Source organism: Dermacentor andersoni, chromosome 5 (genome assembly GCF_023375885.2).
Source record: "Dermacentor andersoni chromosome 5, qqDerAnde1_hic_scaffold, whole genome shotgun sequence".
Classification (NCBI taxonomy): Eukaryota; Metazoa; Arthropoda; class Arachnida; order Ixodida; family Ixodidae; genus Dermacentor; species Dermacentor andersoni.
In genome coordinates this window covers 160,934,217-161,006,305 of record NC_092818.1, presented here as the reverse complement: position 1 = coordinate 161,006,305, position 72,089 = coordinate 160,934,217, and the positions used below count along the sequence as shown (strand labels likewise).

The 72,089-nt window shown below is 44.7% G+C and overlaps 3 protein-coding genes and 1 long non-coding RNA gene across 9 annotated transcripts in view; 1 reads left to right on the top strand and 3 right to left on the bottom strand.

The window, feature by feature from the left end:
- LOC140218622 (uncharacterized) overlaps positions 1-6,145 on the bottom strand; it is a 17,190-nt gene extending 11,045 nt beyond the window's left edge. The window contains exon 1 of the long non-coding RNA XR_011894829.1: positions 6,099-6,145. This is a non-coding gene — a long non-coding RNA (uncharacterized lncRNA). The remainder of the gene's footprint in view (positions 1-6,098) is intronic.
- Positions 1-18,124, top strand: part of LOC126531506 (cytoplasmic polyadenylation element-binding protein 1-like) — a 33,052-nt gene extending 14,928 nt beyond the window's left edge. For all 4 annotated transcript variants that reach the window (XM_050179050.3, XM_050179051.3, XM_050179048.3 and 1 more), the window contains exons 6-9: positions 1,983-2,184; positions 10,168-10,698; positions 14,872-14,966; positions 16,557-18,124. In XM_050179050.3, coding sequence (XP_050035007.1) covers positions 1,983-2,184; positions 10,168-10,698; positions 14,872-14,966; positions 16,557-16,742 — 1,014 coding nt within the window. In that variant the 3' untranslated portion in view covers positions 16,743-18,124. The remainder of the gene's footprint in view (positions 1-1,982; positions 2,185-10,167; positions 10,699-14,871; positions 14,967-16,556) is intronic.
- A 10,333-nt stretch (positions 18,125-28,457) lies between these two features.
- LOC126531505 (major facilitator superfamily domain-containing protein 6-like) lies at positions 28,458-55,124 on the bottom strand. Of its 2 annotated transcripts, none has more exons than XM_055071217.2 (6): positions 54,504-55,124; positions 42,511-42,653; positions 39,723-40,883; positions 37,555-37,785; positions 35,621-35,779; positions 28,458-31,385 (listed from the first exon to the last, which is right to left on the bottom strand). In XM_055071217.2, exons 2-6 carry the CDS (start codon positions 42,614-42,616, stop codon positions 31,288-31,290), a joined length of 1,755 nt encoding a protein of 584 aa, XP_054927192.1. In that variant the 5' UTR covers positions 42,617-42,653; positions 54,504-55,124; the 3' UTR covers positions 28,458-31,287. The 2 variants fall into 2 exon arrangements, with proteins under 2 accessions (XP_054927192.1, XP_050035004.1); XM_050179047.3 differs by lacking the exon at positions 54,504-55,124 and adding an exon at positions 43,818-44,010.
- Positions 55,125-65,788: 10,664 nt separating this feature from the next.
- Positions 65,789-72,089, bottom strand: part of Rab27 (RAS oncogene family member Rab27) — a 140,023-nt gene continuing 133,722 nt past the window's right edge. For both annotated transcript variants that reach the window (XM_050179054.3, XM_055071216.2), the window contains exon 5: positions 65,789-69,514. The gene's annotated coding sequence lies outside the window, so the exon portion shown is untranslated. The remainder of the gene's footprint in view (positions 69,515-72,089) is intronic.

Sequence of the window (72,089 nt, the reverse complement as noted above, 5' to 3'; positions counted from 1 at the left end):
AGAGCCAAGCAGTATATTCATCGCTGCTCGTGTAAATTTTTGACAGCTGCGTAATCGTGTTCATAATTGCGCTGCTGCCGAAAATTTGCACCAGCAGCAAAGCAGAATATAGTAGGTTAATGCAACTTTGGCTGCTTGTCTGGCTCAGCTCTGCACCACCTGGTGGCTGCACCGCTCTGGTTGCTCACATTTACATCCCGCCCATCCTGAAATCCACCCAAACCACCCCCGTTTGCTGGAATACCGGACACGCTAAAGCTCTCCAACTATACACGTGTGCACCCACAGTCTCCTATTGCAGTACAAGCACTGATACACCTAATAAGTGTCCTGGCGGGCATTTAGAGCTATTTAGGATGTGCTTGTAGCAATTTGAACCCTTGAGGGCAGCAAATAGCATGCATTCATTGTTTTTGGCTGCCTGATTTATGGGACATTGACTTTGATTGCAGTCCTAATACGCTTGTTCTTTCAAAACCTCAACATTTGTATAACCTGTTAAAATTGTCATCGTAATTTGTTAACAGTGTGCAATAACTTTAGACAAGCCAGTTGTAAGGCACATATCTTGACCATATGTAACCAGTGTTCTTTGAACACATTTTGTAGAACCCAATATATTGCTCTCTCAAAATTAAAAACCCACAACAAAATTTTTAAGTACTTGTAGGGGATGTAGATACCACGTATAAAATACTAATCCTAAGTACATAAACTACTTTCATATAATTTCGTTGAACAAGGCAGTTAAATCACATGAGCTATATTTGTGTAAAAATTCAGAAGTTGTTTCTAATGTTTTTAAATCTTTTGTTGCAGTGGTATAAATGTACTCAAAATTCATTTTTAATGTTGTGGTATCGTGTGTGTAAGTGGTTATTTTACTGCAACACCCCTTTTACTGTAAGGCTGAAAATTGATATGGATAATAAAGTAAATAAATATTTGCATGCTAGAAATTAAGAAATATTTATGCAAAAACCATCAATGATTGTCAATACGAGCAAATAGCCAGTGGGCGAGTACCAGCCCCTTCCTGCAGCCAGGTTGCTGTGAGCACGCGCCCTTCAGGGTATTCCTGTGACGAGCAAGTGAGCAAAAGCCTCATTCCTCCTCCCCCAAGCCCCTACCAGCAACTGCCGTACCTTGTCGTACCTACCACGAAAACAGCTGAAAAAGCCAAAGAAAGCTGTTCGCTTAAAGCCTGTGCCATGTTAATGTGAGGTGATACAGCCAGGATCAACAATCTTACTAAACACTGCATACACTACTGTGCATGTTTATTGTATTGCAAATGCCAGCATGGTAGCATACATCACACTTAATTCTGCTACCCCTTGCACATTCAGGTTTTGAAATAAGGGCTTGACAAATGCAAGCATGCAATGCATGGCTTAAAAGTAACTTCTATTAGTCCAACTCTAGTTAATTTAATTTTTTGATTAATTCAATTGCAACGAAAGGTCCCGACCCATGCAACTACATTTGAGACCAAACTTTCGTTATGTTGATCTTAAAATTGGCTTTCACTAGATCACTTAAACTTGTCTGGTCCGCACGCACTTGCCTGACCCCAATACTTGCGACACCTTTAGCAGCGATGTCAGTCTTGGTGGAGCTTAGGATGCAGCTAAAAAAACATGGTGTGGCTAGGCGAGAGTTGTAATCTGCATTCTTTGTACTGGTTACATTGCCTGCTTCTTTCATTTGGTGGCCATCTTACAAGGGTTCTGCACACTGAAATCATGCGATCATTGCTTGTATAAAAGGGAGTATTTACTTCCTTAAACTCTCATTTGGGAGCATGACTTTTGTGCCCATTCTTTTTCATGGTACTGCATTCCTTGTGCCATTTAAAACTATACACTTTTGAATTAAACATGGTTCTAGTGTGCTTGTAACCTACCTATAGAACTGTGCAAAAGCACATATCTTATCGAGTAGTGTTAGTGAATTGTAACCCAACATTACATCCATTGCAGAACTCCTTGGTAATGTCGCCTAGCCCTCGAGCCCACACGCATACAAATGGCTTCAGTATGCGCTCGGATCTGGACCTGCTCAGCAACCCGTTCTCATTTCTCACGGACCAGCGCTGGTCGCCTGCTGGCAGCCCACCCACTTCAGGCTTGGAAGACTCTGACAATATTGAGAAGGCGGCTAAGCTGCACAGATCTGCTGCGAGTGAGTTCATCCGGCTACTTGTGCTCAGGGGTGTGTGAATAGCGAAAGGCTTTGAACTCAGTCAAACATCAATGTTTGAACAATGGCATCGCATTTACTGGAAGCCTGCCATGTCATAGTGGCTCAGTGGCTATGGCATTCTACAGCTGAGCACGATGTTGTGGGTTCAATTCCCACCATGGTGGCCACGCTCCATTGAGGTCAGTGTGCTAAAATATTTTATTTTAGACTTAACTACTTGTTAAAGGGCTTCTCATCAGGCCCCATTGCAATTCAAGTTACACAATGAAAGTTGTAGAATGACCTCTAAAGAGCATTTTATCATAGTAAATTTTCAAATTGGTTCATTATTAAAATGTTGCGTTGCAATGCTGCTAAGAGGCAAGCCTCAGTTCCATTGTAGACTCCTCCTTTGCTTCAACTAGCATACGTGACAGTCCTTCCATGCCTTCTTTCGTACAGTAGCCAAAGGACTGCAAGATGTTTGACATGAGCCCCCACCTCCCTTTCTTTATCCCTCTTTGTTGCGCGGCATGCTTCCAAGGGCATGCAGGCTTCTGTTCGAAATTTCAGCTGCTCTTGGGGTGTGCAGTTATTGATTTACACATTGCCCTTGTCTGCAGCCTCATCCTCACTAGGGGTACCTTATAGCCTTCGAGTTGCTTTGGGATGTTAAAACTAAAGTTCCTTTAGATACATTTTCGATCACCTACTAGAATAAATTTTAGAGCGCAACTTTTATGCGCCCGTTCCTGCATTGAGTGTCTGCATGCCTCGCCGTCGTACGTTGTAACCGAGCAAACGCGCCCAAGTGAAAGATGAAAGCAAATGTGGAGCACAGTGGGTGATGAAACAAAAATGCGCGCAGGAAAGTGGGAGCAGAGGGAAAACGGCCTGCACATGTGCCGGGTCGTCAGCGGCCACAGCATCCGCAGCTGTGTTGGCGATCTCTTACGCATTTTCAGGGGAAGTGGGAGGGGGCGGGGGGGGGGGGTGGCACGAGGTGGGGAGCCCTATGCTTGTCCGCGGCGTCAGCTGCTGAGGTCAGTCTGCAGTACCAGTGTGTGACGGCGATCGCTGCTCCTGCAAGAGGTGATGGCGAGCGGCTACGAGTAAGGCTCAATGTGACGCACGCTCCCTTAGGTGTTGTCGCCGCTGACACTGGTGGCATGATTTACCTGCGACAAAGGGCCGCTCTCGTTGGTGGAATGAAAGCGTGAGAAAAGCATAGGGCTACGCAAGACGGGCTGTGCGGCGACGATGGCTACACAATGGCGCCAGAGTAGCACACATCATCTGTGTGGAAACAAAGTGCTGCAAGAGTGGAGGTCCGTCTGCAGCAGCTGCTGTGAATCTCGCCCACGCGCTGCCTCTTGCGATCTCCCAATTAGCGAGGAAGTCTCACCACACTTCACTCCATTTGCAATGTGCTGCACGATACAGATTGTCCGCACTAGCTACACTACTCACAGCGTTCTCTTTCTAATATAAACTGTGCCCCTATATAGTCATAATACAATATACCGTAAAAACCGTCGTATAATACGAGGTTCTTTTTTGGTAGTATTAGTCTCAAATTTTTGCCTTGTACTATATGCGGATCCAAACAAAAATTTCAGTCAGAAATTTGGGCTAGAAGTTGGTTTCGTTACTGCTGCGTGGCCATGGCTTGACTTCGTAATTGCTGCATGGCTACAGCTTGGCTTCCTTACTGCTTGGTCTCGTTATTGCTGTGTGACTACAGCATCGTTTCTTTATTGTTGAGTGCGGACCTTGGCAGCACATGTGCAAACCACGCTTTGCGAAGTGCACCTTTTTTATTCCGCACTGAAGGACCAAGATGTCCAGACCACGAAAACAGTACTCGGCTGCTTCCAAGAGAAAAATTATTTTAGCCGCACAGGAAATCGGCAACAGTGCAGCCAGGACGCAGTTTGGAGTCAACGAGGGAAGCATTTGTGGATGGCGTTGACAGAAGAAAGCCCTTTTCACGTGTAGCGGAATGCGAAGCTTTCGCGGCCCGAAGAGTGGGACATTCCCGGAAATCGAGCTCGCCCCGATTGAGTTCGTATGCCAACGAGCTGCGCATCTAGCTGTGAACGTGGAGCTTATGCAGGCAAAAGCTAAGGAGCTTGCAAGAGAAAAAGGGCTACCGAGCTCTGCCTTCAAAGGGAGCAAACACTGGATTTATCGCTACATGTCCCGTGCTGGATTTTCCTTACGCCGTTGAACATCGACTTCACAAATCCTGCCAGAATCGTTCGAAGAGCTGCTTGTGGCTTTCCAGCGCCACATTGTTTCGCTGCGCAAGTCCAAAAACTTCTAGCTAGGGCAAATCGGCACTGCTGACCAAACGCCGGTTTATCTGGACATGCCATAGCCCCTCACCGTGCATTAAAAGGGCTCTAAACAAGTTCATGTCCGGTCCACTGGCAACGAGAAAACGCGAGTTACCGTCATGTTGTCGGGCACAGCAGACGGATGCAAGCTTTTGCCCTATGTCATCTTCAAGCGCAAGACGATGCCTAAAGGTGAGGAGGTGCCAAAGAATGTGAGATGCCATGAGAGAGGCTGGATGAACGAGAATCTTGTACTGGACTGCATAAAGTCCGTCTGGTGTAGGCGGCCCGGCGCACTGTTGTTGTTCCCGTCCATCCTTGTGCTGGACACATTTCGTTGCCATTGGCCGACTCAGTCAAGAGGCTGTTGTGCGAATCCGGCACTGAACTCGTCGTTATCCTGGATGGGATGACGTGTCGGCTGCAGCCTTTAGATGTTTGCGTGAACAAGCCGTTCAAGGACACGGTCAAGCAATGTTACACAGATTGGATGTGCTCAGGTGAGCCTGCAGTGACGCCGACCGGGCAGCTGAAGCGGCTTCGCCAGCCACACTATGCAAGTGGATTGTGGATGCATGGGCGAGAATACCAGAGGACCTTGTGCGTCGCGCATTCAAGAAGTGTGGCATCTTCAATGCGCTCGATGGCACAGAGGATGAGTACCTCTGGGAAGATATGTGCGACAAAGAACTATCCAAAGAGTGCAGCTGAGGAAGACAGCGATTGAAGTGCAGAGTGCAACTTAAATAAATGTTTTCAAGTTTTCCTAACTCATATTATATACGGATAAAACTTCCTTTTTCCATTTCGTGTCCCAAAAATTTCACCTCGTATTATACGCAGGTTCTTACGGTACACGCGCAGAGCTGCGCTCAAACTTTGCATTAGGCAGCATCATGATCATAGGTGAATTTTTTCTTTTGAAAAGTTTCGTAGAAAAAAAAGGAGCTAAAGGTAAGCAGTCAATCAACATGCAACAATGAGGGAGGTGATAGAAATACACCTGTGCTAGACTGAGCACCATGAGAATGAGCAGCAAAATGAAAGTTAGCTCATGAGAGTTGCAATAAAGGAACAAAGCAACTCAGCATGAGAAGATGCTACCTAGTTATATGTGAATATTAACTTTCAAATAAGAATTCGACATATACCTTACTTTGAATATGAAATACTAAATATGCAGATGCACTCATTACCCATTTTCTTTTCACTTACCATGTTGAAACATTCGTTACATTACCAGAAGTAAAAAATATACCAGAAAGCCATTACAGTGAGAACTTGTTACTTCTCCTTTTTTCATTTGGAGAATTGAATTGTCTCGCTATGTTGCTGTATACAGGGTGCATGCAGGTCTCAGACAAACTTGCAGGGACTCCCAAGGCCCCTTCGAAGCTTTTCCAAGGGGGGCAGAGTGGCATCCAGTGTAGTGAATTTTTACTATAACGTTTGCAAAACACCATAGTTACGTTTAGCTACAACGCAGTTGATAAAATCAGCACTTTACTCTGTTATTGGTATTAAAATTGTTATACTGAAACTGGACCTTTTATGCAAGTAAGTATAGTTACTTACATATTTTTCTTGCTTGGAAGTGGCATTTCTCTCATCGTGCAATCTGGTAAAGAGAGAAAATTCACTAAGGAAAAAAAATGATTTTGTTGGATTTGAGTCTGACCAAAGATAGTTTCATACCATGTTGATATCTTTACATTGACAGTGAGACGAAACCTGCAAAGCGCTTTTGTGTCCACTCGCTGCTGCAGCTGATAGCATCACCCACTGTGGACGCTATCGGCCATTTTTGCTCGCCCATGCTTTGAAGCTGGCACAATCTCCTCTAAGAACGGCGCAAGGGCGACATGAAAAAAAAACTAGGGCCTGCCGCAACCACTTTTGTACTGAGCAACCAATGCGGCATGACCTCGCTGCATCGTCAACCTCGTGCACCTTTCTCCCATCTCCCTTCCACTCCTTTGAAGCACGAGTCTGACGGCGAAGGGAGAGAGGGCGATAAAGGTGTGCCGTGCAGGGTGTGCGGTTCAAAGGCATGTGTGTGGCATGCAGGCGGGTGTGACAGCTCGCATTCTTTTCGTATTTTACTCTGCCATCTTTTCTAAAATGAGAAGTTTGCTGGGTCCATGCTGATCTGCCATACAGAGCGGGTCATGAAATTGATCTTAAACAGTCACACTTAAGAAATTCAAGGGTTTTCAAGGAAAAAAAGAATTCCAGGATTTCCAAGGGCCTTGAAAACATACTTTTCAGTTTCAAGGGCCTGTGTGCACCCTGCTATACAGCATCAAATGCCCATTAGCTCAGAGGCATCTGGCAACTAAAATGAAGTGATGATGTACATACTGTTTGCTGTGATCTGTGCTTACAAAAGGAGCATGAAAACAAACTTTTTCTCTTGCATTTTGTAGCACAGCTCACCCCTTGTTTTCCTTTAGTGTGAGACGTGACTGACTCGCTGTCATTGAAACACTGCATTTGCAAGAATGGAACACACGGTAGAGTAATGCGGCATGTGAACATGGGGGAGGGCATCTGCGATTGCTTGAAATAAAAATCACCGCCCAAGCAAGCTGTACAGATGGTTACCAGCAAAGCTGAAACGTGCAGCCCCGGTGTTTAACACTGGGTTAATCCCGACGGTTCATTAAGTGACGGCTTGGTAGGCTGCCAGATCCTCGGTACGCAGTTGCTGCTTGCACTCGGCTGCACAAGCCTACTGTGCCCGGGATGCAGCATCGGCATGGCGTAGACAACCTCATTCCCCGGGAGGTTCTGCTCGCTACTTTGCCGATTGAAAGCTGCCTGCTCCTAAGGAGTATGTATGAAGCATGGCCTACCCATTTTGGAGCCGGAGAGAAACTGCTGCATGCGCGCCTGTCTGTGACAAAGAGCAACAGCATCACTACTGGTGCTGCTAATCCACCACCACCTAGATAGCACAAAGCCTTTTCATTCCAATCTATGACATCATGTTACCTGGCCTGACTGCCATAAAATTACTATTGGCTACTCAGGAGCATCTCCATTAGATTCTGACGTCACCACTTTCATCATGCCAGCCTTGTCAATGGAAATTTCAGGCCAGGTAGCATGACGTCATAGATTGGAGTAAATCTGTGTTATGCTATCTAGGTGATGTTGGCTAATCGTGCGCCTCTTTCTCTTTTCTTTTCGCACGTGAGGTTGCGCCGGAATCAGTTTGCCATACACAGCTTCGCTATAAAATTTCTGCTTGAATTACAACCCCAACAAAGAATGTGTAATGCACCTGTACTCGAATATTTAGAACAGTGCCTTTAGCATAATGTGATAGGCACAGGCATCATGCTAACACCCATTGCAGATTGCCCATGGCATCTGTGCATGTCCCAGGTGTTGCTTGGGCTCATATCGCGATAATGGATTGCCCATTGCGCTATTTCAAAGATGCTAGGCAGAAGCAGTGTGTTAGGGGCAAGATGGGTTTGCAGGGTGAAGCTGGCACATTTGCTGGCAAGCTGGCACGTTGGACTTATTCCTTGAAAATGCAACCTTGTTGCAGTTGAACTCCTTTATGCTATCGCCCACTTTAGCTTTTGTTGTGCTGGCTTGTAGCCTTGCTGCTCCCAAACACGTGCCTCTAGTTCAGAAGTTTGCTTTCCTGCATAGCTTAGTAATCAACTGAGCTTACCTTGTGTGTTAAATTCTACGACTGGAATGTGCCAAGTAGCACAAGATCAGGTACACACTTGCAGGTTAGAAAAGCAAAGGATCACACCTGCTATCGCACTGCCAGCAGTATTACCATATTTACACGAATCTAACGCACACCTTTTCTCTAAAAAGAATGGGTCTAAAAATTGCCTGCATGTTCAATAGAATATAAAATCGACTGTACTCGCAGTGTTGGAAATGGCATACGATCAGAGCAGTCACCGTTTCCTCACCATCATATGGGCCGGCGGGGCATGTTTCTTGGAGGGTTGCTGTAGGTTAATTTTGTGCAAAACTCAGATTACTTTCTGAGATGCTATCACTTCCTATAAGATTTCGCACGACTCAGCCCCGGACGTGCCCAAGTTTATGGCCACAGTTTCTGCCACTGAGCCAAGCTGGCTATCTTTGGAGAGTGCCAGGAATGCTCTCGGCCGCATATTTCAAGAAGTCCAGTGCAGAGTCATATAAAATCTCATGAAAGTGATAGCTCAGTATCTCTAAAAGTGATTGCTCGAGAATACCACCTTGTGTGCTTAGTTTCTATAGCCCGTGAAATGCAAATGGTGATGACTGTGCACTGCTTTCATTGTGAAAGCATATCTTAAAAAGTTTCCCTCATGTTAAGGTAAATTCAGCACATTTCATTTTTTTCTAATAGTGGACGTGGGGACATGCTATTTCTTTCAGTAATTGGGCTCTAAGCCTGCGAAAATCGTCTAGCCAGACTCAAGGGTGCATTAGAATAGTGTAAATATATAGTTGTTTTGTTTCAAATATTTGTTACCACATTAGCTTTTGAAATTTGAAATTTCATACACCTTATTATAGAAATTGAGTTCAAATACTACAAAATATATTTGACTGATGTTATGTGTTTAATATTCGCATGCCCCCCTACTAGATGCACGTTTGGAGCTGTTCGCTCTAATTATTTTGAACTGAAAATGGTTGCTGGTACTGTTCTGCAAAAGAATGCCAGACCACATTATTGATTTGAACATGGTGTTCTCCACAAAAGGACAAAAATACAGAAGATAATCAATCTGCACACAGGCTTAGTACTCTGTTTACAACATTACTTAAATCTAAGCTAATAGCTTTTTAGAAAATATTGAGGACAAAACTGGAGTTGCCTGAGCCTGGTGTAAGCCTGAGTGTCTTACATAACAGTTATGAGGATGTAATCTGGGGGTTTGAAGTCAATTATTACACAACGGCTTGATGTCAGCTACATAAGGTTGACTTTGAAAACTGATGGGCCACACTGACTGCTTAATGCTAGGACAGGTAGCAAATGGCATAATGGGGATATGGTCGTCTAGGGACTTTTGAAGTGCAGCATTCCATATGGGCCGAAGGGAATCGAGACACTGTGCTGTGCAAAAAAGGGAAGAAAAAACAAGTTACGTCGGTGTAAATGAGCATATTGAGAGCTTTTGATGTCATGTAATCACGTAAAAGAATGGCAAGTAATGCTTCATCTATATATGGTACACAACAGTGACAAAATTGGAAGAGAAAGGATGGAAATTGTTTGTTTTAGAGAGTTACATTTATTTCTTTATTGTTTTTGTCTTTCAGGGTACATGTAAGTCTTTACATGGCTGTTAGAATCAAACTGAAGCATAACATATATAAATTAGACTGCATTTAAAATATTTTTTGGGGTCTATGAATACTGCTCAAAAATTGCCAGACAAGCTGCATTGGCAGAACCAGAAACCTCAAAATCATATGCCGAAATGTTGTGGCCAAAAAATTGTCAAATGCCTTGGTGGACTAAGCAATGTAAAAAAAATGATGGGTCGTACTATTAACTGCAATTCAACCTGTGTCATTGCTAAAAAGACGTTGTCATCCTGCCTGCTTTTACAACCTACTATGCATTCAGTGCAACTGATACTGATGTTGCGACATTCGATGCCCGCAGGTTTCTCTGAGGCCAGCTGCTGCTGGAGTGGGACCTTGCCTCCGCGTACTCTCAAGAGCTCATCCCTGTCATGCAAGGTGTTCCTGGGAGGAGTGCCCTGGGACATATCTGAGCCGGGCCTCATAGAGGCTTTTGCCTCCTTCGGCAACATAAAGGTGCAGTGGCCAAGCCGCGAGCGGAGCCAGAGCTTTCCCCCCAAGGCGGGCTATGTGTACATTATCTTTGAGAATGAGAAGCAGGTCAAGATGCTGCTGCGGTCATGCAGTCAGGACTTCATGAATGGTGGCAACTGGTACTACAAAATATCATCGCGCCGCATGCGTTGCAAGGAGGTGCAAGTGATTCCATGGGTGCTGAGTGACAGCAATTATGTGCGCTGCCCATCACAGCGGCTGGACCCGGCAAAGACTGTGTTTGTGGGAGCCCTGCATGGCATGCTCAATGCACAGGGCCTGGCCCTTGTAATGGAAGAACTCTTTGGGGGAGTCCTGTATGCGGGCATTGACACGGACAAGTACAAGTACCCAATTGGTGAGGAAGGCTTCTGCCACACCTTTTCTCATTGCTCTGCATGTGCATTTTTGTGGATGGGTTTGCATTCCACGAATTCAGTGATTCAGTGGCACTAACATAGACGGCAGTGTAGCAAGTACACCCACGGCGATAGCTTAGTAGTTTTGGCGTAGTGCTGCTGAGCTTGAGGTCGTGGGTTTGATTCCGGCCACAGCAGCCACATTTTGATGGAGGCGAGATCTAAGAATGTTGTGTACATACTTAGATGTACGTGCAGGTTAAAGAACCCCAGCTGGTCAACATTCATCCAGAGTCCCTCACTGCATATTGCGTTATCATATTGCGGTTTTGGCATGTAAAACTTCAATTTAATTTTTAATGCTGCAAGTATGCGTTGCTGTAGCCTTGCAGCACCAGCAATATTGTCTGTGTGCTCTGAACATCATGCTGTATTGCGACGGTCATGGGCAGCAGCCGTATAAGCCAAGATTAACCCCCTTCTGTGTTATGGGCAAACATAGATAATCCAGTATTATGCCTTTCAGGCATATCAGGCTTTACTAGTTTATGGCTTTTGTTATAGAAGGCAACATGCGGGTCAAATAATCCTGGAATGTATAGTGACATTTGCTTCACAATGCGTCCCCCCAATGTGCTGCAAATCAGTGTGTATGCATTGTGCAGAAAAGCAGCTGCGGGTATGTGCAGCTGTAGTTCTAGCAATGACAAGGTGCATTTATGCTAGCTCCTCTCGCTTACAAAGCATAGCCAATGTACAGACTTCTGATCGAGTATTCACAATGCACAAGTGCATAGCTGAAGATACCACCTGCGCCTTCTACTGGCACACCGCCATTACCGCCGAAATTATGCACTGCGCACTTTATCAAACGCACCCTGAGCAGAGGTACAGATTTTTGTCCTGCATGCACCATTGCTCAGGGTGCGTGCAGGGCAAAAATCTGTCCTTGAGATTTCAAATTACTCCTGTACTACGTTAACCACACTGACCTTATTCTTGCAAGCTTTGTAATCTCGTCACATCTCTCAGCTGCCCTCAACTGCATTTATTTTGCTTGCTTTGGCACCCATCATGTGCTCTCATATATAACTGGCTTTATTCTAAGGGTATCATGACCTGGTCTACCTTTTATTATACTCTGTTTAAATTGACTTTCGCTTGTCCCCTCAACCATATCAACCTCAACTGCGCTCAAATGCAGCGGCAGGCAACTGCTGCAGAGTTCGAGCAAGGCCATGAGAAATAAGACTACTAGCACTATTGCCGAAGGGTGTAAGAACTAGCTTAACAGCTTCACTGTCTTTGATGTATAAATTGTCAGATTGGCCTACATCTGTGAAGGGTTTTTTAAAAAGGGCAGGTGAAATACAGAAAGTGATTCTTCATAAAAGGGGAATGTGTATGGGTTCCTCAGTATGAAAGCAATTAAGCAAGTTAAAGCTTAGGAAAGTGATTAGCAAGGAATTAGTAGCTGCAAAGTGAATTAATGGTAAGAAATGAAACCTTCCCTGGTTCGTTTGCTGTTTTCCTATTCCTAATCTGTCCTTTTGTTATTCAATCTTGGTGCCCACATGCCCAGTAACAGCACTGCTGCCCTTTCCAGCATGATGGAGGGAAGTTGGATTCAGCATGCTCTGCTGCTGAGCATGGGGTCATGGGATTGCATTCCGAATGCCAGTAAGGAGGGGAGGGATTTAAAAACCCTTGCACGTCAAAGAACATTAGAGGGTAAAAATTATTCTGGAGTTCTCCGCTATGGCACCTCTGATCAGTGCCCCCCCCCCCCATGAAAAATTTCTGGCTATGCCACTGTCTCTGATAACTCATTGTGCAGCTTTAGATCCAGTGGATGTTTAATAACTCGAAACAAGCTCCTTCCAAAAAATATTCCACACCTGTTCTTCCCTCTGCAGAAAAAATGCCTGTCTCACGAAGGCAAGAAACATGCTGCCATGTCTAGGCAGTAAGCAGTGTGCCAGCCATGACAACAGGCCACAAATAACAGGTGGCACAGACACTAAAGAAAAATCCCTCGCATGCATGCATTGCAGGGGAATGTTGCAGTGCAGTGGTGACATTTACGCACACTGAAACTCTTTCTGCATAAAGGGCCATTTATCGGATGGTGCTAGTGTTTAGCAGTGAACAAGTTGCAAACGCACAGAACAGCTGGTAAAGGGCGTAGGTGCAATTTCGCAGCCAGCAATGATCAGATAGATATTGAACGCAAGCATGTGTTGACCATTCAAGCCTTTATGGGTGTTCTCGCCTATAACTGGCTGCTTCGTGCTATCTTGGGAGGCCAAACTATGAAATGGGGGAAATTTTCAAATATTGCAGCTTAACTGCAGTGTCAAATGAACGCATATTGCTATAATAAACATTAGCAATGTTGATTGGCTGGCTGTTCAGATTCCTTTGGTGACGTGCTTCAAGTAGATGCATGGGTAGTCATAAGCTACATCCCATGTTGTGGAACATGTTGCAGAAGCAGGCTCATAAATTCAAGAAAAGCTAAAGCGCTGTCGGATGGCAGTGCCAACTACCTTGGTATAGTATGCTACCAACTCCGATTTCTGCGGCCATGAGCATCCATTTCAAATGTGCATGAGATCTTCATACCACAATTTATCCTTTCTATAGGCATTTTGTGGATGAATGGCAGGCTGATCATCCAGAGCAGATTTGTGTATACAGTAAACGTTCATTAATTCGACTCCGGTTAACATGATTTTTGGTTAATTCAATCATGAGCAACAGTATCAGCTGATGCTCTTGCATTACTATGGGACAAAGCTTTCATTATTTCGATCATAAAATTGGTCTTCGCTGGATAACTTGAACTTGACCAGTCAGGACGCATGTGCTTGATCCTTATGGTGGCCCCAATAGCAACCCCTTACTGGCAGCATCAGTCTTGGCAAAAATTAGGGGACAGTGAATGTATTTAATACACTTCAATATCCCGTCAAAAATGGCTATTAATGCAAATGCATTGTATGGCTCCTGAAACGGAAAATCTGGTGGCATGGCCAGAGACGTACAAAAAGTCACGTGGCCAGACGAGCTCAGGCCACTGCTCACGCGTTCTTCTTCCATAGCTGGCTCCGATGCCGCTCATCATGCCAGTGTTCCCATACTGCCCCTCCCTCTGCAGAGGCACTGACAGTGCTCGATGCGGTGATTTCGGTGAGTTCTGTTGTGCACTCTGATGACAAACCTTCAACGGAGATGGTCACGTGGTCACAGACTGCGCTGATGGCCGATCTATATTCTGTATTCAGTGACGGGCATCATGGCACTGCCAGTTGGTGCAGTGATTTCGGCAAGTTCTGTCATGCACTCCGATGGACGAACCTTCGTCTTCAACTCCTCAGTCAGTAGCCGCACCTAGCTCCTATGGACGTCCACGCAAGTACACAAAAGAGGCCCAGGCATGCGATGCAATAAATGATTCAAGGCAACGTGAAAATAATACCAGTACGTTTTGTAAAACGGGTCGTCGCCGGGAAGACGTTGCAATGTTTTCGCATTCACTGACGTGGAGATACCCATGTACCCTTGACTTTCTTTTTTCGACTTGTCCGAGGAAGATTTTCAAGCAATAAGCATGGCTTGCGATGTTTGATTACAGCATTTACCCCATTCTAATGCGTGCCTTTTTCTTTTAAAATTAAGCCACACAGCATTTGCATGCTTTGCCAAATATGGCTGTATTGCGGCAAAGTCTACTTCAAAATACCGTGCGGCGAAGGTGACTTCAGGAAACCGGTCGCCACTGTGCAACACATATTTTAGACCCTTGCCCATTTTTGCTAAAAAATTCTGGCTCTCATAAATTTAGTTGTTTAGGAGTTTTAATGGTACCTCTACATTTTTCTACTTTGGACACATAGAAAGTGGGCACGCATTTGTTTCTGGTGCGTATTAGAATCTGGCAAACATTGCCAAATTAATCAGCTGTGCGTTTTGATGTTTTCATCTTGTCTAATTCAGCCCGCCGGTTAAATTAACCCATTTTCGTCGGTCCTGTCCAGGTCGAATTAAGCAAGGCTCGACTGTATTTACACTTTGTGCACAGTTTAACTGTGATGCATCCGGCTACCTGTACTGCTTGTCTGGTACCCTCCTACTGCCATGTCAGTGTTTTTTTTTTTTCATCAATACAGGGTCTGGCAGGGTGACATTCAACAACCAGAAGAGCTACCTGAAGGCTGTGGCTGCATCATTCGTGGAGATAAAGACTCCTCGATTTTCAAAAAAGGTGTGTATCCCCTTCAGTCACGAATTATGGTATTCTGCAGGGAAGTTTTAGAACTTGCAGGTATTGGCATTTTAGGTGTCCAGAGTCCGAAGAAAAAAATTCCCCTCTAGGAACATTACTACACTAATTCGATTGTGTCCTTATAGGGGGACATTGTGACTCGATACTTTTTTTTGCAAGTGCGCTATGCCAGTTTACAGAAAGGAGGTCAATTGTGTATTCAAGGTTGTGCGAGTGGTGTCCCAACGGGTTCACAGGTTGTGATATTCTAAGAAACAGTCCTTCTCAGCTGCAATGCACTGGAAAAAGTCACATTTCTGGCAGTGGCCCTGGTATTTGCCACACTTCTTGTACACTTCTATGGCGACTGGACTTGCTAGGGCCAGTGGTTCTTCGCATCCTACCTCACACAATCACATTATGTTTAGAGCAAGGACAGCGACTCAAAATGAGCTATTCAGGAATGAAATTAAAAGAAACAATGCTAAATTGCAGCGCCAACAAAATTATCAAACACAAGAGTCCATACTGCTCCTGCGGGTCAGCTTCACCCGAACAAAATTCTATTGATCTGGCATCAAACTAGGAGTCTCATATCCGAACAACCATTCAAGGATGCGACATAATTGCCAGACCAACGTCATTTGTTTGATGGTCTGAAAACATGAGCGTTTACCATCTTCATGATCAAACAGTGCATACAGTGATTTGTACATCTAAAAATTGCCACCACTCAAAATTAAAAAGATGCTAAGAAACTCTGTTTAATTCTTCGACGGTGAACTAGATAGCACAAGTGCAAAAACTGTCGGTAGTTCAAAATTTTTGTGTGGTAGCTATGGGTCGCCAGCGTAGTAAAAAAAAAATAAGTCGCGCTGTCTACGAATAGACGCGGATGAAAACAGGATCAAAGCTATTCATTAAGAGAACCATGAGTATCGAGTAACTTTTTCATTAAAGGTAGCTCTTTCTTTACATAAAACAGGGTGTTTTTACTGTTCTGACTGATTGAGGCTTCTGCAAAAGACAAATTCAAACATCAACAGACCGAAGCTTTCGTAAAACATGGAGTTGTTCGTCTCGAAACATCTTTTTCTCCAGTAGTGTTTTGCCGCTTCATATCAGATGGCGTTCACTGCATTTATGTATGTCTCGAATATTAACCGTACCAGTGTGCAGTCACTCCTTCGCTTTTTCATGAAAATCTCAACAAAGTTGCATCTTCATATGGAGACACCATGACTGAAAGGGGTATACTAGCATTTAAGATAAGAAATTGAGTTGATTTGGTTGACAATCCAAGACTCCTATAATGGCAACCTCTTCACACAGTCATGCCAGAGCTCCCTTCAAAGTAAGGGAACACGATGCTTTCAGAGGACCATAGTTTCAATAGAGGTGTGCTATGCGGTCTCTGAAACTACAGAATACCACTAAGATTTCAAAGTGCTTTTCATTGGCAGTGAAGTGCAGCACGAGATTGCAAACTGCTGGCATGTCTTAAACATTATTTTCAGTAGCACATTGTGATGGTGGAATGGGCAAATCTGGCTGTAGAGGCGCACAAGTACAGTTTCGGATTGCATGCAGGTGCAAGTGGATCCCTACCTGGAGGACTCCATGTGCTCTTCGTGCAACAAGCAGCCAGGCCCAGTCTTTTGCCGCGACATGGTCTGCTTCCGCTACTTCTGCCGCACCTGCTGGAATTGGCACCACAACGTTGATGGAATGCGCAACCACAAGCCCCTGATGCGCAACAAAGCCAACACACGCTGAGCGACATCCCTCCACCGGCCAACTTTATACCCCAGCAGCCCTTTTCTTTAGGAAGCAGCCTCCTTGCTCGAGCATTTCTCCTTATTCAGCGTGATCCCGCCCTCGTGTTTGTTTTAACCCCCCTGTTGTTTGTGTACATATTTTCTGCCGCTGTTACTCTTCTTTTGCGCTCTGTTTTAACCCTCTTGCTGTTACCTTTTTGTTGCCATCCTGCCTTTTTCCTCTCTCCACCGAAGATAATTGGAGAGAGAGATAGGGGAACTTTTATTTCTCATGTTTTCTACACCGTGTGCACTGGTTGTTATGCGTGGTTGTTATTGTTTTTCCTTCCCTTTGTTAAATAACTAAAAAAAAAAGTGCTATACCTATTGTTTTGTGCAAGAAAAAGGGATAAGTGTCCCATATGTTCATCCTCTCTGCTGCTGTGCCGTTTTTTCTTGGTGTCTGTGGATGGTTTCCCTTTCTTTATTGCCCGTTACTAGTACGGAGTACTAACATAGAAAAAAAAATTAATTTGCCTCAGGAGAGGTTGAGATGCACTGGCAGGGTGGATGTTCATTGTTGATCGTGTGCCTTTTTCAATTGCTAGTCCTTTATTTTTATGCTCTTGTGGAGGTTGTTTACCTACTCCAGCACGTCTTGTGTACATGTTTCTTTTTTTCTGCTCGAACAAGTGTTTTTATTTTACAGGGGCAATCTATTCTCAAAGCCCTGTAGTCCACAAAGTGCTGCGATACCAGCGTGATTTTTTTTCTTACTAGAGTTCTTCGGGGGTATATTTATTAGTTTTACCTGTACAGATGGCATACATGGGCAAGGATTTAAAATCCAGTGCTGCCTTTTGTAGTTTTCTTAAGACCATTTTAATACCACCCCCCGGCTCTGCTCTTAAAACCTTTCTACATACGTGCCCTTTTTTGTACGACATCCTCCACCGTTAGCACATTCTACTAGTCAAGCCTTTTTTCTATTTTTAAACATTTGAAACTGTTCCTTCTTTATGTGAGAAACAAATACAGACATCATGTGTCATTGTAGTCTACTGCATTTCTACGCTGTTATGAACAGTTCCTGTGAATGCCTTAAATATTTCCAGGTGCAAAGTTTTAATGGCTCAGCTGTTGTTGGGCAAATAGGGTGCTTGAAGGTTGAGGTATTTTTTTCTATTTAGTGAGAAACACCGGTAGCTCTGTACGGATTTGACTACGGAATGGATCACGGACCAAATTTCTTAAATGCAATAGGAGATCTTGAAGCCATCTCCTTCTGCATGGAAGTTTTGGATCTGCAAATTTTTGAAGTTTTTCGTGCATTGGGAACATCGAGACCAATGTTTCATTTTTTTTCTGTAATCCTAAGAAAAATAAATTCCTGCATATGAATTTTGTCTCTGCTTCAGTGCATTGCTAGTGAATTTCTGAAGTGCTTCAAGTAAGGAAGGTGCTGTTAGTAGCACTACTGCATGTAGCCAAAGCATACCAAGTAAAAGGGTGCAATTAAGGTTTTGAGATGTGCTGGACTTCCACTAATTCAAACTTGCTAGGACACTCAAAAACTGGTTCAAGTTGTCTAATGTCCGTTAAGTCTGAAATTTGTAGTGTTACAAACTTCTAGATGGTGGTCAACACCTGTGTTCAGTAATGGGAGGTAGTGGAATTGACATGTGGTTGTGGTGCAGCTACAGCATGTTTGTGCCTCTCACCAGGATGGTGAGTACGCAGCTGCTTGTTTCATGCTGCACAAACTTGCAGCCCATATTTTGGCCATGTTTACAACCTTTGAAGCACTGTCGCAAATATTAGGGTGCCGGAGGCTATTGCCTTGTAGCTGTCCTCCTAGTCAAGAGTTTTCAAACATCCTCTGGTGAATCTCGCTGTTGGCAAACGCTACCTTGGTGAGCATTAAAAGGTGCCGAGCATGCTGGCTACACTGCCTTGCCAGTATGCTCCGCAAAATTTGGACCCTTTGGTGCTTATCTTGCATAGCAAGAAGTGCTCATTTTGTGCACCTTTTAATGCTGCATGCCTCATACTTTCAGGTCATGAACACCATTCAGGGAGAGTTGCTGCACGTTTCCCGCTCCTCTGGAACAGGCGGCAACTCTCTCCAAATGGCTTTCTGCAGCTGCTGGAAGGCAGTGACAAGTTTATGCTATAGCCACTTCATAGCAGCTTGCATCTCCGTAAACAAAGCAAACTTTGAATTGTTTCTCTTAAAAAACCAGACCAGCAAGTAACAGTGGCAACTGTTGCATTGAACAATGTAGACCACAAAGTGTGATGTGATATTTGAGCAAGAACAGTGCAACGGTAAGTGCAAAATCTTAAAGCTTAATATGCATGTCCCTGTAATCGGCAGCCCTTGCGTTCTGACCTCAATGCATGCCACAGGTCACAATGTTGTAGAATTTTTTTTTTTGTTATTCTATGGGAGTCTGAACACTGTCGGCGCATAAACGCAGTTTCAAAACGGGCAACGGTCGCGTGTTCTGTCGTTGGATCTTCAAATCTGCTCATTCTTCCCCGTCTCCCACAGTCTCTATTGATTAATCGTATTTATTTTAAAGTCCGCCTGTATTTTGTAATGGTCAACTTACTTTTTCACTGTTTTCGCGTGTTTCGCGCAGAGTTGCCGATCCCAGCGGTAGGATATGGAGTATGCCATAGGTCAAAAGAGGCGCCCAAGCGACATCCGAGGAGCCAATGATGAAAGGCGAAAATAATTTAAGAATAAATGAATCGTTAGAAAATCAATCCCCTGGCTCAACAATTGTTACCCTCGTTAATGGTTCTCAACTACAAGAGAATACACGCTTCTTAAGAGACAAGTAAACGTTCTCGCTGCTCTAGCATTAGCGATATCTTTCGACACGGTTAGGCTTGCAAGGTCATCTGATCAATGCGCATGCTGCAAGTCTGATAAGGAGGAGGTATGATGTAAAATAACCTCAGCCTGCGAAAAGGGGCGAGTGGGTCGGCACATCGCCGACAGCATCAGTGCGTAGGCACGAGCGTTTCGTAGCGCTACACCCACATAGGTATTGCGTCACAGGTCATTCCGTGATTCGACGAGTTCGGCGCACGAAATTCAAAGACTACTTATTTTATGTTCTTTTCTTTCCGTCAATAGCGGGCTATATAATCCCATGTATCCGCCGTGTTCTACAGTTCCTATCGGAAATACTTCGAACAAAACAGCACTCATATTTATGCATATGAAAGAAATGGTGCATGCCGGACATGACAGTTCGCGTTCGCAAAGCGCGCAAACATCACACGGCACTTTGTCCATCGATGAGGCCACGTGAACAGGGGGCACGCTCGCTGCGTGCTGTACAAGCATGTCTGCAACAACCAACACTTCACTTACCGTTCCGGTGGGAATTCTGAGCGAAACAACCGCAAACTCATCGTAAACAAACGCACATGCGAACAAAACAAAAACACAGCGAGGTTACATTGATATTGATGTTGACTGGGCTGTCCTCTTTAGATTGGGGTGCCAAGCATGGAGAGCGTGGCGTAGCCAAAATAAATGCACACGCGAGCGAAAAAGAAATGAAAAAAAAGTACCAAAGAATAAATAACAATGGGCGGAAAAGGAGTTCACAGTTTTCTCCGAAGCACGTGAACGTATGAAGGAAACGCCGGTGTCTGTCGCGGACTTCCTTAATGGTCGTGGAAAAGCATTGGAAAAGAAACGAATGAATGGACATCATTATTGGATGGCTGGCACCTGTGGCTGGCACTTTGGCCTATGTTGGGTGGCTTTGGGAATTCAGGTGTAATGGGTGGAAAGGTAGGAGTAAGAGGATGATGGTCAGACAGCCCTCTGCGTCGGCTTCACAGTATGAACACCAAACCAGACTCGTCAACGAAGGCCAGAAGCGAGTTGTGAAAAAATTCGTAGTGCCAAGTGGATTCGAACACCAGCTAGCACCAGACGGAGGAATTTGTACCTCTCTGACACCTTGGCTTTTTTATTTATTACCGCAGTGAAGAACACAAACAGAGCAAAACGTACGCTAACTAGGGTCGACAGCTTCTGTGAACTGGATTTGCAAGCCCTCATTAATACTGGTGTCACATGAGCACTTTCGATCGCGATTGAGCCCGAGATTGGCTCCATCCTGCAGCTTGCGCAAAGGAGCCAATCGCGACCGAAAATTTCGATCCCGATTATTCCTCATGCTGCCATCAACAAAACCAATAGTGGTCTGTAGCGTGATTATCCTGGAGGGTGGTTTTATATCTGTGCACTTGATGGGAATAATCGAGTGCATAGCTAGGACCTATTTTTTTTTTTTCTTTTCGAGTAAGAGTGCACGTTCTTAATTAATGTATAATGATATTCTACTATCTGTGTAAATAACTTTTGTGCGTGATGCTTTTAAACATGTATCAGTTTACCTGTCGCATGTCGCCATGTATATATGGTCTTGCATCTGGGTCGCAAGCCCCAAGGGTAGCGTTGGCCTGGCGGCCTGGGGCACAACTGGAAGCATCCGAAGGTCCTGGCAAAGGATGAGTCGATTGCTAACAGAACAACTTGTTTATTATAGCACCGCAAAAGAGCGGCCGGTCAGGTCGACCGAAGTGGAGAGACGGGAGAGCACGTTACTCGACGGAAGAAATCGGAGCCTCTCTCTTGGCGTCCGGGGGCAGCTGCTTTTATACTCTCGGAGTTGAGGGCAAGAAGGAACGGCTCTGGATGGGGCGCACGTGACGGCGCCGCTCGGGCACGTTGAGACGAATAGTGACGCATCCGCCAGGCCGGCGCCGGTCAGACCTCCTCGCTTCACACTTGGGGAGCTCCTCTCCCCGGCTGCCGCGCTTTGACAAGCGTGGGCACCAACATGCACACACACACACACGCACACGCGAATACACGTGGCATTGAAACATGCATGTACGCGCTTGGCGGGGAGGCGTTGCGGCAGCGCTGAACGGGCCAAAATGTCCGCCGCTTTGAACGAAGCCCCGGCGTCCGTTGCATCCGCGCCGGCTATACCGCGCGTCGTAGGCGAAACGTAACAATGGTCTCCTGGGCCTGGCCGTCAAGCTGTTTTCTTGCAGCTTTTAGCCCAGGAGTCCAGCCAGGATATATTCTGGTAAATAAAGAGAATTGTGTTGTATTGCATAGGGTGCATTATGTTCAGGCCCCGTCAACGCATCATCACCATCAGCCTATTTCATATCCACTAGAGGACGTACGAAGGCCTCTCCCTGCAATCTCCAATTACCCCTGTCCTGTGCCAACCAATTCCAACTAGCGCCCGCGAATGTTCTAATTTCGTTGCCCTACCTAGTCTTCTGCTGTTCTCGACTGTGCTTCCCTTCTCGTGGTACCCATTCTGTAACTGTACAGCTGCACATTACATGTCCTGCCCCGCTCCATTTTTTTCTCTTAATGTCAATTAGAATATCGGCTATACCCATTTGCTCTCTGATCTAAACTGCTCTCTTTCTGTCTCATTAACGTTATGCCTAGTATTCTTCGTCCCATCGCTCTTTGCGCGGTCCTTAACTTGTTCTCAAGCTTCTTTGTCAGTCTCGATCCAAGTCTCTGCCCCATATGTCAGCACTGGTAAAATGCACTGATTGTTAACCTTCCTTTTCAGTCATAATGGTAAGCTTCCAGTCAGGAGCTGACAATGTCTGCCGTATGCAATCCAAGCCATTTTTATTCTTGTGTGAATTTCCTTCTCATGATCAGGGTTCCCTGTGATTAATTGACCTAGGTAAACATACTCCTTCACAGACTCTAGAGGCTGACTGGCGATCCTGAACTCTTGTTCTCTTGCCCGGCTATGGATCGTTATAATCTTCGTCTTCTGCATATTAATCCTCAACCTCGTTCTTACACTCTCTCTGTTAAGGTCCTCAATCATTTGTTGTAACTCATCTGCAGTGTTGCTGAATAGAACAATGTCATCGGCAAACCGAAGGTTGCCGAGATATTTACCGTCGATCCTTACTCCTAAGCCTTCCCAGTTTAATAGCTTGAATACTTCTTCCAAGCACACAGTGAATAGCATTGGAGACATTGTGTCTCCTTGTCTGACTCCTTTCCTTACAGGTATCTTCCTACTTTTCTTGGTAGAATTAAGGTAGCCGTGGAATCTCTATAAATATTTTCCAAGATATTTACCTAAGCTATCTGTACTCCTCAATTACATAATGCCTCTATGACTGCAGGTATCTCTACTGAACCAAATGTCTTTTTGTAATCTATGAAAGCCATATAGAGAGGCCGATTGTACTCTGTGGATTTCTCAATTACCCGATTAATGACATGAATGTGATCCATAGTAGAGTATCCCTTCCTGAAGTCAGCCTGTTCCCTTGGTTTGCTAAAGTCCAGTGTTGTCATTATCGCAAATTATCTCAGTGAATACTTTATAAAATAATGGGAGTAAGCTAATAGACCTATAATTTTTCAATTCTATAACGTCCCTCTTTTTGTGGATTAGTATAATGTTTGCATTTTTCCAGTTTTCTGGGACCCTTGAAGTCGATAGACCCTTCGTATAGAGAGCCGCCAGTTCTTCAAGCATTACATCTCCTCCATCTTTGATTAAATCGACTAGTAGTCCATCTTCTCCTGCCGCTTTCCCCCGTTTCATGTCTCGCAAGGCCTTTCTAACTTCATTGCTAGTTATAGAAGGAGCCTCTGCAACCTGTTCATTACTACTTTGAAAGGAGGTATCGTGGCTGCATTGGGTACTGTACAAGTCAGTATAGAATTCTTCCACTGCTTTCACTACATCTTTGAGATTGCTGATGATATTACCCTGCTTATCTTTCAGTACATACATCTTGGTTGTCCTATGCCAAGTTTCCTTCTCACTGATTTTAGGCTGTGTCCATTTTTTATGGCTTCTTCAGTCTTTCTCACGTTATAATTTCGAATATCCTTTATTTTCACCTTGTTGATCAGTTTTGACAGTTCTGCAAATTCTATCTTATCTCTTGAATTGGACACTTTCATTCTTTGTCGTTACTTGGGAGAGCTTGCCTACTGGTTGCCTTGGTGTCTTCCCTCCCACTTCAATTGCTGCCTCTGAAGCCAGCCGAGTTACGGTTTCATTCATTAGCTCTATGTCATCATCATCTCTCTGTTCTAAGGCTGCATATTTATTTGCAAATACCAGCCTGAATTTGCCTGCTTTTACCCTTACTGCCTCTAGGTTGACCTGTTTCTTCTTTACCAATTTTGCTCTTTCTCTCTTCAAATTGAGGTGAATCCTAGCCCCCACTAACCTATGATCACTGCTCTTTACCCTACCTATCACTTCTACATCCTGCACTATGTTGGGATCAGCAGAAAGTATGAAGTTAATTTCATTTATTGTTTCATCATTAAGGCTTTTCCAGGTCCACTTTCTGTTGCTGTGCTTCCTGAAAAAGGCGTTCATTATTCGAAGCTTATTCCTTTCATCTCTCCTCTAGCGTTCCTAGAATCGACACCGTAGTTGCCAATTGCTTGTTCACCAGCCTGCTTTTTCCCTACTTTTGCATTGAAGTCACCCATTACTACAGTATACTGAGTTTGCACTTTTCTTATCGCTAATTCAACATCTTCATAAATCTGATCTACTTCCTCATCATCGTGAATGGATGTTACAGCGTAGGCTAGTACTATCTTTAATCTATACCTCTTGTTAAGTTTGATTATGACTACTGCTACCCCCTCATTAGTGCTGTAGAATTTGTCAGTGTCACCTGCTATGACCTTATGGATTGGGAATCCTACCCCACATTGCTTCTTATCTGGGAGACCTGTATAGCAGAGGACATGGTTGTTAGTCAGCACTGTATAAGCTTCATGAGTTCTAATTTACTAAGGCCAATGACATCCCAAACAATGTCCGATAGTTCCTCAAAGAGTCCTGCTAAGCTGGCCTCACTCGACAGAGTTCGGGTGTTAAACATTGCCAGGGTCAGTTTCCATTGGCGGCTTGTCTGGGTCCAGAGATTCTTAGCACTCTCTGCTGCGTTACAGGTCTGACTGCCGCCTTGATCAGGTGCTCCGCAGCTGCTGGGGACTGAGGGCCATGGGCTAATTGTAGGAATCGCGAGGGACGCAGTGGCCGAATATGGCACCAAGGAGGCCAATTCCTGTTCTGGTGAGGGAGTGTCTTTGTTGAAGCTTAGTGGGCCTTCCTAATTTGGTTGTACCTGGATTAGTACAGCCCCATTCACTCTCGGCATCTTTTGCCAGTGTCAGGCGTCACTCCAAGCCTGCAGATGTAGTGCACTGGAGGAGGTGAAATTCAAGCTCACCATAGTAGGATTTAAAATAAAAAAAATAAAAAAAAATCCAGTGCATATATGTCACCCCAGACGTGTGCATGCCTAGATCTATGTATCAAGCTGCTGCCTCAGTTTTATCAAAGAATTAAGTTCTCGTTGCTGAAAGCATTCTTTCACACTACTTCTGGCCTTTTTTCTGCTGCAGGCTGTCAGCTTCTTTAACTTATGGCATGTACCCATGAAACCTGTCATCACACTGCAAGTTTTCTCAGTCATGCTGCGGATGCTGTTTTGAGCATCAGCTTAGCTGTGTGGGTGTATATGGGCGGTAACAATCCCATAGAGTGCATATGCAATGCGCCCACCTTGTTTTGAGCGACTGGTGAAGATGGTATATGTATCCAGAACTGGTCTCATGAGATTGCAAGAGTCATGTAACGCATTGACCCCTGCCTTGTGAGCTACAAATGTTGGACCATCGCAGGTCTTACTGGATACCTTCCATGGGTGTCCATTGATGTACTTCAAGAGCAGCATAAATTATCATATATGTAAATTTAGGCTATCTGATCTTGGCAATATATGTGTACATTAGCATCACCCAGTGATAACAGTGATGTCCTATGGATATCCTATGGACATCCACTGCCAGTACATGGATATCCTAAAAATGTGTCGAATACATCCTGCAGACATCCTTCACATGATGTTTTGGCCACACTTTCAGGGTTTTGCAGACATCCCTTGGATATCCGCGAAGGACTTCGTGACGACATAATGTGTATATATTTTATGGACACGTATATGTTAGGGCCTTTTGCACAGTATTTGCTATAAAATATCTATTAGGGTCACAGCATGTGCTATGTGACAGATGCAACTGGCAGAGTGCCTACGCATCAAGAACAGTTACACTGCATGCACACGTTATGAACACACACACATGTGCAGAAGCACAGTGCATTCCTCATTGTTGTGCCACAATGCGCACCTACATCGAAGCAACGGGCGCTGCCCCCTCCCCACCCCATTCTTCTGAAGTGTTTGCCCTTGGTGATAACTGGGAAAGCTCCAGGAAACTGCCGAACCCTTTCTGTGGCTCGAACTGAGGAGTCCGGGGACACAGAGCACCCTGATAAATCCACTGGCAGCCTTCAGAATCCCACAGAACTGCTGACCCCTGCTGCGGAGACCAGTTTTATGCAGTTTGAACTTCTCTTTTGATGAAAGAGGAATGCGATGCGGTTGACGTCAGCATCGGTCCTGCCTCGTTCCTGCCGACGATGGGATGCCCAAAGGGATTTAAGGCAGAGCTGGCCCATTGTTAGAAGGGAGAGTCGCCACCAGCCGGTCTGTTGGTCTGATGCACTCTTCGGCTCTGCTACTGTATGCTATTACCTGCTGTTACCTGCTATATCGTACATACTTTACAAAGCTTTTTGTCTCCTCCTTGTTGGCTCCAAGAGTACGTCTCTCGTCTATGAGCCCGAGTCGCAATATCATTCTTCTAGGTCTTCTATCACAAGCTTATTGAACTAACTGAAGTTTCCAAAGAAGACTGCGTCAAAGAACTTGTAAAGTATGGCGTACACATGACATGTAGATACAATAGCTTGACATTGTGATTTGAACATGCGAGAATGCGTAAATCTGTCATGAGGAAAGACAAAGCATTTGGAGGACAAATATTCCTGTGTATGCTGAAAAAAGGTCATGTGGGATAACCTTGGGATGTTATAGGATACCCGAAACAGATCCATGAGTAACATCCTGGAACATTAACTGGACATCTGATGGATGTCCTATTTGTCTCCGAAACAGTGCATGCATGGACAGTGGGACATGATTCGGATGTCCTACAGACAAATGTTTTTACTGGGTGTGGCTCAGTGGTGGGATTCATAAAGCTAAGCTGGTGTTCATAATCTGGTGGTAGCGTGTTAAGGTTTGCTTGTTCTGTGACAATATCCGTTTAAACATTCCACATGTCACTGAGCATGTCTACAGAAACTGGCTTGACGACAGCATCTGAAAGCCTGTGTCACAAACATTGCACAATTAAACAAAGGAAACCATGCTCAAGTCTGATCGCATACTGCAGTTACATAATTGAAATCTCTAGGAATACCTGCAATGGAAATTTAGTTTTTTTTGCTCTCTTTTAGTCGTGACGACAAATGTTTTTAAGAGCAAGAGGTCAAGCAAAGGTGCACGATCTTGCAGCTTTTGAGTTGAGCTCCGTGTTACCGCGAGGTTTAAGAGGAAGCTTTAGCTTGAGCCAAACTCCGACACGGTGTATTCAAATACATGTAAAATGCAGAAATGCTTTTCTTAGGTAACCCCTGGAGCGATTTTAATGAAATTTGTTGAATTTGAGAGAGAAAGTTATATTCTAGTGACTGTTGGAGGCGGAATTTCGATTTAGGGCCTGAATTTTGTTAGAAGTATTTCCACAAATCCAAAGGTTCAATAAAAAGTAGAAGCATGAAGTTTAAGAATTAATAGCTCTGCATCAAGAACAGATATCGTGGCTCTGTAAATGGGACCAGTTAGAACATTCAAAGCGGACAAATTTGATATGTCAATTTTTATCTTGTGTGAATTTGTTACGTTGTGTACAAAGGTTCTGCAAAAGCTGTATTTCCATATTACTAAATTTTTTTAGATTCATGTGTAACATATCTATTTTGTCCGCTTTAGATCGCAGGTCTAAATTGCAATTCACAGAATTGTGATTTCGTTTTTCATTGCAGAGTTAGAACACACATGCATCACCGTACTGGAGCTTCATTCTGCGATTAACTTCTATGGGCTTCAGACCTTAACTATGTAGAAACCAAAGAACAGAATGCTGTTGCTCCATGGTGCAAGTTGCTAGCATGGCGGCCATTTTTACACTGTTCCTGTTCCAGCATCACACCTGTGTGATGCTACCACCTAGTGAACATCCAGTGCACTGTTAGGAACATGTCTGCAAATGTACAGGCTACTGGTGTCATCTTCTGCTCTTTTGTTACATATTTGCAGTTTTCACTTGACTGGCCCTCGTATCTTCCCTGTTCTCACAATCTTTCATCATTATTTTTGTCACATTTTTTGTCGCAGACCAGCATCCAGATCACACTAACTTAAGTCAACACCTTCCTTTCTTGTAATAACTTCTCTCTTCCCCCTGTATGCATTTGGCAGGACATGCCACTAAATTTACAATAACGATTTGCCATTGCCCACAAATCTGGCATGATGTTAAAGTTCAACATTGATTGTTAGCATGTACATAAGCTTGCATCACTTTACACGCAACACACATGCTACTGTTTTATGCTCCCCCGTTTGAGCTTCTGGAGCTGTGTATAATTAATTTATGGCCAAACTTATGGTAAAACACATCAAAGAAATGTCCACCAAAAGCATATGCGTATAGTAAATACAAGAAAGGTAATAAATCACTACACTGGCGTCAGTGATACTCAGTTTATTTAATGAAATGCGGTTAAATGCAACTGCTTTGCTCTGTGTGTCAGGTGTTATGAACCATTTTACAGATAAACTTGGAAGATGGCTAGCAGTTTCCTATTTCATCACTCATCTCTGTTGAAGGAAATGGCGTACAGACTGTGTGCAGGTGTGCATGTGCATATGGTATATTCAAACATGCACCTTCCATGGAGCCAGCCTAGTCACCGATGTGACTGAACTTTGCGTAGAAGCCAACCTCCTGACATTTAACAAAAGTGCAAACACATGCTTGGTTGGAGAGGTGATTGCAAAGTAGGGGATATGTAACAGGAAAAGTAGGGGATGTGTAACAGGAAAAGTGGGAAATACTGCAAAGCGATTCAGTGACCTTATACACAACACTGACTTGTGCCCACATGGTCCTGTGTTTGCAGATGCAATTTCCTTGACAAGTGAATACATCTGATCCCTGGAGCAGTGTGTCACAGTCTTGTTAGAACATTGTAGCTTAGCCATGATGACCACAATGTTCATGATAAGCTAAGCAATCACATGTGTGTGAGCCCAGTGCACATACACAGGTAGTCCTGTTCAAACAAGTACTGCTGTACTTGATTTTGCACTGTGCATTGCAAAGATGTTCTATTTCAAACCTGCGTACAGTCATACTCAGAATATGTATCTTCATGGAAATTTGAACCTTTATACAACAAACACAGGCATTGGGTATAACGAAGTAAGTGCAACAATTCTCGGCAGCATCAAGCAAATAACAAATATACGAATATATGGCATAAGATGAATATCGAATGTAACAAATATTTTTGTGTCAGATGTGATTTCATTACAATGAAGTCTGGTTGCACTTAGGACCTGCATTAAAAATTGGACATTACCGGACAACACAAACACAACTATTGTGCAACTTTAATTCCCATTACAATTTAAATATCTATAATTTTCACATTTTCCAGTTCATCAAAAGTTCCCACTTTCTTTATTACGCATGTTCATGTTATGTCCTTTCAAATAAGGTGCATTGGCTTTGAGGGGCAGTTAACAGCAAATCAACACCATTGTATCATTGTTAATGTAGGAGCATCAAGTCGTATTGCTCCTCAGCGTTACACAGCATCTCTGAGGAACACAAATTTTACAACCCAAAATGTGTTTCACTTGCTCTCATTGGGCACCCCAGTGTTTCACAAAATGAAATGTGCAATTTGTTCAACGCTAGGTATACTTAACAATATGGTAATATAATTCAATTTGTTACTGGCACTCAGTACAACTCGTTGCAGAAGGCATTTTGTGGCATACAGTTGACATCCACTCCACCTTAGTGGACAGAGCACATGGAGCATTTAAACTGCTTACTTAAAGGGACACTCAAGGAAGATATTAAGTCGAGCTAGACTGAATTATTGAGCTCCTGTATTAACGAATTCATCACTTCTAGTGAGAACAGAACGTGAGTGAGAAACTGACAAAAATGCAAAATCAGAGTGGCACAACCTCTTGTGGAGTATGGTACTTCTTTCGCATGATGTGTGGTGAGACATCAAGGTACCAGGGCAACTGTCAAATCCCGCTAGCTAGAAGATGGGACTGAGGCGGGAGGCGGGTGGTTTGAGAAATGCTGCCAATGCGAGTTGAGATAGGAGTAGCTGATTTGCAGATAGTGGCAGAGATGGTGTCGTGGAGATTATGTCAAAGCCTCAGTATTGGTTTGGGCGATTCTAACTGAGAAGCAGCAGCAGGGCACTCAGTGAAAATTTTCTATGCAACTAAGTCATTGGTACTGTGGCGACACCTGTTTCTCGAACCTCGACCGGCGTTACTATTGGCTAGCGTGGCATTGGCGGCAGGCTGCAGGCGTCTGGTAGACCATGGCGACCAGGCAGGGACGAGATGATTTCTAGTGCAAAACTTGCACTGCTTATTCAATGGTTGGTGAAGGATATAGAAGAAGAGAATGAATGAAAAATACATTGTGGGGCAGCTTAAATATGCCCGCTAAAACCGTAGGCGGGATCTTGCTCACGTCAATGCCACATGACGTGCACCGAGTCTGGTGGGGGATGGGCAGCTGATCCTTTCTCCTAGGCGACGTTGCACATGCTAGCCTCCTCTGGCGGCAATCCGCGGTTCCTGTTTGGTTCGCGGAAAGGGTCTCCCCTCGAGTCGCACAGTTTGTGAAAAGGGTTCTCCACTAGAGTCGCACACACACAAAGGGGCTTGTCATCACTGTGAAGCGCCTGCCAGACTGGCAACTACTCGAGACAACCACAGCAAATTAGGGATCCATCCTCCATTTCGATTAGGCATGGTGTTTGAGCATCCTTTTTGCCCCGGGTGTTGCCCACCAATTGTAACATCACACAGAAAAATATAAAGCAGACTGAGAAGCTATTGAATTAACTCAACTTAATATTTTCCTTTAGCGTCCCTTTAACAGCAACACTTCGATCAGTGGTACAAAGGAAACATGGCTTCTCAGCATGGGTTATACAGAAAAAAAATTATATAACTTTGTAACGTATAAAGCATTATTCATGACTATTAAGAAACATTTTAGCATGTGGTTGCAGCAGCAATATGCTGCTCTAGCAGGTCAACGTTGAGCCACTGGCTTCCTGTGTTGTGGACATAGACATACGTAACAAGCAATGGAATTGAAAACAGACAGTGAAAGCCTTGCTTGAAGCTGGGCTTGGCACGACACATTTTGCAATGTGGAACGGTGTAAACAGTGTGACACCCTCGTGGTACCAGCACACCGTGCGAGATCCAGCAGCTTGCTCTTTCAAGCTATTGCACCACTGCCTTGTTCAAAGCTTTTCTACAGCCTGCTGATCCGAATGGTCTTTTCTGTTGCTTCTGCTAGACATAAAAGGCTGGGCAGATTCCAGGGCCGCTTCAACAACCACTGTGACAGAAAAAAAAAAGGTAGTTCTTTTACTTATTTAGAACATGCTGTGGCTAAATAGACCAAGTGAGGTTACATGAGAACAGGTTGTAATATGTTAACATAGTGGTAGTATACATCAAAGCATGAATAATTGAACATAAGATCAACTTTGATAATAAAGGTAATTGCACAACATTAAAGAAAATGAATAGGGATAGAAGGAGGATGTGCTCAAGCATACAATAAAAGCACCAATCATCAGCTACACATGCCAGATGAAGAATGACACGGAGAAGAAGACTACAGGTAAAAAAGAATAAAACGCATGAGAATGTCAACTAAAAGCCCCATACAAGAATGGTCAACACAAAAATCCAAAGAAGTCCACGATGTACTGCAATTCAGCGTGTATAAGCTGCATTAGAAAACCTGGGGAGGTTTGCACAGACTGGAGTAGAGTATATACAGTTCACTTCTGTTAATTCAACGCTGAAGGGACTGATGAAACTGACTGAATTAGCCAGTTGGTCAAATTAAACAAGATGCAGAAAAAATGCTAGAACACACTGCTGATTTTGGTAGTATTTTTCTAATTCTAACATGCCCGTGAATCAAACAAGTGCCCAATTTCTATGTGTCCTGAGTAGAAAACTTCTAAAGCACACCCGATGTTTAGCAAGAAAAATGGGCAAGGGTCTAATATGTGTTACATAACAAGGGCGGGTTTGCTAAACACTGTGGCAGGTTGGGCTTGTTCGAATTCGAGCTTAGATAACATTTTTTTTGCACAAGCAGACAAGGACAGAAGGGAGAAGTGAACACAACGATGCACGCTGTGGCGTTCACGTCTCTTTTGTCCTTGTCTGCGTGTGCTACATAAATGTATCCAAGGTTTTGTAAAATCAGCTTCGCTGCATGGCTTTACAAAAAATTAGTGTGGCGCGGGAAAGCATACAAATGCTGCGAAGGCAGTTTTGGCATCGTGTCTGATTGCACCGTGCAGACAATTTCCAGCCAAGCTCTTCTGAAAAAAAATAGGAGAAATGCGGTAGAACACATCTTATGATTGCTGTCGATGGTAAAGCATTAGCACTGAATCAATATAGCAACACAATGTATTGCCACCTTCTAAACGAGATATGTGTAAGGTGTGTGCTTCAGCGGGACTCTTCTTTCGCACTTCTCTAAGAACATTCGATGCCACCGCAAAGCCTGCATGTGGCCTCCAAAATGCATGGCACCAGAGAAGCGCGCCATGTAGCAACCGGGCTCCTCTCTCGCGCTTATTTTTGGGCACGCTGCGCCACCTAGTGGCATTGCCGCGAATTTTGAGCATGGCCTCCGAGACGATAAGCATGGCGCGCTAGTGCCTGTGATCACTGAGCACTGTTCCCTCGCTTGCCGCACTTGGCGAGAGATTCATTGAAGAGTGGTACATAGCTAGTGCATTCATGGCAGAGCTCGCTAAAGCATTGGCATGAAAGGCTTTCACTGAAAAGCGGCACCTACCCAGCGCATTTGTGCTGCAGCCTGCTAATGTGTCGGGTTGCTGTACTTGAGGAACCCTTGTGCTGTTGGTTCAATTCCACTAAGCATCAGAGATATTTAAGGGATCTTATTCGTCATTGTAGAGCAGCACATCTCCAGTGCCCCATACCTAGCTACCCTAGTTGATGTCCAAGACATTCATTGAGGAGCAGCACACACCTACGGGCACACACCCAGTGACTCAAGCTGCCATCAAAGAGGTTTACTGAAGACAAGCACACACCAAGTGGGACATACCAAGTGCTCCAAGTCTGCGTCAAAGAGTTTCTTTGAACAGCGGAGCCTACCCAGTGCTGCATCTACAGTGACCCATGTTGGCGTGAAAGAGGTTTGTTGAAGGGCGGCACGTGTGAACACATAGCCACATACTCAGTGATTCAAGTTGGTGTGATGGTCGGTTTCGAACCCTGTTACCTCAGCACAGCTGTCCGATGTACTACCCATCCCATTCCACCACTGACTACCCAGTGAACCAGGTAGGGGGGAAAACGGTTAGATACAAACATAGATAGATAGAGAGATAGGTACATAGATAATACAAACATAGAAAGCCTAAAAAAAAGTACAGGAAGTACTAACTAAGAATGCTAACGCATTAAAAGGCACGCGTTGGAATCGAGTAAATACCACAATCAGACATTGTGGGCTATGGTTATTTATTGAAAATCTTCCTAGGGCAGACTGAAAATTTGTTTTGAACTTGTGCCAACATATTCGCTGTCCCCTAAGCTTGACCGTGACAGACATTGTCACTAAAGAGGCCGCTACTGGGGTCACCGTAGAGGCCAGGCATGTGTGTGCTGACTGGTCAAGTTTGAATTACTCAGCCAAAGCCAATTTTAGGAACAAAATAACAATAGTTTTAATCCATAGACATGCATGGGTGCCGGCCAGGGCATTTGGCTGGGATCAAATGACCCGAAAAATCAAATTAATCGGAGTTGAATTAATGGAAGTGTGCTGTAGTAGTTCCTTGTGTGGTAGCAGGAAATACCCAATCTGGGGCATTCACCAAAAATCAGGTAGCACAGACATAAAAAATAAGAATTTTTTTTTTACACAAATGAAAAATAAATGAGACAACTTCATTATAGGCAGGCTAGCATCAAGAAAAAAAGGAATTTGATAATATAGTGAAAATAAAAAATTATGGAGATCCGATTCACTTGTTGGAATCCGAGTCAAGCTTTGCTTTGCTTGGATGATAAAGAGCGTTCAAACCAATGCCTTTATCAAGGCTAATGTAAGGTTGCAATGAAGGTCACATGCAAGTCTTTTGAGCGTCCAGTGCATTACCTTGACAACCAAAGGGACTGCCTTGTGACTGTTCAATGCAAAGTTTATTTAGGGCCCATCTGTATCATTCTCGTTACACACCCACTTTTGTCAGGGTAGAACGAAGGTGTATGCATGGCATATAAACCTGCCCTACCAATCCTCACGTACTATCCATCACCCAACTACACCTTCCACCCTCCAGTATTGTGAAAGGTTGTTTACTGGACCTTTCTGCCTCCACAGGCACTAAAAAAAGGACCTTTTCCCCCACTTGCTTGCTTTAACCATGCTAGTGAATCTGTTTTGTTGCTGTCAGCAGTCACCATGGTACACACAGTGGCTTCACATGTCAGCAGTACTAAAGCACAAGATTTCACTACAGCATTGCGAACAAGCAAAACAGAGGTCTAGCATTGCTTGCTAGTGACAATGTGCATGGCAGTGCCTGATGTCTGGTTAAAATTCTAGGCACCAGCAGTTCCAAAGCGTTGCTTATTCTCAGTTGCACCTGCACGTTGACATATTTTACACATGACACACAAAACAATGGCCGGTATGCATAAGTGAGAAATTTTAATGTTTTAGAATAGCATTTTATCTGGCTCACAACTGTGGTTTCTGCCTGTCAGATCATTTCTTCTTCTGCACAGCTCGTTGCCCTGGCACATAGACATTTGACTCCTCAGGGTAATGCCTTAAAGTAAGCAGGGTTTTCATGGAATTTCATCTACATCCTCCTCTTTATGGTCTTGTTAAACTGTGAAGTTTGGGTTGCTGTTCTCATTGTTCTCTCAGTGTTCCACTACTGCTGAACCTTGTTATAACGGAGTAGCACCTAACAAATAAATACTTTCGTTATAGCCGATATTCATAAGCGTATATTCATTGCATTCTGATACCAATGATAAATATTTTTTATGTTGCTCGTCCTCTCAGTGCTCACCATATCAAGGTTTGACTGCACTTTTTTCTTCTGTATTCATCTACCCATAACACTTCAGTTCTTCACATTCACTACAGTAAATTCACTTTGCAATATCTTTTTGTATTTACTTTTGTGTAATCTAACTTTCACCATTTATGGTCCATAAACTTCGAACTTTAAATGCTTACTGAAAGAGGTTTAGGCATTAGAAGTGTTCTATACGCTTTCATAGTGTTCTTGTACTGAAGAAACAAAGGAACTTCACCTCACAGAAATAAATATTAGTACTTTAGTGAAGTTATCACATGCAAGTTACTTCTTATCGGAGTTTGATGATATATGCTGGCTTTAAAACTTCTAGTAACAATAAGTACGCAGACATTAGCTGGTACCAGTTATTTTGCTAAAGCATGCCAAGTCATAGGTTATTAAGCAAGCACCTAAATATTCAGCACTGAAAACACTCCAACACTGTATTCACATTTTGGAGGGAAAGGCTCACCCTTGTCCTGCTCACTGCTGCTACAGTGTGTGATGAGCTGACCAATCAGAACTGTCAGCACCAGCCACACCAGAGGCACAAAACTTGCAATGAAGTAGGTCTTCCTGGCACCAAAGTAGCTTAAACCCAGTCCGCCCAAACAAGATCCAGCTGCTATGCCTAAAAACAATATGGCACGGAAAAGGGTGTGCTGATGAAGTGACATCAGTGTGCTAACAACAAAAGGTACAGCACAGTAAGCAAAATTTCATGTCATGTGGCTAAGTTTCATTTTCCTAGTAGGTATGACCCACCCAGCACATTTGGCATACTGCGTGGTATAAGCAACAGTAACCCACATATTCTCAAACATTCTTCAACTCCACACACAAGAGCTGGCATAACACGTTGATCCTATTCCAACCATATTGTATTTTGTACTTTTAGAGTGGTCTCAGTGGCACTCTGCCTATTAATTATCACCAGGATCAGCTGGCCTAACTTGGATATGCCAGCCTAGCTAGTTTGCCTCTAGAAAATGTATGACACTGCTGCCCCTCGACCTAAGTGTTCATTGTGCTTTAATGACACTCTTCAGTGATTTCTGCGCCAGGATTACGTAACTGCAAACATTCAGCATCTACTGAAAGGCACTAGGAGAGAGAGAGAGCTGTTCCTCAAGCAATTCCTTGTCACATACTGCGTTCAGTGACATAATAATTTACCAGCATAAAATAAAAATAGCGCTTCACTTGTACTAAATACATAAAAGGAAATACTTGTGCAGCATACATTCTTCTATGGACATGTATTTTGCACCTAAGCAATACAGCACGTGGTAACTCGCATACATATGTAAATAGCTAAAAACAAGTATTATGCTAATAAAACAAAAGAAAAAGAATTAGTACACTTTCATAAAAAGTGTTTCAGCTAAGCATCAGAACCTTGTGGGGCACAGAATCTAAGAAAAAGCTGAATGCTTCGGAAAACTGCTTCGGTACATGCTAATAATGCAGTGCTGTATGGTTTTACAGTGTGTGGTTTCTTTCGGTATTACAGTAGTTTATTTTTCTCAGAACCCATGCCCCATAAACTTTTTGATGCAGACTGTACATCTCATAATAATCACTTATTTTCACCAGTACAACTTTGATGGAGGGGTTGAGAATACAAGCAACCATATGCTTGACAAGGTTCTTGCCCCCTGTATACATTTGGCAGAGGCTGGGAGGCCACAGAACATGATACAACACAATAATTATGCATGATGAAGGTAATTAACAGGTCATAACAGACAAATTTCCTAGTTTGCATGTGCACTTCCCCACAATGCACTTTTGACCAACCAAAAGGAAGGGGGGGGGGTCATTATTTAAAAACAATGTGTGACTCTTGCATGCCAGTGCTCCACTGTTGCATATTATTTCATCATGGAAGTAATGTCAACATCTTGCACCTCATAAAAGGGTTCGATCGCTGAATTAAAGCCTTACTATGTCCCTAAATTTCGTACCCCCACTACTTTAAGGCATGACCACTGCCATTGGCTTGGCAAACTGCCTTGCAGGAAAGGACAGAGTGACAGTTGAGGGAAAGCTTGGCTGTCACCACTCAATTCTAGACAGTGTGGCTTTGACTGCATGATAGTCAGTGCAGCAGTACTGTCAAAGAGCTTGCACTAAACCAAACACTTAATTACTGTCGCCCCCAGTTGTATGTACATATGTCTCATGTTTAGAAAATAACAGAAGCTTAAGATCCAGCAGCGCTTCAATGCTCTCTGTACTGGTCTGCCTGAAGTACGTATGCACACTCCTGGAGTAAGTACACGGCCTGCCTGGAGCTGGCTTAACAATTAGGGAAAGGGCCTACCTACAGGGTCCTCCAAGTCCAATGTACGATCTGTCATCGCAATGTGACATTTGGTAAAGGTAATGTATTCTGAGCCTTACCCAAGCAATCGAAGACCCCCTGGATGATGCTGAGGAAGGTGGCCTCTGTACCGGGCACAGATATGCTGCGTGCGTAAGAGGTCATGGCCACGTAGAATGAGCCATACGTGGGGCCCTGCAGCAGCTCAATGGCAATGGCCCACCAGGGGTCGCGCAAGAATGAGTAGCCCAGGAACTTCAGGAAGAAGCCCAGGAAGGCCAGCCGCACCACATTGATGTGTTGCAGTTTGCCTGAAAGAGATATGTATCGCACCCGATTATGCAGGAAACATCTTCAGCTACCGTATGTCTGGCATGGCTTCCATGCACTTATGGCCTTCATGGGTCTGCTGGACTGAAGAGACTGCAGTTTCTCGCATTACCTATACCGAGCACCCAAGTGCAAACTGCTGCTGAGTGAAAACAATGATGAGTTGTACTGTTGCTTTCTGCTCTTTTATATGTCAGTTATGGTGCCGCTCCTATTCCGAGCACCATCTTAACAAGCAAACAACAGCATTTTTGTGATAGCACTGGAGTTTTAAAGGAGAGATAGAGGTTTCTTCCCCTTGCAGATGGGAATACACATTCAAAGTGTTGCTTCACTATCGCAATAACAGAAGAAAAAAATGAATTTTCGTAACAAGTGACATTTGCCAGGTTTAAGCGTCTGTATATAGAACTGCAACGAAATTTCATTTTGCCTAAATTGCTAGTAAGTTAGTAGCATACATTACTGAAGCAATCTTGGCAAAGATGCAGGGCTGGGTAATTGTTTACTATTCTTACTAGCAGCCATTTAATAGCATCTAAGCAGACAACACAAGCACCTGGTGGCCAGCAGCTATGATGCAAGTCCCAGGACGTTTCCTCTGCGATTCTTCAGAGTCTCACGGGCAGCTGTAGGTGGTCCCTAATTTTGGAGTTAATGCCCAGGAGCCATGCAATCCAAGTCATGCGTTACTTCAAGCGAGCGCCAATGGCGACTGTTTTTTCAGTTTAAATATAAAAAATCTTAATTTTTGTAATTATTTTGTGATGCATCCACTCACATTTCAAACACAATATTTTGCACATAAGGCTGTTTTTTTTATCTGCACTACCTGAATCCAGGCTATTCACGTGGCCTAAAATTTAATTGAACTTGGCCTTTAACACTAATTGCCATACAATAAAGGAACTTGAATGTTTCTGCTAACATGCCTCAAATAGTATAATAATAATATAAATAGAAGAATAATTCTGCTGAGTTTATCCTTATATTACTGCGTTAGACGTGTCTGCTCTACAGTCTGTATCTAGCTTTCCCTTGTCACATCTTCCCCCTGCACTACAAAAGCTCATTTCAATATGCTGTGCCTCTCAAGCAATATTGCAGACATACCGTTAGCATTTGGAAGAATTCAAGTAACTTAGCATTTGTTTTGCTTAACAAGCACAAGTCACGCCAGTTTGCTGCAGTGTGACAGTGATGCTCTGAAATGTGTACCAATAATTTTGTATGCAGAGTGTTAACTACTCCAGTGGTTCAGCTATTTCTTTAGTTTTGTAAGTCTAAAAATGCAATAACCAATTGTTGATTAACTCTTCATTAACTGATGGTAGAAGTGATGGCAGAGCTACTTATTATATTACAGACCTCGTATGCTAGGTGGAAAGATAACAAAAACTGTGGGAAAAAAACAAACAAGTGAGAATGCTACACTTTCACAATTTGAAAAAAAGATGTTTGTACGACATCCTTAAAAGAAACAACGGGTTTATTGCTAAAAAAAAGGCAAACGGCTACGGTATTCTTAACATTCTAAATGGGAAACTGCTCGACCACCAAAATACTTTGAGCATTTTAGAACTACATAGATTATTCACTTAGGATGAACTGTAGCTATGTGTAAACTGGGCCTATTTTTTGATAAACAAACCGAAAGCTAGGTGAATTGGGTGATGCTCAGCAAACCGTCTGTTGAAGCACCACAAAAGCAAACAGCCCAAAAACAGAGGACAAAAAGAAACACACACACACATGCTAACACGCAAATATGCTGACTAGCAGCTTACGGTCCTTTTGTTATTTTCTGCAGCAATGTAACAAGGACATTCAGTTGGTAGCCAGCACTTGTGTTTTTTCTATCATTCTCCTGCCCACTTCTCTCACATTACTGATGCAATGTTTGTTAATGCACACTTACTTATGAGCCAGCCCGAGAGGAACATGAATGGAAGGTCCCCCAAGAAGCTTTGCGTCGCCAAGGTAAGCCCCATGAGCAACTTGCTAGCGTGCAAGTCCGTGAGGTACCAGTAGATGTAGTACCAGTGGATGCTGCTGCAGCTCCCCACCACAAAGATGTCCAGTAGGAAGCACAGGTGCCTTGGCTTTCTCAGCAGGCCACCGACATTACGGAGGATGCTCTGGTTGGACTTGGAAGGCCCCAGCCACCAATTGAAGCCAACCATGCACTGTATTGCCATCAGCCCTACCGCCATGTAAAAGCCGGGCACAAAGCTTTTGTAGCCGAGCCGAGCATTGACAAAGTCAATCAACAATCCACTCAGGGGTGCCATGATGCCCCAGCCGATGGTACCCCAGAGCCGCTGTAGGCCATAGTCCTGTGGTCTGTCGCCAAGCTGCTGGAAGCAGGCAGTGTCAGACAGTGAGAAAGCACTTGAGATGGCGATACGGATCAGACATGTGAGCAGAAGAAAAAGCCAGAACTGCAACGAGTGCATGTCTTCAGAGGCGGTGGCAGAGTCTGCAGCTTTCTCTAGGCATGATGAGAGATCCACCGAACAGTTTGCACTACACGTCACAACGGTTTCCTCGAGGCCGAAACCTGCACTCTGCAGTGACTCACTTTCGTTGTTGACAAGATAAAACTCACTGGGCACTTTTGCAGGAACAAGCTGTAGACCTATGCTGCGATGGAGTATACACGGCTCACTTACGTTATCACGTGAAGTGTGGTTGCCTCTCTGGCAAGGGCATGTAAGGAAACAGTGCACACTTGAGTTCTTAAAGTGGTCGGCCATGCAGAATTCACTCTCAATTCCCAACAGCGAACCCGTGGCGTTTGAGGTAGTTAAGTTCAGCTGTAAACTCAGTCCGGTATCTTGCTCACTGGAAGTTTTCAAAGAAGGCACCGAACTGATGAGCAAAAGGGAAACGGCTTCCAACACAATGATAGAGACAAGCACCGGCGTAATCTTCTGCAGTCTGTCTGAGATGCCTGCCACGAGTGGTCGAACAAGGAACACAATGAAAGGAACCACAGTCAACACCACGCCCACGGAGGCGGCATTGAGTCCCAGTTCATGCCCGTAGACTGACAGGGCAGGAAGGATTATAGCAGATGCTGAAAAACAAGAAAGAAGTAGAATAAAAAGACCCATCAAAGTTTAGCTTCATGAAAATATCAGATAAAGTAGGTATAAATGTGTGCTTTACATGTGCTCTGGATTGACTGAACTTTAGCACGCGCAAGCAACAATGTTTATTTTATATGAGCCCATAAGCTTCATTGTCGTGGCGGCTATAGTACCCACCTAAGCCATGGTATGCGACAAAGCTGCCCATTTAGTTCATTATGTGGTAATCTTTCCTTAATACAGCAGGCCCAAAACACACAGAATGTACAGTCTTTATTGATAGTATGTGGACTGCATATCCTGCAACAGTCAAGCTGATTACAGGCTGTTTACGGGAGTTCCTGTGGCATACCTAAAGTTCCAATGCCCTGAGAAAAGAAAGTAGTATGTATAGTACAGTATCTGAAAACTGTTACTTGTTTTTAGTGTTCTTTTTATTGTATCTTCAGTGGTTTATTTTATGTGCAAGAAAAGCATAGAAGAGTGGCTAGTGGTAAAATCCCATGGATATACTGAAGCAATACGAAGTTGACAGATCCTTCAATTAATAAAGGTAAAAATGTGTGCTCCCTCAATCTTTTTCACTGTAGAATGGAATATACAGCATTGTGGCACTGTAGTATCACACAGCTAAAGAAAAGAACAAGTGAAGAAGATGGAATAGTGCACTGTGTTGGATATACTGTTAATCTCAGCTGTTTAAATGTTAGAACTTCGGAATGAATTGAAAAGTATGATTGCCACTATTTAATGGTGCACAGTGAATTGACATCTGAAATTCATCCTATAAGGTTCAAAATTATTTCTGATGCAATAAAAGGAGGTGGATACCACGATGTGTACCCACCAGGTTAGGCTCTAAAATTTCAGCATAAGTTATGAAATGAAATGGCATACTCCTCGAACATAGCTTTAATTTCATAGTTTCACAATTTAGATGCCTAAGTGATCTATGGATAAACAACATAGCAGCTACAGTGAGGTGTACTGAAGCAATTTCTATCTTTTGGTTTTGTTCCCATTATGAAGAAAGGAGCAGGTAGTAACATGTTGGTTACATTTTCTCCCAAGACAACCTAAGCCTCATAACTATAAACATATTACACATATGTACTACAGCTGCACCTAATAAACCTTACAAACACCTACCACCCTGTTTGAACAACGTTTTTGCAACCACCAATGGCTTCACTTGATCTATTATATTAGGCAAACTTATAGTTGTAGTATAGCACCACAGCGGCTATGCTTTTGTCCGTGAATTGACATAACAAAATGCCACCAATACCATGTCATGCATGATATAAGGCTTTTGAGATCATCTGAAATTATGTTAGCCATAGCAAACTTTAGCTTTATGCTGTCGGGAAAAATATACTATATTGCATGAAGTATCTGGTGTCAACAAGCACAGCAAAATCAGGCATTTTTCATTCGGTCCCTAATGCAGTGATGAAAGCACGTGTAAATAAATAATAATAAAAAAGACAAAGAAAATGCCTCCCCCCTCTTCACCATTGGCTATCATGAGAAACCCCTTCCACTTTAAGAGTGGGATTCTGATATGTTGACAGAGGGAGATAAGACAGCGTTATCATCAGCTGTGACACTTACATCCATAAAGGAAGAAGAAGTTCGCTTTAGCGAACAGGAGACCTCCGTTCAAACGGTGTAATGCACGTGGAGTTGTGGACCTTGGCTCTTCGGATCCGATGCCCATTGCAAATGTGGGCTAGAAACCTGCCTAATAGTAGCACCTACGAGTAAAAGGGATAAGAAGGATGAGCAGTGCAATTATACACATAGCAATTACCTGTGTGGTTCCAGATACAATAAATAAGATTTATTAAGAGTAAGCACTCAGTAAGAAAATTGAACTGGACCTCATTCAGAGGCACACATAGACAAATAATACAACCCATTCAGGCACTACGTACACAACTCTGCATGTGAAGATAGTGCAGCATCAAAATCAAAAGCACTGATTGAAACAACATATTGAAACACTTCTAAATGGACATGTGCTGCAAGTTTGAATAATACATGTGAAGTGTTGTAGTAAAATGAGTTGGAAAGTAGATGGCTGGGTGTTTGCTTTCGGTGGCAGTTTGTCTTCATGTAGTGGGCTCACTTCTTCGTTGTTTTCACAATGTTTCATATCAGGCACATACTTCAGGTGCCTGGATAGGTGCTCTTTAAGTATGCTAGACATGAAGTAGTTGATGTCCTGATATCTGATGTATCCGTAAAGAGTTCTCGCATGGAGTCTACATTCTGTAAACCTGACAAAGCTCACTGGAGATTTGAACATTCCTAATTTCTTTTGAAGCTGTATTGTTCTCATAACTCCCAAGGTACAAGAAATGTTATGAAATTAAGTTTTTAATTGACACCTGCGCGGGATAAATTGCTTGTTTTAAGAAACAAGTACCGCTGCCCAGCTAGCTTATATAGTGTACCACGATGGCCGTTCAAAAAAGGCTCATGTGTCGTACCACTTTGACAGCTCGAGAGTACATAAACGTTTCAGAACAGCAGTTGCAGTCCTCTCGATAATGTAATTAAGAATCCAAATTAACGCTTGCTTATTATCAACAGCATTAAAAACAGCACTAAGTAGTTACCTACCTGATTTTATTTCGTTCAATGTGCATATATAACGTGCAACTGATGAATTGCGGATGCAGTGTATTAAGAAAATTCGACCGAAGATTGGCACTGAATAACAGTAAAAGTATAGTCAAGCATGTAAAGAGCATATCGATAGGACCACTACTTATATGATTGAAGCACACACCCGACAAGGTCATTTGTAAGTACGCTGAAGGCAGCACTAATTACAACTGAAAGCGATTTTCACGTTTAAAAACACAAGCGAGAAACACTCGAGCTGCTTGTTGCTCGCAGCAAAGCGGCCTCACCGGAAAGAAACTTCACTGTTTGCGATGCGCTACTGCTCTCGTATACCGCGGCAGCTGTTGCTTGGCTGTTGTCTCACGAAGCTGTCCTCGCAAAAAAACGCCAAGGCAGCGCGAAATATGAGCGACGAGAGAAGCACACGTGCGGACGGGAGACGAAGGAACGAAGCAAGCCGCGACCTAGCGCGTTAGCGGACGACGGACGCTCCTTCCGAATCAAGAGATTACAGAAAAATGATGATGATAACAAAAACAGTTCTTGTTTCTTTTTGAAGCTGACGTGCGCTGCAAAACTGCGGCGGCACCCGTAGCAATAAGAGTTATTGTAATTTTTGAGATAATCGTGTTGTGCAATAACAGTTGCCCTGACTTTTTTTTTATTCCTCAAAGATGGCCGTAGCAGTGGCGCGCTGGTAATCTCTGAGGCAATACTACGCGCACTTGTTTGGTATGCGGTGTATAGCCGTGTGCAACAGTGCTTTTAGCCTTTGATAACAAATGATGAAGCCTGTAATAAAAAGGACATTTTTTTAACCTACCCTAGTGCAGCTAGCGCAGGAAATCGCCATCAAGAAAGCTGGTTTCGAAAAAGTGTAGCTGCACCCACCCGCACGAAGTGATCCTTGGTAGCAGAAGCGTAGCATGAAAACTACACTTTCTACACCGCAGTTTTGATAAGACAGACAGATAGGCTGGCTTTGCTAACGTGTGACGCCAATTTGTCTGTGACTGTCGGCGCTGTCTGTATACATATGTGGCGACGACAGTGAAGGTTCGCTGCGGGGACGGCAGCGAAGTGCTGGAATGACCAAGTGTCACAGAGGAAGGTGAGCGTATCTTCCGAGAAGATAAAATGATTACACTAACGAATGGTGCATATCCAGACTACGCGCTGTATTATATGAATAGAGATGTTGCCTTCGTGCGCCACGCATTCGCGATGTATTCAGCTGCAGTTTGTATAGATTTGTTGGTGAAAGCAAACTAGTACATTGCTTTTTAGTGCTGAGGCAAGGGTATATACCAGGCGCTTTTCTTTTTCTTAGCTGCACCAAATGAAAAAAAAATTCTCTATCGCACATAGTGCAATTGTAACCCTTGAATAGAGTGACCTAATATTATAGTACACTCTAGCTTGAGCTAAATTACTCGTTGAGGTGCCGCCATTACGTCTATGACAAATCGATATGTATATTTAGATAATTACCACAATTGCACTAATTAACTTATAAATAATTACCTTACAGCACATATATAAATTTATGAGTTGTAACCGGTGAGTTCGCCAGATGTATCTGCTCGGAAAGAATTCTCAGATCTATAGCAGTTTCGAGGTCGTTTTCAAGCATCTTTAAATGCATTGGCATTACAGTTACTTTTGCGTTTCAATGCATAACACAGCGTTTTCTTTAAAAAGTAAGTGGAACAACACTGCATTTTTACCGCAAGTTTGACGGCGCATATCCCTAAACTGATGCCATCAGAATTTGTTCCAAACTCACTAGCTACACTTGGTAGATTCAAATATGTGCCCTAAAGTAATTAATTAAAATTTATTAGTGTAGTTATATTAATTACCCAATTAAGCATTTTGATTCCTCGTAGAAGTAATGGCCATCTCAATGAGTGATCTAGCTCGAAGGTTAGACTAGTGCCATCTGCTACAGGCAACTTTTAAAAAATCTGGTGCCGCTAAAAAAAAAAAAAAAAATGTCGCAGTTTCACCCGAAAGGCGAAGCACCGATTACGATAGCAAATTAGTAGTCATCTAAAGAAGTAAATATAGTAGTTTTACCGGCAGTATAAACTTCTGAAGATTCGCTTACTAACTAAACGAACAAGCATGGTGTCACGCGCGCACAGGCAAACAGAAACGCATCTCACTCGATAAGCGCAGACGCTCTCTGTGAAACCGTTGGCGTGAGTAAAAGCGGCAGCAGCAGCGAGCGAACTGACCTTCGTGCTGGTTCTCGCTTCAACGCGTAAGCGGCGAGAACACAGCGCATACGTAGATATGAGCCCTCGGCGCACCTAGAATCTGTTCTCATCGCAGATTGCTTTTAAGATAGAGCTCACGCAGCCGCCGCCACAGTAGACCCCCTTCCCCACGTGGTGGCTTGCACGCGGCGGAAGACGGCGCGCTTGCTCCCCGTCTTCCTCAGATAAAATCAACACCCTCGGCTCACCCTCGCAAGCTTTCACTCGCACCTGTACAGCATACGGCGCGCGGCCACGGTGTTATCGCACTTGGACTTGTGCGGAACATCACGCCGACGTCTATGACGACGGCGGAAATGCGCCCGGGTTGTCCATATAATTCCTATCACACACACAAAAAAAGAATCATATACACGCAGCCAGTGCATCAATACGAATTTAGGCGCAGTGCGATGTCAAGTGCTTTTTGTCGGCTGGTGCAGAAGACGACGCGCAGACTGCTCTGATTGGCTACAGTCCAGTCAGTGCAGCACACGACTTCATAGCCTCTGTCCGACACTAGACCCGTCTGTACGATCACTCATATGATCCGCTAAAACAAATATTTCTACTTCTTTTAGCGCTTTTGAAGAGGCGGGCCTTCCAGCCCCTTAACTGGCTGCCAACGTAAGCTGAGATTTCGGTTCACAGGCGAATAAATTTGTGCCAGTGTTTGCATTCTAGTGACGAAGTGTTAAATAAAAAAAATATGCGGCAACCCCACTGGAGTTGTCGAAGTGTGCGTAAGAATTGCGCCTCCTGTTCATCTCCACGCATACGACGCGACATATGCTGTTCTGACAGATCAGTTGACAGTGCATTATATATATGCTTTACTAGCCTTGGAACCTGTTTGGGCTCTTTATCCGACTAGTATAAGGCGTTATTAAACCTTGTCAATGGTGATCAACCAGATCGGACTCGATCCAACCTCTTATCGACCCTTATCAACCTTTATCGGTCGTTACCGGCTTTATCGAACTCAATCCGGCCCTTTCGACACTTATCGGTCGTCCTCAACATTATCGGAATCGCTATGATCCTTATCAACCTTTATATGTACTTATCAACCTTATCGGACATGATCCGACCCCTGTCAACCCTTATCTGTGGTTATCAACCTTATCGGACTCAATCTGACCCTTACAAACTCGTATTGGTCGTTATCAACCTCACCGGAATCGATCGGACCCTCATAAACCCTTATCTATTCTTATCAACCTTATCAGATATGATCCGACCCTAATCAACCCTTACGGTCTTTATCAACCTTATCAGAATTGACCCGACCTTTATCAACACTTCTCGGTTCTTGTCAATGTTATCAGAATTGCTCCGACCATTAAAAGTCTTTATCTTCCTTTAGCACCTTATCTAACCGCTTCGAACCATTATCAACAGCGATCACACCCACATAACCTCTCATAACTCCTTATCAACTTATTGACTGCTTATCTGTCTGTGTTGCGCGACAACACAGGCAGCGCGGTGCAACACATTAATATGATTCAGACATATTCGCCTTCTACATGCGTGGGTGTTTATAGCTCAGTGGGTAAGGCACTCGGCTTCTGAGCGTAATGCATCAGCGACGGTTCTCCTCAGCGAGTAGACATAGAAATGCTTACTTATTTAAAAACCAATCAACCAAAGACTTAAATTTCGCAATGTTGACATCGCTGCGTATCGCTGCAGATCGCTGTCTACATGTGTTGCATTATTGTCGAATTTGAGCGCTTAATAATTGCTGCTTTCTCCGCGATTTGCCATTCCGTTCGCATATAAAATTGTATTCTACAGTCAATTCAGGGCAGTACGCAGCTGTCAACCTCATCTTCCATCCATCCAGCTGCGTGTGCATACCCTTCATCGAATAAGGACGAGGCTACCGTAGTTTGCCATGTATAAGCAGTGGAGGCACTGTCGGTTATCACTCTAGGCTGGCGCTGTGCGCCGTAGCCAACACTCTATTGTTTCATAGTAATGTACTGAAGCGGAAGCGTAGCAAATACGTGCAGTATCAATCCAAGTGAAATTCGAAGTGGCGTGCCAACAATCTATATATCGCTGCCCATATCAATCAATCAATCAATCAATCAATCAATCAATCAATCAATCAATCAATCAATCAATCAATCAATCAATCAATCAATCAATCAATCAATCAATCAATCAATCAATCAATCAATTTATTTCAGTATCAAAGACACTTGGTGGGTACAGACAAAAAGCCATTCATCAGGCTTGACGAGGTCTGCACCCCCGAATACTGGCAGACAAGGCGCATAACAAATACAGCACGCCAACATAAATAAACCGAACAGTGTACAGAAGTCAGGTGTGTGTGCATTTACGGTCTTAAATCAGCTGCTATTGTCATAAATTCTAGTAAAAGAAGCATAACAACAAATCACTGTGTAGAAACAAATAATAAAATAAGAAAGAAATATGCTTGAACACACGACGACCGAGTTCGCATGTTTAGCTTGCCTGCCGCTCAGGACAGTAAGTAAGCCGGACACGGTTTTGCCCCTACGGCCGGCAGGACTTACGGGTCATTTGAAGCCCAAGCTGATGTGTATGGTTCGATAACCAAATGCTACAAGGTTTCGACTTGTATACGCTCTAGGCTCAGTGTCTCTTCCATAGCAGACCGCAATAACAGCTGTTTAATGCAAAGGCCACTTCGAACACTGCGCGATCCCAGGAAAAGAGGGTGATAAAGTTGTTTCTACCCGCTCCATACACCCACCCGAATGACTTAAGGGAACTTCTCCGCACACTGAGGCTTACTGCGGAGAAGCAAGCTATGCCGAATGCCTTTATGGAAAGCTACGCGGGTGCAGGCGCACCTTCCAAACCGCGTCGCAACTGTGAAATGACTGTAGATTATTTATGCTCAACTTCTTCCTCGCTGCATAAATTAATTCTCGTGCATAGCGTGTCTACCAAACTAATCCGCCATCGCATATTATAAATTTCGTGTATACCTCGAAAATAACGAACTTCTTTCTTGGTTATCTAATGCCGATAGTAGGCACTCCACCCAAGTCAGACAAGCCTGAACCAACTACCTTAAACCAAACAAATAAAAAATGGCAGTAAAAAAACTGAGCGCAGTAACAAGTACACCAATAAAATGCAGAGAGAGAGAGAGAGAGAGAGAGAGAGAGAGACTAAACAAGAAATTAATTCAGTTACGGAAAAGCAACAGAACTGAGCACAAGCTAAGCATATAAACTAAGTCAGAATGCAGGAAATGAACGTGAACTAACTACAAACACAGCACCAACAGGTATAGAAAGCGAAAAAAAAAAAGGTAGATCCCACGCCCTGTGGAAATCGATGTTATGCGAATCACATTGCAAGTAGCTGGCTATCCAGCATCGTTGAACTTGGTACTAGGGGCCCAAGGTGTAATCCCACAATAGCGCACGTATTCGTGTCCATTGAATAGACCCGAAACGAGGCGAAAAAGGAACCCGCCTACCGCGAAGTACCTGGGATGAGCAATGTCCGCCCGGGACAATGACCTTACTCTCCCTCCATCATGCATTTCACCTCGTTTCGATCATGCACAAAAGGTGAGAATAATGGGCCTACCGCAAACGTGTTATCGATAATTTATACCCTTCACTTCAAAGGACTGAAACCACCTTTCGGGTTCAGTCACGTTCAGTGGCGCGGGAGGGGGGCGTGTCAAATATGTCTGGAGACCCCCTATGTCCGTCGGCTTGATTGGGCGTAAATGGTAAAGAATGCTCCGGTAACCAGCAGGCCGAGCTCGTGTACTCGATGTACCAAGTGTGTAGCGCCGCAGAATTGTCGGCTGTAGCTTTATAAACATCCTACGTAATAATTGCACGAATGTACAGGCTAAAAAAATCAACTCGCTAAGTGGTCGCTAAACTACTCACCTTAGCGGAACGTTTCATGTGCGGTGCACTCGCGCTGGGATCTCATGTCCCACTATGGTTTGTGTGTCGTAAGTATGTATACAGTGTTACATTTATCAGTTTTGTATCATTTGTATTAGTTTTGTATCAGTTTCGCGGTGTTGAATGAAAGCACTGTTACCTAGTCATATCTAACCGTATCTTTGTCATTTTGTTGTTGTTCTTATGGTGGCGTCCCACAGGGCGGTGTATTGAGTCCTGTTCTCTTTAACCTAACTGTGGTTGGCCCTGCTGAAATATTATCCAAAACAATTCACCTATCAATGTACGCCGATGATGTACCTCAAGCCACAGTTTTCAAACTTGTTGCGACACATCAAGGCTACCTTCCGTCGGGCTTTACACCAGCAGCAAGATCACTGTACCCTTCTGGTGCCTACGACAGCCACAAGTACGCTTCACGATTCCGGGAATTACTAAGAAGACCCGTCATACAAAAGTGGCTATACGACAGTTGACATTGTCATTACTGAACGAGGCATATGAACAAAGAACGCGCATACCGATGGATCTGTCTCAGCCACCAGCTCCACAAGCGCGGTTATCATCCCTGCCTTACAAGTCATATTTACGTTCAAAGTGTCCCATATAACGACCTCTATGGCAACAGAACTTGCCGCTCTACGTGCCGCTGTTAATTACATCGCACAAGCCAAACCTCTAAACTGGGTCGTCTTTTTTTGGGACTCCAAGTCAGCGCTTCAGAGTCTGCAGTCAGCCTTACGACGCAAGACCTATGAATAACTGGTGTTTGAGACCACATAGGTTCTCCATCAAGCCCTCATAAACGGACATGACATCATCTTCCAATGGCTTCCGGAGCACTGTGGCATCGTCGGAAATGACCTTGTTGATGATGCCACCCGGTCAGTCCATAAAAAACAAAAACAAAAAAGAAACTGACACATTCTATACCCTTCTCAAGGACAGACGCTGCAAGGGTCCTTGTTTACTTGCTCAAACCAAGACTGAAACTGTGCTTAACACCCCGAATTTCTCCAACTGCAGTTTCCACCGGCAGTTGGTCAACGGGACGTGCGTCTGGTTGACCTTCCTACCGTTCCTTCTTTCGTTTCCTCCTCCTCTTCTTGTTGTTATTGTTGTTGTTGTTGTGTGGCTTCTTGTCACAAATACAGTGTCCTGTTTCAGCTGCACGGAATTTTACAAAAAGGTGAATTTTCTGAGGATATTTCCCGATATTCTATCAGGTTATGCGTCTTTGTGACCACTAGGAACTCGCGCAAGATATGGCAGATAATTAATAAGGATATCTTAAATAACTGTTTAATTAGCAATTATAGAGGAAACACTGCAATTCGGGAATCGAGGCCCCAAAGTGATATTATCAACTCGGCAAAAACTTATTTAAACAAAATCGCCTTGGTTGCTAGAGCCTGCGGTACTTAGGCACCACGGGCGACCCAGTGTGGCAGTACCCAAAGAAATATGAAATAGTGCACCAGTGACGTCGATATCTCTACCCTCTCCACTGCGAGTGCAGACCAACAGTAGCGCGAGCTTTCGCAGGCACGGGGCTTCATCGCGGCCTTCTCGCTTATCACAAGTTATCAGTGCAGCACACTGTGTTATTTGGTGCAGAAAATAAAACAGACTGTATACCTTTTACATTAGCGATCTCTGGGTACGAAAGCGAAGGAGGGGAGGGAGGGTCCAAGGCGGCTGTGCCGGTGCTGAAACATCACCGTCCCCCCCCCTCCCCCCCCCCCCCCCACACACACACACTCCCTGGAAATTTTCGATAACCTCTTGTTCTTGACTATACCCGGTAGGAGAGGGGGGGGGACAGAACACCCATGGGCCCCGGGTGCCAGACGACCTAGCTACGCCACTGCAGGTCACGTCGTATGTTCATTATTTCCACTTTCATAATATTTTACACACGAGTGTGTTACTGTCTAACCAACCAAGTATATATTTACGTTGTTTTCGCTTAATTGCTTGACATTTTTGTTGTTCCGGCTTGTAGCGATGCTTTCTCATCGTTCTAGCTAACATATAATTAATTAATTAATTTACTTATTATACCCTCAAGGCATACAAGCAGTATAGAGGGGAGGGGTCAATCATTCAACATAAATACAGTTATTTGCACATACACAATTGAGAATTTCGAAAATGGGAACGAATGTAATTTCTAATAACAACGAAAATTCACACTGTCATGCACGGCTTGTACAATAATTACGGCAAGAAAATACTATTGCAGCCGATTAAGACACTAAAAGATGAAGTTTCCAACCGACATAGAGAACGTTTACAGAAAAAAAATGCTGGAATGCGCTAAAATTGCGCTGGCAAAAGTTTCACGAAAATGGTCACAGTTGGTAATGCTAACTAATGAGGCGGTTAATAATGAGGTTAATAACTATATTAACAGAACAAAGTCTGTATCGTGTGTCTTTCAGTATATTTCGCTCCCCTCAGCAATTCCTGTGGCCCTGAAGCTAATATAAATAAATAAATAAATAAATAAATAAATAAATAAATAAATAAATAAATAAATAAATAAATAAATAAATTGCATTAAAAACGGAATATTGGTATACTGTTCAATGTCGAGTTTATACTGTAATACTGCTGTCATTCCTAACTTTGAAGTAGACACTCCTCCGACTATCGTCAGTTTATGTTCGATGCGCGCACGCTGAAAAGACTGGAAAGGTATCATAATTAGAGGTTTACTGAGAACACTTTTGGGTGAAATGAATTCGTTCTTTCTCAGGCAGATCGAGCTTGTGTTAGTCACTCGTGCGTTCATACGTTACACGTATGCAGGCAAAGTCATTAATGAGTCATCTGATTAACACTCAGACCCATCCCCGATTGTGAGTCCGCGTTCGACGGGGTCCGATTTCTGCACGGTGATTTCTGCAGTTCGAGTGAGTTCGGTGTACTTTGATTTAGTTGAATCTGAGGGAGCCATACGCGAGAGGTATATCTTGTGATTGAGCCCGAACGAGTTCTGTTTATTTAGATGGGGGCGTGCAGCACACTGTTGTGGTCGGCAGTTCACCCCGCGACACCTTCCGGTCACAGCTCGCGCGATTATGGGGTATGGACCGACGGCCTTGTCAAAATGGTTCTCAATACGGATGATTTATGGCCAACACAGGAGTACCTCTGTCAGGAGATGTTTGGGCAATTAGCAAGGATACGGTCCTTTACCTGACAGCCGCCCAAATTGGCATGTCCACGCGGAGGACGGAGTCAGTATACGATCGGAGTCAACGTACCCGGTTTCCCCTTTCCCCTGTTTGTGCCCAGTGATGTGCGTGCGTTTCCGACAAAGCTCCCTTCGGAGGGAAACGGCAACAGGCCTCCGGATTGGTGGGACCTGATGTTATCGGTCTCCTGACACCGGATTGGGAGAAGTGACTGAACAATGACCACGCAGGGCATAAAAGGAGCAACGGACGGCGGGAGCGATCGGCTGCTTCACGAACTCCTTCACGAACTTTTTCTGTACTACCTTGAATTTTCTTGTACATATGTAAATATAAACGTGTATGTAAAGCGTCCTGAATATCGGGACCAGCCCCACGTTCACTTACTCCTCCACGAGCAAAGTAGATTCCACATCTTCGGACCCCCAGTCGCAACAACACCCGCAATTAAGTGCGTGTCTGGGCGTGCTACTGAGCCCGCTGTTGACGACGGACTGCTGCCCACCTTCGCCATGCGTTCTTGACTTCTCTGCGTCGGTCGTGCACCGTGAAATAATGTGTACCCTTAAAAGTGAATGAAAGTGCAACTCGGTCTATAACTCACGCCCTTGCACCCTTTCCGGGTATAAGAGTGAGAGTTTTAAACAGATTTAAGCCCTTGTTCACTTTTAAGGCTGTCAGTTATATTACGGTGTGCTCCGCGTCCTCAGTTGCCGCTGCCTAGCGTAACTTTGGTCGTCGCTACTTACGGTGCACAGCGGATGTGCGACGGCTTCTTGTTCTATAGCAGCGAAAATTTCGGTGTCGGAAATCGAGGGACCGAAAGTTAAGGACTCAATGATCAACGAGATGGTAAGTTGAGAAAGCTTATTAGGACAGTGATGAGGCCACGAAGACTGCATATCAAAAACTGGTGTCACAGCTTGCTTATTAACAAAGTGACCCGCGGTACCACCAGGGACGTCATGAACAGATTCAATAATATTTTGTGCAGCTGGATAATGGGCACAGTCACAACGTGCGTCAGTTGGCTTTATTCATAGCCTGGCTCGGCCAAGCCGGCAACCACGAACAACAGAATGCTAACATGGGCTTGTTGGTACACGATGAAGTTACATCGAGTAACAGCTCAGGAGACAGGGCAGGCAGGAGTAAACGCGAAACACTTACTTATCGCAAATGAAGAAGAGTTCTTACGAAAGAAGAGCTTCGTGAGCTCGGTACCTGATGCGTGCCGAAAAGTGAGGAGAGAGAAGAGTATATAAACGCCATCGAACTTATCTCACTTCTTCGGAGCCTTGTGCAATTTCGCTGGCACCGGCGAGCATCCGGCAAGCCGAATGGCCTCGCGAGTTGCAGCTTCTCAAGTATGTATTCTAGAAACATTATCTTTGCGGGTCATCCACGTGTAAGATATTGTAGATAACGGTGCTGACACTGACCTGACAATATGATAAACCCCGAATCACTGCTTGTACAGTGCACTCATCACACGCTCTGATAATCATGAAATATTCCCACGATATATAGCGTTACGCTTTTACAACAGCGGCAAACAACACTGTACTCACTGCTGTGGAGAGCTGAGAATTTGATGTCCCGCGCTTTGGACTTTCCCCCCTTCTCTTGGTGTATCAGTCGTTCACGAAAAAAAGCGAGCGTTGGGTATCTGTTGGCGGGAGAAGTAGGATGGAAGTGTCTGGCCTAAACCTTCACCCGGTAGTGTCTGCACGTCGTGTGAGCAGTCGCGCACGCTTTTTTTTTTTTTTTTTACGCAACTGGTGCAACGGAGCCGCGCGGCGCGATGTCTCTTCGCGCATCCGGCGAACAAAGGGCATCACGCATTTCTGCAGCTTCTCGGAAACGTAAACACTGCTGGGAAAGCTGACGCGCAGCTGTGCGCGTCTCGTGCGATGCGCGCACCGCCGCGGTCTCCCCGAAAGCGCCACGTGACGAGACGACACAGAAATGCTTAGTCACGACGGCTCGCACCGATCTCGTTGGAACCTCCGATGCCCGCGAAAGACCTCCGGAAAGCACTTAAGCCAGAACAAACCAACTGAGATACGTTCGGAGATAAATATTTTACTAAAATATAAATGGTATAGCTGGTTTCGACAAACGACTTTCTGTTTCGGTAACCAGATGGTGGGTGTTTGCGGGATGACGTCAGAAATACATCGTTTCGCCCCGTTCCTGCGATCGCTGTGGCTGTCACAAATGACGCAGACAGGAAGAAAAAGACACGCTATTGTTAACCTCTTTATGAGCATCATAATCACCGCTAAACAATGTAAGCAAGTTTCGCTCTTTCTTGACGTCACGATAATGTTGATGACGCCAGGTCAGGCATTTCGAGACCAACTTTAGTATCAGATACTGTATCTTATAATTGTTATCCGACATCAATACTTGCTAAGTATCATCCTTTTGCGTGCGAAAAGTGAGTGGTAAAATTAATTAACGATCGGAAAGGTGTCTCGGCACTTCTTTAATGGAAGCAGGCGCATGACAGTGTTGAATTTTTTTTACATGTACACCAGCTGGATGCTTATAGAGTGGCATGCCTGTCAACGTTTCTCACTGTGATCTTGCTTATTGCTGTGACAACTGTTAGTGGGATTTGCCCTACGCTGTAATCGAAAGCTCTAACCATAGTGCCTTCGGTGGGAGAAGAAGAAATCGGAATACAACAGAAGTACACAAGAGCGTGCTGGACTGTTTCGGTATCATGTCACCTGCTGTTGCTGTCAGATGGGCACGAAAGTCGTGCCGTTGTCGTGCCGTTGTCGGGCCGTTGTATTCGATTTTAGGGCATATTATCGCCGTTTGCAGCGGTCTGCTTCAAACGGCCCCTTCCAAATTTTTTTAATAGTCTATTCTTTGGGGAAAGAGATTTGCGTTCGATTGGGAACGAAATTCGGTCGGTTGCCTGCTTGGTGAATGGAACTTCTGACGTATTGCAGTCGATCTTCACTGCAGTCACTGCGACTTTTTATTGGCTTACATGTGGCAAGTGCAGCGTAATTGTAGCTGGTGAATTGGGAAGTCTAGTGACGAGTAAATTGAACCCAAGGAGAAGAAAACAGGCGTATTTAGTGCGTGTCTTCGGCGCTCGAGGACTACGCCAGTACGACAGCCCATATGTTTTTCGTGCGTGCTGTCGTTAAGGCAACCACGCTTAATGAATGTCAACCTATACTGCATATACCCGTTGTGCATCGTACGCTGTCCAGATGCCGCTTTGATTTTCTTGACTCAAAAAAAAGAAAAAGGGAAAGGCCGAAGGAGAGACTGTTCGTCGGAGCTGACGTGACATTTTACAAATGTTCTGAGGTCACTAGCAGACAGGACGCCAGCAATCCTTACGAAAAAAAAAAAAAGAAAGAAATGCGTACACCGACGACGTGGTTAAAGCTGTACGTCATCCTTCAAATATCGTGCGCTGGGATATTAGTCAGAGCAATGCGCGTGATTCATGCCAAATAAAAAAAAAGGCAGCGGAGAAGGCCATTAATACAACGTTGGCTGTTAATTAAACATGATCAGCATATGTGGAACCACGACAGTCACCCCTTCCAAGACGAAAACAATGGTCATCGATCTGTGGCCCTTGTTCGTCAGCGTAGTAATGAAGACGCCGGTATATGCCAGCCGTTTGCAATTTGCAAAGGTGATCACAAATGTCTTGGGCGATGAGGACGTTGATGCCCCTGGATGAAATGCATTCCGTAGTCGGAATGATCGACAGAAAGTGAGAGGTCGGTGTAACTTTCCCAGCTAACGGCTTTCGCTTTAGCGAGGACGTAGATAGGAATGCTGTTCTTTAACGAATGCCGGGGATGTCAGCCAATCCGCAGGCCAGGCATATATGCTACTCCAGATGACAGCCGAGCTGGACAGTCGCGCAAAGACACGCGTGAAAACTTAATTTCTCCGGTGACACTGACATTGCGGTGAGAATCACAAGCCTAGAACGTATATCTATCTGTTCTACTGCCTCCACCATCCACCGCTCGAGGGTGATTTCTGGTGGCGTGCCAGCTAGGTCATGATTATAAGACGATTCCCCTGACGAAGGTTACTGAGATAATGTTTGCGAGACATGATTGAACTGGGTCATAAATGCGCAGTTCAAGCCATCTTACATGCATATATGGGTTTCGGCGCGCAGAACAGGGCCCTTTTTGGTTCATTGTGTACAGTGTTCCAGTGTCGTCTCAAATGCCCTCTCGTTCCTTACCTGCCTTCTCGCGACGAGACACATACACATGCGTGGCGTATACCCGTTTCTTTGATTAGGTTGCGATAGAGGAGACGCTTCTTCGTCGGGCGAGTTGCCTGTGCAAAGTCATCGCGGCTTGTCGGTCACAGTCAACCAAAGAGTGTAGTTCTAGTCATTTCAGTTACCTGCGTCTATGGGCTGTGACCTCGCAGCATAAACGGCAAAACGCCCAACGATCAGATTTGGTCGTCGCAATGGCCGGTAAGTGCAACTAACGGCCAGAACGCGCAGCAGGGATCTTGAGACAGCACGACTAGGCGCTGCTAATGCCCAGGTGTCGCGAGCTGACAAGAGTCCAGTCAGAGCAATAACGTTAGGCAGTTCATTACCTTGTTTTGTTTTTCTTTTTAAAGCGAAGCCTTTATTTGCGAACCTCGCCGGGTTTCATGACCGTGGGAGCTGCGTGGCTGTTCTGTCGCCGAATAGGTCAACCAATCACAGCAGAGCACGCGCGCCGCGCGCGCCGTTGGGGTTCCTAACAGCATCACCAGATGGCGCTCGCCTCCGCACATCCGCGGCGCTGTGCAGGGGAAAGCAAAATAAGAAGAACCAGAAAGCTCGCCTTCGCGCATCCGTGGCTGAGCGGTAATGAGGAAGTAAACACTTCTTTTGGATGGAATGGATTCGGATTGTGCTACGTATACGTACGCGCATGCTCCCTCTGAAACCATGATGCGTTCAAGGCGTCCGTCGTACTCGCTGGTATAGTCAGCAACTCCGCTTAACAAAAAGGCTCGGTGTAATTTGTGTGCGCCTGCGCTTGCGTGTGTGCGCGTATCTGTGCGTGCTTGCATGCGTGCGTGTACTCGTGTTTCGACTACTTATACGCTCACACGAAGTTTCGCTGTATGTAGATTCTAACTCGTTGGATCTGCTGCATTAAAAAATAATACTATAGCTGTAACGTTCACGACTGCAGCAACACGGGCGAGTCTCGACCTGCTCTGGCGTTCCTTTAAACTATTAAACTGAGCCGTAATGACCTTTCATACGGATGCCGGACCGTCCTGTAGCCGAGACATTATAAACTCGGATATGCTGGTGCTTTTGAGTAGAGAAGGAAGTGACTTGTGTGACAGGCTGTATTGGCACGCTATAGTATACGTGCTATCCAATACTAAACAACTGCGTAAAAACACACTCCTGTTTCTGTTTTTAGGATCCTACAGCATAAATAATTTTTGCCCTACATTAACGTCGGTCTCTAAATTAAATTATTTTTTTTGCCCTACTAATTTCAGCGCGCAAGGTGTCGTGAATATGCATAGAAAATATAGAAATGACATTTCTGCGTTAGCTATTTCATAGAGATCGTTCCTTGTGGCCTAATAAGCTACGCCGCGGTTTGAAGAATCGCATAACATATCGCTGCCATCGTTTATTACGTGCTACCAACTCACTACCATCTGTTATTACGTGCTATGTTCATTGGTTAGATTTCCGCCGTGACCAGTGCTGCCAACCTCTGAAGCGAGCTTTCCTTTTTCTCTCCTGGATAAAAAATTTCCCGTTCCCCTAAATTTTTGCAAAATGTGGTTGTTAATCAGTTTGTCAATATAATTGCTGTAAAAAAAACTTGGTTGTATTATGAAATTAGAGTACAAATTTTATTGCTTAAATTAATCTTCTCGCTCATTCGAAAATATTAAAATAGCTGTCACTGGACTTAAACTGAACTGATGTCGTAGTGCAAGTTCTTATGCTGAAAACAAAGCCTCCTGCTTAAACCATACTCAAAGAAGAAGACGTCAGCTCGTCTGTACCTTGTCGTTGTCCAAGCTTGTTTTGCAGGTAGAGCAAAGTACCAAGATCACACGGAACCTTATTCGAACTGTAAGAAAGTTGGGTGCCTGGCCTCCCTTACAAAATGGAACAGTGTGCCACTTCTGCAATTTAAAAGGTGTGAATAATTTTCCTTTGCATGCCGTGTACTGATTTACCGCCACCACCGCACTTACCCGCTTACGTGTAAGGGCGTATTTACAGCGAAGCATGCAGATACGTGGCTAATTTATTTCTTTTCTCCATAGCAAAGCTAACCCAGACACATGGCCACTGGTACGCTGTCCAAGGTTGCTTTGCCTGTGGGCGGTTCCCGGTAAATTTTAATATACGCGTGCATAATCGGCTCTTCAGCGCCCCGACCACGTTGTCACGCTCGGGGCTAGGCATATATCTGAACGCTTACGCCCAGGTTTGACATGTGCTTGTTTGGTACGTGTTGCAGCATACCTTGTTTCACCGGTTACAGATGAATACTCCGTTCAGAGTACACCGACGTCGACAGCACAGTTAAGAGGTAGGAATGCCAACAGCGCAGTAGCAGTAATTCGCTGAAAAGCCGGCATCCGCACCCCGTCGTTTACTTGGCGAGATGCATTCAGTGTGCTGCAGTGCGATCAAAAGTCATGCTAATGCGAAGGTAATTTGCGTAGACTGAAATAAAAAGAATCCGTCACGTCAGCAGTTCCACTCTTCTGACGTACTAGCGTGCACTTTTCCTATATTTTGTCAATTTTCCCCTTTCGCCCGAAAAAAAAAAGGCTTAAAATCCCTCGATATGTAGGACATTTCCCCAATAGTCGGCAGCACTGTCCGTATCTAATCAAGTTACCTGTGTGATGCATCCATCGTGGTCTGAAAAATAGTTATTGATGCTCGATGGCTACACGAATGTCGGTGCCTACTTATCTCGGTTGCTCCCGAAGGCCTCGCCGCAACTCCTCAGTCACGCCAGACGTGCGCGCAATGCCGGCCTGCTTCCGAAAAGCACGCGCTGCAGCGCCACAGTTACAGAGGTGTCGTGCGGGGAACGCGGCCAGCAGAGATATCAGGGGTCTCACTGCGAGCGAAAGCAGACCGACTCACGAAGTTTTCCCACTCTTCTTCAAAAAGGTCTACGCTGCGAAAGTCAATTTGGCGTCCGTTGCTTCATTCTGCGAGTCAAGTGACTGACGGCCGCCCGACGTGCTTATGTTTCCTTTCGCCGGCAAGTGCACGCCAGCTGCAGCTGCGGTGTCACATTCTTTCGCCCATATCAACCGCTGCACGTGTAACTTCCTAATTGGCGCACGTTCTCACTGAAAACCAACAAGTAAGGCCTTATCACAAACAAAAACGTGCCTGATTCTTGCCATCATGCTTCTATATTATTGGTGATCGGCACGCGACGATTACTCGTATTTCGCAGTATATCAAGCAACATACGGAAAAAGAAATGAACACAAATAATTGAAATCTAGAAATTCCTGAATGAGAAACACGCTTATCGAAGGCGCCCGGAGCACGATATTAGAAGGGGCGATAGAATTTTCGAATTTACGTTTTACAGGCGATACTATTAACAAAACGTCTTGTAAATGTGAGAATCCAAGTCTAAAGGGAATCTCAACGAAAAAAAAAAGAAAAAAAAAACATTTTAGCTGTTCTGATTAGAATCATTCAGCCCGCCACTTAGAGCAGCAGTTTCTTGAGGCCGCGAAGCTTAGATATAAATGTAGTAGCCACCGCTAGGCTAAGGTGGCTAGAACTGTGACCGAAAAATATGAAGGGAGGCGAAGTAAAAGGCGCAATGGGACAGGCGTTCCATTGCGCCTTTTTCCATGGCCTCCGCCTCACACCGCTGCCACTACATTCGTTTAATGGGGTAAAATGACACATCAAACTTTAAAAAAAGATCACCATTATTGCTATAGTGATGACCCTGTCCGATACGACGACATTAGCCAGGGACGATGAACAACGACATGCACTCTGCCAGTCATATGGATTTCACAGGTGTTGCCACTGCGCTGTCTGCACGTTGAGCCGAATCTCGACCTTTCTGGCCTACCGACCTCTGGTCTCGATCTTATTCTAGGTCGAAGCACGTTTTGCTGTGCAACACGCCTGAACTGACACGTTATACTTCCACGTCGTGTCCAATTCGCCTACCGACGCCGTCAGTCAAGTTCGCGAACTCATTGTCACTCCAGTATATCTGAGGCTCCTTATACCGGTCCTTTAAAAAAGCGCTGATTATACGGACTGTACAGTTTCAGAGCAGAAACGCCTTCGACAGCTTCTCGCGCCTGAAAAGCTAAGACGAAATGCTCTTTTTTTTTACCCATAAAACTTCATCTTCTCGGAGCGCGTTCTTCTAGCTTTTGCTTACAGCACACGTCGCATATTCTACGCAGTTTGCCATTGGATGATGCAGCGGTATTCTTAAGCCCTGTTACATTGCAGAGACGCAAGAAAGAAGGTATGACGTGCCTTTGGTGCTTTTTCGCAGTATAAGACCAGGTCCGCCAGCAAATAGAAATACTCTCCTACTCATTCTGCCTTCTCAACTCTAGTCCCGGATGAACAAGTTCCGAGTATAGAACTGTTCACTGGCCAAGCCAAGAAGCAACCTAGGTGCTTGTACAGTTACTTTGCATGTAGTTGATAATTCTGACAAATTTCGTCCTTTCGGAGTTGGCCTACTTTGCACGGTCCGTCTCCTTTACAGTATGCGTCGGTTTCTCCGAAATATACATACGGGCATACTTGTCGGTGCAATTACATAGCATCTCCTTGGCTTTCGCGGTGAAAAAACAGCACAAAAGAATCATGTTGAACTGCCTCACGCCACCCCAGAGTGTGATGCCGAAGTTCACTTCCGCGCCTAAATAGGAACTCTTCGCGCTAACAACTGCAAACAAATAGTGCTCGAGAGCAGGGAAGGGATATCTTTTGGTGCAGACACCATCAATTTCATAGCGGCTGATTGAACCAGCTGGTGATACACAGTTCCGAAACAGACACGAACTGCGTCTGGTTGTAATCTTCGTTAATTTTTTGTGCTCTTCTCGTGGAACCCTCGTGCCGTACACCTTAACGATTCTACGGCACGCTAGCGCGCCCAGGTAATCTCACTCCGAAGGAATTACCCCACCCAGTGCTGCTTAGCTTCGATGGCTCTGACGTAAGAACGGGGAAGGAATAGCGGTGCAGTCGAGCGTCTTAGCTTTATATGTCGTGCTGAAAGTTATTTAGTGTGTTGATTAAAATTGAGCGCGTTCACTGCAAAAAAGTGTTGAGTGTTAATTGAGATCGTTTTGGAGAGCTGTTTGTTGGCATTGAGCATTTTAAGGCCTTGCTTTCTGTCCAAGTACGTCTTACAACCACTGCATATATGCTCGCAAACTGATAGCAACACCTTGTATTTGTGTTCCTAGTTTATCAACTCATGTGTCCTGTCTTATTCTCTGAGCGGAGAGAGAGAGAGAGAGAGATAATTATATACTTAAGTGATGGCCCGAGGCCTATTTCGGGGACTATGTAAGGGAAAGAACAATAAAATGTGGCGTACTATGGAACTTTCGCACGCGAAGCTCCACAGTGAATTAAGCGTCCGTTTGATGTTAGCCCGTGACCGGACACAGCCCTCGAACGACATCACCTCCGTAGGCAGTAGTTATTTTCTGTGACATGCTTCGGTTTCTTTGCTTTATCCGTGTTAATAAGACTTGTTGCTGGGCTAGTTGGCTCATGGTACAAAGTGAAATTAAAGGAGCTCAAGAAAGGACACGGACAAGACTGAGCGCTTGATTGTGGTGTTCAGTCTTCTCCGTGACCTTTTTTTTTCGCGCTCTTAATTTTGCTTTATCTTTGCTATATACTATACTAAATTAAAAAAAAAAAAGACTTTGTTTGCTGTGATGCATTTCAGATAGATGATTTTTGATTGACAAGTGTATGATTTTTTTGTGATATTGCTATTCGTAGTACATGCATTACCTAGCATTTGAGCATTGCCGAAATGCTAGGTAATGCATATACTACGAATGGCAATTTCACAAAAAAATCATACACTTGTCAATCAAAAATCATCTATCTGAAATGCATCACAGCAAACAAAGTCTTTCTTTTTAACGATCCGAAAGAGACAGACTTAATGCCCAAATCAGAAAGGTCACCAAGCAAGCCCTCGGCATTCCGACGAGCCCCAGCAACGAGAAGCTGGGGCGCCTGGGCATGCACAACACCCTGGAAGAAATTGCCGAAGCCCAGCAGCGCGCCCAGCTTGCTAGGCTTTCGACGACGCCTCCGGGGCGCACGATCCTAGGGAAGCTAGGGTTTGCTCAAGGAAACATAGAAAAAGACTTTGCGGACCTCCCACAGGACATCCGTGCCAAGATCACGGTCCGACCTATACCCAGAAACGTACACCCCGAAAACAACAAGGGCAGACGACAAGCGAGAGGACAATTCCTCCTTAACCAAGCCTTGGCGAACCGCGAACGCTCAGCTTTTGTGGACGCGGCTGCATACGCGGGAAACAAAGCTTTCGCAGTGGCGGTTGTGGACGGGCGCGGATCCACAAGACATGCAGCCACGGTAATTGCAAGGAAGCCTGAACAGGCCGAACAGGTTGCGATCGCTATTGCGCTCACCAACGACAATCTTTCCCATATCTACAGCGACTCCATAGCCGCTATCAGGGCTTTCCAAAAGGGCACGGTCTGCGCACAGGCTCTCTGAATTTTACAAAGAAAGAGATGAAGAAACGCGTCATATACTGGTTCCCGGCACACTTAGGACCAAAGCTCGGCGACGTCCCCAACCTTAACGAGGCGGCGCACGAGGGTGCGCGCGCGCTTACAGACCGCGAGGCTTCACCCGACCACTCGGAGAACAAGGACGCCCCCACTACATACAATGAAATCACGAAACACTACTACCTACAACGTAGACAGTATAGCACGCCACACCGCACGCTCACTCGAGCTCAAGTGGTTACACTCAGAATGCTACAAACAGACACATACCCCACGCAAAACAGACTACACCATTACATGCCTGAGCTCTACGACAAGTCTTATTGCATCAATTGCAATACATCCCTTAACGTCTATCATTTACTCTGACCGTGCTCGCAAGCTCACATAAACTGCGAACAGGACAAGTGCAAGTTTGAGGAAGCAATCCGGAGCGAAGAACTAGGTCCCCAACTCTGGGCCGTCCAGCAGGTCCACGACGCCGCCAGGAAACTCAACCTCCCGGTTCCGTCGTGGGAGACGCCCACTCCATGAGAGCCCAAAGCTCTCGTGGCCTGCAGGACCTCGAATAAAGTTGATTTCCTTCCTTCCATTACCTAGCATATTTTGCTTCGATCCTGTGCTTGTGATGCTTGCAAATGTACTACAACTCACTGTCGAACTCCGCAAACGGCCATAGCTTCATCAAGCTGCAGTTAGCAGCTTTTCTCTATTACGTCCATATTTCTCAAGGAGATATAAAAGTTCAATTTAATTAGTTATTGATTTATTGATTGATTGATTGGTTGATGGATTGATATCCCAAATATATGCGCAAACATCGGAGTCGCGAACAAGCACATGACGCCTCGTTATAAAAATGCAATTTCCTAGCTTTCTTTTTCGTCGGCTAGCTGTATGCATCATTGAACGTGTTTGTCCAGTAAAAAGCAAAGGAGCACCCGGCCAACAATGTAGACAGTTGAAGTGATGCTCATAATATCGGTCTAACGTCAACGATCTAACGGTAGCATAACTGCGAGTCGGCCTAGTTGGAACATATTCATATTTATACTTTTTGTGCGCAAACAAACAGGGACGAAGAATAGGGGCAACACAAGGACGAGCGCTTTCTAACAACTGGTTTTATTTTTGAAGAACTACTTACTTAAATACCCACAGAACTGCGCGATCTAGAGAGCATGTTATTGTAAGTGGTTGTTTTTATGCACTTTGCTGTTTTTAGTATGACCGGGTCCACGTCTTTTTTTTTATCACAAGTGTTATATGTAATATTGACGTTATTCTTTTGACTTGATCGCGCAGATCAGCGGGTATCATATGCGCTGTAGGCGTGCTCTGTTCTCTAGATCGCGCAGTTCTGTGGGTATTTAAGTAAGTAGTTCTAAAAAAATAAAACCAGTTGTTAGAAAGCGCTCGTCCTTGTGTTGCCCCTATTCTTCGTCCCTGTTTGTTTGCGCACAAAAAGTATAAATATGGATCTAATGGTGTAGTTATGCGCGCACATGACCATGAAACGCCATGTGCCTCGTGCATTCCAGCTTCGTCCCACCGGAAATGGAGATGACTTTTATGTTCACTTTTATGAATGTGAACATTTCCATATATTAAATGTAAATAGCGCTCTTTGCTTTAAATAATGGTAACTTTCTTATGCCTTTGGATGTTCTGAATACTTCCGTCAGGCCTAAAATTGAAGTCAACCACCGTAGAAGCTGAAGGAACAAGTTATACAGAATTGTGTCACCGGGTGTCACGTTACGGCATGCATGTAACATTGCGTCTGACGTTGAAGAATAATGCATATTACCGCTGTAAGTTTTAATAAAGTTGATGTTACCTCGATACCCAATGAAAAATGACAAAGACAGCCGACACTACGTGCCTGTTGCCATTGTACGGTAAGGAGCGTCAGTTACCTTTAAAATGCAAGCTTCACGCATTGCGTAGTGTAGCCCTCACGCATTGCTTAGCGTAGCGAGCACGCTAACCTTTCCACGTAAGAAAGATTTGTGGCCTATGCCAGTGCTTTACACAACTGCAACGGTTCTTCTTTTGTAATTCATTTTTATTCACACTCAACAAGTATAACAGAAATTCTTCTCGACGTGCTGCTTACAGCCTCTTCGGGCAGAAGATTTACTCGTAACTTCAAAGCGAACGCTTCGAGTTGCTTGCGTCTGCGACGCCAGGAAAGCTGTGATCGGGTCCGCGACAGTTAGCGCCGCTCCCGTCACGTGACTTTCCGCGCACTTCGGCATGCACACACACAAACACACCAACGATGACGACCATCTGCGCAGTGCGCCTTTCTTTTCTTTTTTTTTTCTTCTTCATTACGCTGTCAGACTTAAAGGACCGCGTACGCACGACGTCACACCACTGGCTGCACTTACAGGCGTCATACTGTCGGAACGACTTGAGGCACGCAGGGTTTTTCTGACACCGGGAAGAAAGCGCTTTGGATGCACGCGCGCTCTGAGGATTGCAGGGAGTGACTGCAGAAACGGTGGAGTGGGATTCGCGTGCCGCACGGCGGGGCATGTTGCTGTCATGTGCGCGATGCTCGTCTTGTCTCAAGCCTCCATCGCTCGCGGTGACCAGAGTGTAGGCGCTGCTACGCCCCGAAGTTGGTCACGCAGAACGTCAAGTTGCCTTGCGAGCGTGTTGCGGGCGCGTGTTACGAGCCGCTGAAATCTCAATACAATAATTGCGCATTGGCGGTGGCATTGGCTTCGTGGCATCTAAACGCCACGAAGCTCGTAGAGCCAGACGCGAAGGTCGTCTGATTTGTGATACGCAACTTCACGTGCCTAATAGTCGCCAGCGTGCTTTCCAGTAACTTAAGTTCATTCATTTAATGACGAGCACGGAACACGGAAGCAAAGCGCAAGCGTTGCTCATCTTGCAGGTGGAATACCTTCTAGACCACAGCACTGTCATGAGTTCCAGTATGAGTTCTGTTACGTGTTTGTCGTATCTTGTAGATTTTCGTATAAGAAAAATAACGTGCACGTGGAAAGTCACACTCCTGTGTTGTTCGAAGAGTTCATTGGCATGCTCACGTAAACAGCAACATGCCCTGCCGAGAAGTAAATGCGAGTTTTGCAGGGCAAGGTGCCGCAAGGCAAGATTTTGCAAGGCGAGTGCAGTAAACATGAATTTGGAAAAATATATATCCAGATGGGTGAGCAGGCACACAAGTGCGAGGCGTGAAACGCAGGACGAGGTGATTCACAACTACAGGAAGCGTCTTGGTAAAATGATCGAGAATAGTGTTCTTTGGCAAGGAAATTCGTCTTCATTTGCTCGCGACAGTTCAAGGCGATGGGCTGTGAGTAGTTTATCTTTTACCAGAATATTCTGCAGAACAATGTTTTTAAACTCATCCGAAACTACGGCGTTGATATACGGCGTTAATATTTATCAGAAGCGTCTTGCTCGCTATGACAACTGCGAACTCATTTGAATTTGGTCTCGCAAAACCGCATGCAACGATCGCAGCAGTAACACTATCATAAATTCATTTATAAAACTTGCCACTCTTCTAGGCTGAGGTAATTACAAAATATCTTAACAGTCGGCATAGGTGACTAGCATTTGATTTGCTTTATTTTGCTTAGTGTGGTGGATTGTCAGCATTTGTGCGGGCTAACCATGTCAACGATATAAACTATCCGGCGCGCGGTCATATGCGATGCTCTGTGAGGCGTCTTTCTGAGTGAACACCGGCGATGCGATGAACAGCGTTTTCGTGGAATGTGTTTTCGTGGCGCCGACGTTAGCGCCGCGAAAACTGTGGCGGCGCTGCGTGAAAACCGAATCCGGCACAGAGAGCCCAAGATGTGGCTTTGAAAGATCGTGCAGCGGACCAGTGCCTCGTCCGAACCCTGTTGGCGGCAACACGACACGGAAAGAAATACAAAAAAGAAAATAAACTGAAGTGCAATAACAACGTGTGCAGGGTAACACACCATAGCGATACCACACACTGGAAACCAACGTTTTTGAAACAATAGGCTCTCCGATTACAGCAGTCCCGGTGCTGTGTACATGGAGGAGGGAAAAAGATAGGAGAGAGCATTACGTCACGCAGCCAGCCTTGGCAAGCGAACGCTCTGTGAAGCCCATACATTTGCTCAGTGGTGGCCCAATACGTGACCTCTTGCGTCGAGATCACGGAGCAAGAATGCAGATTTGCTGAGAAGTTTGGTTCCCTGTAGCTATGCCAGTAGTTTTTATTCGGTGATGATGACGATGATGATGGTGATGCTTGTTCAGCTGCCCTGCCGCGGCTTTGCCTACAGAGCGGGAACACCGAAACCAACCGCCCACTTTGACGAGTGATCACGTGTTCGGCCAATAGGTTTGGCTTCAGTCTCGTTGCGTTATGCTCCCTCCTATTATTTACCTCCTCCATGACTGTGTACCCCTGGCAAACGATAAAATCCTGTATCCAATCTTCTTCCACGTATTTCACGTATAGAACAAAAGGGCAATGCAACCATACCAGCGTTAGGTAGGATAGCGTGTCTGGTCTCTTCAAGCAAATGTCACCCTAGGCTATGGGAGACGTCGCAGTTAATGAATGAAGATCACTTGACAGCACAGCTATGGCTATTTAAGAAGGGAGAGTACATAAAATTCAAGACGGGTGGCAGATGGGTATACTCAGTCGAATTGGCTTCGCAGACACTGCTGCGGTATATCGTTGCAGTCATTGGCTTAGACAGCTTAGAAGGTTCCATAGAATTGACAAATCCGTTCCAGCGCCAAAAGCTTAATGTCAGACCATCTGCCTCGCAGTGCGGTTGACTTCCTTGCGCTTTTACCTTTGTGTATCCTTGCACCTGTATGTGGGCACGCTCAGGAAGGAAAAAACAATTAAAGAAGAAAGAATACGCCTCGGCATCCGCTACAAAGTTGCAACACGCAACACCTGCGTCGCCTCTCGCACGCTGGCTTAACGCAGAACTGCAGAAACATATCTAGGCATTGTGCTGACCAACAAATAGTATGCATACGAACACGTGCTTGATTCAATAGTCGGCACAAGCGACAACGATAACTCATGTTGCACGGTGCGGTGCACCTTATTTTACAGGCTATCAGTGGCAGAAATTTCACAGAGGCTAGAATATTGTCGAAAAGTTAGTTTAGAAAGTTAAAACAACACCACGTGATCCTATCTTTGTACCTCGCGCCATAATTTGACGGGTTGGAAAGAAAAGAAAAAACCTACTGCTTCCTGTCTTGCCATCGTGAATGCACGAGAATGTTTAGATCCTTCTTTGCAGCGAGTCGGAGGGGATGCCGGTGCTAATATCAGACATATCTGGTATAGCTATCCGGACCGCCTTAAAGAAAAAAAATATATAATCACAGAGCAGGTTAAACAACTGGAAAGAAAATGCGACACGAACAAAAAAAAAAGGGGGGGGGGGGAAGAGGGGAGGACTAGAAGACCACGGCCTCTTTCTCATAGCCAATAAAAACACTGGTAAAGCTTGGTCCAGAAAGCCCGACCCCCTGCAAGTGGCCAGCATAAACCATAACGTTGCGCGGCGCACAGCCAACCAGACCGGCGCTCTCAGAGTCTCTCGGGATTTCTCCGGACACAAAATGCACGAGCTGGAGAGAGATGCGCTGCAGGGAGGAGGAAGGCGCGTCCTCCAGGTGGGGTTCGGGTGATCTCGGCGCTGCCGGACACCAGAAGGGTTTTGGGGCTTGGCAGCAGGAGGAGGAGATCGCCTCTTGACTCTGGGCATCGTCCCTGCGAGTGAAAGAGTGACATGATGTGATGTGCGAAGAGCAAGTTGGGGCAGGTTGATGAGAGAGAAGGAGAGGAGAGGACATCGCGAACATCATCAGCCTGTTTTATGTCTATACCGCGAGTCCGGTGCCTTTTTCAGAAAATACAATCGTTGCAGTCCCATCTTAATCTCACTCTCTGGATATATTTTATTAATGTGGTACGGCGTGGGATATGTACTACCTGTTTGCAATAAGCGCAGCGAGTATGCCTGCAGCCCTGTTCAGTTTGGAATGTGGCCGTGGGAATCGCCTGAGTCCTAGATAGTAATGTTTGGTAATGTCTTTGTAAGTTATTAAACGATCTCTATGTTCCCTGGCTTGATGTTGAACGGCTCGGTTGTGACCATTATGGTTAGCAAGTCCTCGTGCCAAGTCATGAGCAACCTCATTGAGGCTTAACCGAGTCTCGTGCACTTTCCTCATATGCGCAGGCAACCATCGGATTTCAGTTCTCATAATCCCGATGTTTCAAAAAGTTTAGCTGCAACTCCAGCTATGTAGCCTTTATCAAAACCTTTTATAGCGGCTTTTGAATCACTGTTAAAGCAGACCCACTTATTACTCCTGATGGCTAGAGCTTGCCGCTTGTTTCGCCACCATGGGATCCTCGGTAAAAATAGTGATAGTGTTTTGTACCTTCCCTTGAGGATTTGATACAATGGCCGTATATGCGTCTTTACATTTCACCCAGGCAGCATCAACTATATCTGCTGCTCTACTTCCTGCAAGAGTGCTTGAGCTCTTGCCTTTCTCCTTTCGATATTATATTCTGGATGCATGTTTCTGGGGAGACGGTTGGTTCTGATCTTATTCCTAACTTCAGTCCTTAATTCGACCTCAGCCTTTATTGGGATTCTTGATATATTCAGTTCTAACCCTATTGTGTGTAATATGTTCCTACCAGCTCGTGTTTTTGTCAATCTTTCGTGTTGCGCTAGCTGTTGGGCCTCCACGATTTTTTCCGTTGTGTTGTGCACCCCTAGGCTCATGAGTTTGTCGGTTGCAGCGTTGCTCGGTATCCCTAGGGCTACTTTATCAAGCTTCCTGAGCGTCACAGAAAGTTTGTTAAGTTTTGCCTGTTTCCATTTGAACAATCCAGCCATATAAGTGAAGTGACAGAGAGCAAAGGCGTGCAAAGGCCTCAAAGCGCTGTCTTCCCCTAAGCCTCTGTGTCTATTGGTAATTCTCCTTAGTAACCTAACGACTTCAACTGTTTTAATCGAGATATGTTGTATTGTTTTACAGTTATCATTGTTTCCTTCTATGTGATACCTAAGAACCTTGATTTTTTCAACTAGCCTGCATGATTGCGGATCCTTCATGAGTGTGTATAAGCACACTCTTGCCGAAGCTTCCGGAATGTAAGCTCTTGGTTTACGACCTTTTCTGCGGTGTTAAATGACCAATAGTTCTGATTTGGCTGCCGAGCATTTCAACCCCATGTCTTTCAGTGTGTTCTCTACAACATGTAAAATTTCCTGTAATCTGGTCTCTGTCTGTCCTACATTACCCTTGGCACTCCATATGGTTATGTCGCCGGCATATACCACATAATGTATACCCTCAATTTTCTCTAAATTTCTTGCAACCTTGGACATTGCTAAATTGAATAGCATGAGTGAGAGCCCCTTGTGGAGTACCCATATTTCCCAAATTCTTAGCTTCTGATTTAAGCTCTCCCAGCAATATAGTGGTACAGCGTGTCTCTGAAGTCATGTTTATTAACATGAGTAGTGATCATTCTGAGACTTCCGTTCTTTCGGCTATATGCGACATATATGCGACTATATGTGACATCGTCCCCCTTTGCTATGGCGCTAGATTGCCAAGGTCGCCCATGAGCTTGGAGGCATGACGGCTACTGCATGACGCCAACGCATAGACGACGATGTAATCACGAAGGAGGAATGATATCGATGGAATGACGATGACGGCATGACGGCAATGAGATGATTCTTAAATGATGACGATGGTATAACAACGAAAAGCGTGAGTATAGCCACATGAAGACAACCTGATGATTACGATTGTATAACGACGATGGTGTGACGATAATATGACGATAAACGGATGACTAAACTAGAATGATGTCGCGACCACGATGGCCATGACTGCGACGGTATGACAACGAATGCATGACAACGGCTGTCTGACGACGACGCAGTGGTGACGACGGCATAACAACAATGACATCATCTCAATTGAATGACGACAGAATTATTACGATAGAATGACGAAGAAGGAAAGACACGGATGGATTGACGAAGGCGGTACGACGACGATGGCTCGACGACAATGGGATGACGTTACTGAAGTGATGATGATGGTAAAACGACTTCATGACTTCGACAGCACGGCGACAGTGGTATGACGACGACTGTGTGTCGACGACAGCGTGACGACGATGTCATGACGAGAGTCGGATGTCAAAGCTAGAATGACGACGACGAAACGACGGCGACGGCATCACGAGGACGGTATGACAATGAATGCATGACGACGATGCAATGACGACGGTGGTAAGACAATGGTAC

Bases quoted from the DNA above. Each gene is read 5' to 3' on its own strand.
- LOC126531505 (XM_055071217.2), bottom strand. From the start codon at position 42,616: ATGGGCATCGGATCCGAAGAGCCAAGGTCCACAACTCCACGTGCATTA. The intron at 40,884-42,510 runs GTAAGTGTCACA...CTTGTTTTTCAG, and splicing joins CTTCTTCTTCCTTTATGGAT to CATCTGCTATAATCCTTCCT. The intron at 37,786-39,722 runs GTAAGTGTGCAT...TATCTCTTTCAG, and splicing joins CCTCTCGGGCTGGCTCATAA to GCAAACTGCAACACATCAAT.